At 32.5% G+C, this 70,819-nt stretch overlaps 7 protein-coding genes across 10 annotated transcripts; 5 read left to right on the forward strand and 2 right to left on the reverse strand.

The window, feature by feature from the left end:
- Positions 1-4,041: 4,041 nt before the first annotated feature.
- On the forward strand, positions 4,042-8,329 carry LOC114739352 (probable receptor-like protein kinase At5g18500). The gene is made up of 8 exons (XM_028927408.1): positions 4,042-4,428; positions 5,025-5,668; positions 5,774-5,878; positions 6,193-6,315; positions 6,392-6,562; positions 6,886-7,015; positions 7,104-7,316; positions 7,932-8,329. The coding sequence occupies exons 2-8, from the start codon at positions 5,043-5,045 to the stop codon at positions 8,037-8,039; spliced, it is 1,476 nt and encodes a 491-aa protein (XP_028783241.1). The 5' UTR covers positions 4,042-4,428; positions 5,025-5,042; the 3' UTR covers positions 8,040-8,329.
- A 4,823-nt stretch (positions 8,330-13,152) lies between these two features.
- LOC114739350 (protein HEADING DATE 3A-like) lies at positions 13,153-14,259 on the forward strand. The gene is made up of 4 exons (XM_028927403.1): positions 13,153-13,359; positions 13,505-13,566; positions 13,884-13,924; positions 14,033-14,259. Exons 1-4 carry the CDS (start codon positions 13,159-13,161, stop codon positions 14,257-14,259), a joined length of 531 nt encoding a protein of 176 aa, XP_028783236.1. The 5' UTR covers positions 13,153-13,158.
- A 1,774-nt stretch (positions 14,260-16,033) lies between these two features.
- Positions 16,034-17,294, forward strand: LOC114739349 (protein FLOWERING LOCUS T-like). Its single transcript, XM_028927402.1, has 4 exons — positions 16,034-16,244; positions 16,386-16,447; positions 16,622-16,662; positions 16,853-17,294. The coding sequence occupies exons 1-4, from the start codon at positions 16,044-16,046 to the stop codon at positions 17,080-17,082; spliced, it is 534 nt and encodes a 177-aa protein (XP_028783235.1). The 5' UTR covers positions 16,034-16,043; the 3' UTR covers positions 17,083-17,294.
- Positions 17,295-18,385: 1,091 nt separating this feature from the next.
- LOC114739351 (pto-interacting protein 1-like) lies at positions 18,386-22,319 on the reverse strand. 3 transcript variants are annotated; one of them, XM_028927407.1, is made up of 8 exons: positions 22,146-22,319; positions 20,720-20,805; positions 20,289-20,539; positions 20,070-20,196; positions 19,549-19,822; positions 19,182-19,314; positions 18,994-19,080; positions 18,386-18,804 (listed from the first exon to the last, which is right to left on the reverse strand). In XM_028927407.1, the coding sequence occupies exons 2-8, from the start codon at positions 20,799-20,801 to the stop codon at positions 18,679-18,681; spliced, it is 1,080 nt and encodes a 359-aa protein (XP_028783240.1). In that variant the 5' UTR covers positions 20,802-20,805; positions 22,146-22,319; the 3' UTR covers positions 18,386-18,678. The 3 variants fall into 3 exon arrangements, with proteins under 3 accessions (XP_028783240.1, XP_028783238.1, XP_028783239.1); XM_028927405.1 differs by having other exon boundaries at positions 20,720-20,843; XM_028927406.1 differs by lacking the exon at positions 22,146-22,319 and adding an exon at positions 20,927-21,004 and having other exon boundaries at positions 20,720-20,807.
- A 16,934-nt stretch (positions 22,320-39,253) lies between these two features.
- Positions 39,254-41,026, reverse strand: LOC114739345 (uncharacterized). The gene is made up of 2 exons (XM_028927398.1): positions 40,017-41,026; positions 39,254-39,535 (listed from the first exon to the last, which is right to left on the reverse strand). The coding sequence occupies exons 1-2, from the start codon at positions 41,024-41,026 to the stop codon at positions 39,409-39,411; spliced, it is 1,137 nt and encodes a 378-aa protein (XP_028783231.1). The 3' UTR covers positions 39,254-39,408.
- Positions 41,027-55,195: 14,169 nt separating this feature from the next.
- On the forward strand, positions 55,196-62,633 carry LOC114739346 (squamosa promoter-binding-like protein 12). Of its 2 annotated transcripts, XM_028927399.1 has the most exons (11): positions 55,196-55,696; positions 55,790-56,392; positions 56,920-57,101; positions 58,182-58,834; positions 59,209-59,283; positions 59,372-59,479; positions 59,571-59,688; positions 59,830-59,971; positions 60,302-60,452; positions 61,000-61,632; positions 61,812-62,633. In XM_028927399.1, the coding sequence occupies exons 2-11, from the start codon at positions 55,809-55,811 to the stop codon at positions 62,265-62,267; spliced, it is 3,102 nt and encodes a 1,033-aa protein (XP_028783232.1). In that variant the 5' UTR covers positions 55,196-55,696; positions 55,790-55,808; the 3' UTR covers positions 62,268-62,633. The 2 variants fall into 2 exon arrangements, with proteins under 2 accessions (XP_028783232.1, XP_028783233.1); XM_028927400.1 differs by lacking the exon at positions 55,196-55,696 and having other exon boundaries at positions 55,737-56,392.
- A 1,224-nt stretch (positions 62,634-63,857) lies between these two features.
- Positions 63,858-66,105, forward strand: LOC114739348 (pentatricopeptide repeat-containing protein At3g06430, chloroplastic-like). Its single transcript, XM_028927401.1, has 2 exons — positions 63,858-64,268; positions 64,723-66,105. Exons 1-2 carry the CDS (start codon positions 63,894-63,896, stop codon positions 65,827-65,829), a joined length of 1,482 nt encoding a protein of 493 aa, XP_028783234.1. The 5' UTR covers positions 63,858-63,893; the 3' UTR covers positions 65,830-66,105.
- The last annotated feature ends 4,714 nt before the right edge of the window (positions 66,106-70,819 follow it).

Here is a 70,819-nt window from a genome sequence, read left to right on the forward strand (position 1 = left end):
ACGAACAAGATTCAAAGGGAAAAAAAACAAAATACATTATAATAATGAGTTTTTTTAAAAAAAAATTTATAATAATGAATTGCCAATGATAATAAGGCCGCGTTGAGGGAGGCCATTATGTGGTCAACGTCTTGATTAACAAATGCACGCTTTCCTTGACAAGCATTAAAAATTATAACACACAAATCATCCCCTGAATTTTTTTTTAAGATGACAAATTTCTTTTATCAAAGCCTAGTTCACTTACAATTCATCTACAGGGATGTTCATACTTCTACTTTTCCTGAGATAAAATGTACTACTTTTTTTTAAAATGTTTTTCATATTCAGAAAGTATTAATATTATGAATTTCAGATACCATCCATCAATTAATTTTTCAATTCGGTACTTTTCCCAAACTTTTTAATATTAAAAAGGAGGATGATGAATAATAAATTTAGGGTGTAGAAAATATAAGAGGTAGAGTAATAAGGGAGGGAACATAAGAACACATGTTGAAATTTTTAAAAAAATAAAAATAAATGAAAAGAACCTTATAACCTTAACAGACAAAGCAATCTCAACAACTGCCAACACCAGATCCATAAGCAACAGCTCCTTCAAACCAAATCAATATGTGTGCCTTCCCCTTTCCCCTTTTTCTATTCTAATCATTGCAACTTTGTCAATCTTTATTAAATTATTTTTTAATATTAATATACTTTCATAAATGTACACGCATTTTTTACCAGGAAAATATGACTTATGGTCCCTAATTTTTCTTTAATTATTTATTCAGGTTCAGACTTTGACTCAAAATAATTTAATTATTGTAATCATTAGTTGTTTCGAGTTAAAATTACAAAAACAGATGAGTTTAATGCATAATTTTTTAATTTATAAAATTAGTGAATTTTTATGTTGTTTTGTTTTATACTTAAAACTAATCACGAGTCCATAATAGTTCACACCGATATAAAATATAAATAAATAAATAAAATATACATTGATGAGCCATCTATTTTAATACTAGTTTGATATAAATACTTAGTTTTTAACAAGGACCAGGAAAGACTGGGGAACACAAGGGTGATGATATGCCACCGGCCGGAAAATGTCAGCCTAAAAAGCTTGTTATTAAAATAAAGGATGTGATTAAACTTCCTGAATTACGCGTTTAATAATTGAAAACATATAATTCCAAGCATATCTATGTTGAATTCGTATGTCATCTAATTAATTAATTAATTGATTAAGTATTTTATTGATTGTGCTTTTTGTCATTACTTAACGTCCTTTTGATTTTATTTTGTTGGGTGATTTAGCGGTTGTTTGCTTCTCTCCCTATTTCCCCCCTTTCAAAACTAAAGATTAATTACATAAATGTATCTCTTTTCTTCTCCTAGAAAAAAAAATGGTTTACCTAAACACTAATCACTATTAATTTTATGCGTAGATACTTATGTCCATTATTAGTCCTCATAGTTTGATTTTGATTCTTACAATTTCAAATAGTTGATCCTGCTTTCTATGATTTCATAATTTTTTTGTTTGAGTTTATGTATTGTTCTTATAAAGTTTTGATTTTTGTTCTTGTACTTAACTTCAGATTAAATTCTTATGAAACTATAATAATTAAAATTAACCATTTGAAACAGTAGGGAGTCGGGGATTAAAACCAAAATTAAATTGAACATCAACAACCCTATTATTTTTTTTTTTTGGGTTGTGCGATGCAAACGTGGACCTAGAGGCAATGCACGTAATCTGATTATACTACTTCTAGTTTTTAATATAAAACTAAGTTGATTAATTTAAAAAAAATTAAAAAATTACTTGATTATAACATATATTATATGATTTTTCTGAAATACTTATGTGTATTATAAAATTATATATTTAGTTATAAGTAAAATAAATTAGTTTAAAAAATCATAAACATAACATTTTAGAATAATTTATTTAATTTTTTTAAATTAGTCAATTAACAAGGAGAAAGAACTTCAATTTTTTCCCCGACTCAGTTGACGACTTAACGTAAAGCTAATTCTCTGTATTTAATAAATTTATGTCCCATCAATAGCTTATGAGTAACACATCCGACTTCCTTCCATATTTTCGTAATTTTTTACGGTTAAAATACGTTACGTGCACTTCCCCCAGATTCAACATGAATCATATTGTCTGTGAATTTTTGAACAATATAATTCCTTTTTTTTTTCATCATATAGTTTCAATTTTCTATAAATATATTATTTTCTCTTGATTGAACGTTCGAGCGTGCATATATTTTAATTTTCCATCCGTCATTCATAAATATAGTTTTCATATTAAAATTCCATCTTATTTTTATTTATACAATTTTGTAACGATTTATTTAGTAGGTTTGGGTGAAAAAATATTACACCAAATCGAGGTCCTATTTTATGAACCCAATCCATCATTTTTTTTTAATAACTCAGAGTATTTTTAAACTATTTTAAGTTTCAGATTAATTTTGTCGAGCCGGAAACATTAAATTCAAAGCCATTCTAGTAAGTATACTTTTTAAGACTCAAATTTTATATTCTCTTTTTTATAAAAATAAGACGATTTATCATCTCAACTAACAATATATTGATATGATCTGTTGCTTCTAAACGGATTAGCCCATCAAAATTAAAAAAAAAAGAATAAACTTGTAATAAAACCACGCAGAAAGACCAGGTCTCATATCACGTGACCTTTTATTTCAAACCCACTGATCACGTGGAAGCCCCTGACTAATTTGCGTATTTTGCTCTAGCCTGCCGTTTTGGCCTCAAGAAACAGCTGTACCGATATGGAATGTTTATCTTCTGAGAAGTTAATTATCTTGACCACCGCATTTGCTACAAGATGTTTGCTTTTAATCGATTTAGAATTTTAATTTCAAGCTCAGAAATACAATCCTGTACCATCATTCCCTTATTACTGCATCTGCATCCATAGGATTTGGTCCATTTTGAACTAGATTTTATGTAAATGTAACATGGATTAAACATAGCCTTCAATTATTATTATTTTTATTATATGATTATCTAATTGGATTATATTTGAGCATTATGGATCTAATCGAAAATATTTTCCCTTCAAATGTTTTTTTTTCCTATTTACATGAACTTGAAAGTTTATATTTAAATTGTCAAAACCCTTTGTACTAAGATATCACTTGTTATTAAAATTATGGGTTCTTACAATTTGATTGAATTTTGATTTTAATTTTCATGGTTTCAAATCATGATTTTCGGTCCTTATAGTTTTATAAAAACTTGTTTGAGTTTAACAGTATATTGAGTATAGAGATTAAAATCAAAACTTATTAAAAACACAAAAACAAAGATCAAAATTCATTAAAATTTTGATTAAGGGTATTAACTTAGGCTAATTCTTTATGAAATTATAGGGATAAAAAATTATAATTTAAAATCATGGTCAACATTAAATTTGGATTAAACTGTACTAACCTTGAAATTATTATCAATATTATCGTCCTCGTCGAAATTAGGAGGCTTTGAACATTTCTCCTCATCTCGAAGCCCCAAACAATAAAAGATGCCTTGCCCACTTGCCATTGACAATGCTATACCTAAGTCATTATTAATGATTACATTAGTAAACTAAACTGTACTATACTGGTTAACCCAACTTAAAATGAACGTGGTTTTCTTTAGTTAATCTCTCAAATTTTTTTCCTCTTACACCGTCATTAACTTTAGCATTTATTCCAGATTTCACACATCACCTGTCTCAGGTAATAATGATTAATGACCACAATTTACTTTTTTCTTAATGAGTAACGTTGATGGTTAACTTGCTTAATTTGTGAAATTCAGATAATCACATCATTAGAGAAAGGCTTTTTTCAAATGTCAAGGGTGACTCAGGCCTCTTCATTATCTGTCACCTCCTGGTTCAGTATGAACAACACGTATAATAAAAACAACAAAATACAGGTAAAGAGCGAGTAGGCGCGGAAACAGAACAACCTTTTTTGGGCTAGATGGGAGAGAGAGAACAAATTTGAAGAAACGGCGCAGGAAAAAAGCTTTCGTTTTTATGCGTCTCTTTTACTGTATGTAATGTGAAGAAGAACCATGTCGCTTCTCGTCACCTACTCTTGATAATTCCATCTCTTCTTCCTCTTAAAAGCCTCACCATTGCTTCTTCGTCTTCCTTGAATTTCATGTGACCCTTGTTTACTTCCCTCCAGCTTCACAACAGGGTCCGTCTCTCCCCATTTCTGATTCAATTCGAGGGCCCATTCGTTGTTTTTGAGAAAACCCAGAAAGTTTTATTGCACTGGAAGGAAGAATATGACAATGGGGTTGAGCCGGGCATGCGCTAATGGCTTCACCTCGCAGAGGACTTTTGGGGCTTAAGAGATCTAGTAACTGCGCTGCTTCAGAAAGTTTGTGAGTGTATTGCAGGTATTGATTTGAAATTTCTTAGTAAAGGTTCTCTTTGTAATGATTGTTTCATTGATCTCGTCACACTCGATGGGAAATCCTAGGGGGATGAAACAAAGTCCAATTGAGCAAACCGATTTTCCTGCACTGTCCCCTCTCCCCCATTTGCAAAGTGAATGAAGTTTCCAGGCTTGCATTCTTGGTTTTCAAATGTTGTCGAGGGCTAGCTTTCTTGCCACTGTGCGCTGTTGGGCATGTGCGATTTCAGTCTTTTAGAATAATTGAAATCAAATTGTTGAAGTTTTTCTTGCGCGGTCTGGTTCATAATTCATATGTGCTGGATTGGTCTGGGATTTGAAAAACATGGTCACGCGTCTATTCTTTTTCACTCTTCTTTGGGGAAAAGTACTTGACGATTTAGCTTCTTTATGAAATTCTGGATTATTTACTCTGTAAGTTTCGTTCAGGAAAAAAAGAAGAAGCTTCAGAGGGTCAGAAATTTGGCACAAGAGTTTCGTACTGAAACCATAGTCTTGTCTTACAAATGCGAAATTTTGCTACTTGATTTGCTGCATGCATTAAAGTGCCTTCTCATATTTTGACATCGACTTCTGCAGACATTTGGCATCAGCAAAATGGCATCTGGTTTGAATTCGGGGTTATCCAAGAAAACTTCTGTTTTTGGTCTACAAGCGTGGGAATTGATGGCAATGGCTGTTGGGTTGTTCATTATAATCATTCTTGTGGTTCTATCAATATGTCTTACAAAGCGAAAGAAATCCAGAAAAATCAACAGCAGCATGCTCCCCTTTAGCCATATGTCATCAGTTTCAGAAGAGATCAAAGAGATTAGAGTTGATCAAGTTTCGGCAAATAATCATCTGCAGGATGGTTCCTTCACGAGTTTGAATGACAGGTTTAGTGACCAGGAGTCTGCAAAGGCTTTAATCCAAGTGAAGAATGGGGATAATCTCAATAATAGTCAGTCAGGCTCATTTAATCATTTAGAGAAAGATGGTGTTGGCTCTCAATCAGGCGACGACAGTGGCTCTAAGACCAATTCTTCATACAGCCCCTTGTCTGGTTTGCCTGAATTCTCTCAACTAGGCTGGGGTCACTGGTTCACATTAAGGGACCTAGAACTCGCAACAAACAGGTTTTCAAGGGACAATGTAATTGGGGAAGGTGGTTATGGAGTTGTTTATCGAGGTCAACTAGTCAACGGGAATCCTGTGGCTGTTAAGAAGATTTTCAATAATGTGTAAGTAGACGGGAGTTTGTTTAGCTTTTGCAGTCTTTTCATTTTAAATTTTGATGTCTGCATACTCAACAAATTTCTCTGACAAGTGTTATGTGAATCTTGCAGAGGACAGGCGGAAAAGGAATTCAGGGTGGAAGTTGAGGCTATTGGTCATGTGCGGCATAAGAACTTGGTCCGACTTCTTGGATACTGCGTTGAAGGCACTCACAGGTAGAGTGTGTATATCTTGAAACCAAGACAGATAGATTACCACTGACGGCATTTTTTTGTATCTGCAATTCTGTATTCTTTATGCGGCTGTTTTGCCTCTGATTTCATCTTCATTTGAGTTCTATTTGATTAACACAATCCTGTAGGCTTATGATAAGATTAATATTTATTAATCCCAATTTGTGTTATTGGAAAATTTGTTACTTGCTTTGGTGATTTTATGTTAAAGTTTCATGTGCTTCCTCTAATCTCTGGTTACCAGTTTGTATTATTTCAGTTCATGATATTCATGATGAATGCCCTATGAATTTCAGGTTGCTGGTTTATGAGTATGTTAACAACGGCAATTTAGAACAATGGCTACATGGAGCAATGCAGAAACAGGGGTATCTTACTTGGGATGCTCGGATGAAAATTCTCCTTGGGACGGCTAAAGGGTTTGTTCATTTGTTCCATATCTGGTTTACTGCATTCCCTGATTAACTGTCTCTGATGTGTAATTATATGTTGCAGGTTGGCTTACTTGCATGAGGCTATTGAACCAAAGGTGGTACATCGTGATATTAAGTCAAGCAATATTTTGGTTGATGATGACTTTAATGCCAAAATATCTGACTTTGGGCTGGCTAAGTTGCTGGGTTCTGGGAAAAGTCATATCACAACTCGAGTAATGGGTACTTTTGGGTAAGCTATTCTCTGTTTAATGCAATTCAATTAGAAGTCTGCTAGTTTAAGACTTCTTGGCATTTTTATTTTGAGCCTGTATTTTCCTTACAATTGTTAAGGGTGGTGCAGTGATGAAAGTCCCATGGTGCAAACTAAAATTTACATAACTAAATTTCTATGTTAACTTTCATCTTTATAGCAATCTCATGCTTATAGTCAAATCTAAATCTAAAATATGTTCATGCCAAATGGAACTACTGAGAATTACATATTTCTTTATGGTTGTCTGTGGCTTGCTAACTGCCTTCTCTTCCTCTCTTGTGTTTGCATTGCATTTTCAGATATGTGGCTCCAGAATATGCTAATTCTGGCTTACTAAATGAGAAGAGTGACGTTTATAGCTTTGGTGTGTTACTCCTTGAAGCCATTACCGGAAGAGATCCTGTGGATTACAGCAGACCAGCAGATGAGGTATGTTATTTGTATTTCTTATGTGCTACTTAGAATGGAATGAATCATATTATTTTGACTGATGAGACTATCCTTAACATTTTTGCAGGTAAATTTGGTTGACTGGCTCAAGATGATGGTAGGGAATAGGCGTTCAGAAGAGGTGGTGGACCCAAAACTTGAGACTCGCCCATCGACAAGTGCCCTTAAACGGGCTCTTTTGACTTCACTGAGGTGTGTTGATCCAGATGCCGGAAAAAGGCCAAAGATGAGTCAAGTTGTCCGCATGCTTGAATCAGAAGAATACCCTATACCTCGAGAGGTTTGACTTCTGATTCTGATCTTTTTTCAAAATCACACGAAGTTTACAGTTTTGTGTGGCAGTTTGTGTTTTTGACTACCATATCTGGTTTATTGCAACAATAACAGAAAAATTTTACTTGTGGCATAACTATAATTGAGGAGAACATGGCTTAGCTCATTTGGCCGAACAGATCTATGTCAGGATTTTGCATTCCCCCTTTTGACTTCCCGGTCTCGTATTTCCATATGAAACGGATTCCTCTCTCTTTCTTTTCTTTGCTTTGTATTATGCTTTAGTAATTATTACTCAAGTACTCAACAGTTTCCATATCTTTTTGTTTCCTTTTTAAAGTAGGGACGTGAATGTTACCTTCTCAAAATCACTTTGTTATTTTTTTTAATCTATTTCCATTTGTGTACAAAACAAGCTTCCAGTCCGACTTCATGCCTCCCAGGTTATATATTTCTGGACTGGCCCTTCACTATTCCAGGCATGCTAATGGTGTCTACCTGATATTCTTGGACTAATCTATTAATACTACCATTTTTTATCGCAATAGAAGAAAGCTACAATGAAACATCCATATTGAGACCGTTTCAAATCAAAGCATGATGAATATCGGTGACATTTCAGGATAGAAGGCGGCGAAAGAGTCAGGCAGGAATCGTGGAGAGTTCTGATACAGAAAAGAGTGACAATCCAGATAACAGGTCAAATGAGAGAAGGAACCAGAGGAAATAGATGATGCAGCATGAGGGAATTGACGATACAAGTGACAGGAAAAATTTTGCTTTCTTCTGAGTTTTCTTTAAAGTTGTTGTGAGTCCTGGAGCAAGGACGGTGGCATGCTTTATATACATATATACATATATATAGATATATAGATAAATATATGGACACCTGTTTGTTGGTACGGCATAGCTTTGGTAGAAGTTAGAATGTTGGCTTGGGCATTGTGTTTGAATATGGCACTCAGCGGCTCCCTTGCACTAGCGGTGTGTACAGTTCATTGCTATATTTTCTTTTCCTTATCTTTCTTCTTTCTTTATAATTAGGCTCATCAATCAATCGCTCTTTTGCAAGTTAACAAGAGAGCTTCTTTAGCAAAAACGAGAACCAACACGAATTGTTTTTTACTTTTGTATAGATGAAGTGAAGCATTCTTTGTTTCTTTTTTGGTATATATTGCACCTGTGTTTAATACGCAGATGCATGTACACATGCTTACCCTTGTTTTGGGGCGGAAATAAAAGTTTTTACATGCACGTATGGCTAAAAGGCCAAGTTTTTTTCTTCCAATTATTTAGTTTATTTTGAAATGTTGATTGCAATTTTTTATTAATAGCGGGTTTGTTTGAATTAATGTTTGTAAAAGTTATTTTTATTCCAAATAACTTTTGCAAACTAAGGGCAAAAATTAATTAGTGTAATATGATTTATATTTGGATGTATTTTTATGAACATATTAGTTTGATAAGAATTTGTTTGGATGATATATTGAGGTCAGTTACAGAAGGTTTAAATTTGAAAAAAACCGTACTGTGAATTTCCTAGTTAAGTTGTCTCATACTATAATTGATAGCTTTTATATTATTGATCAACCTTCACTTCTGTGTCCAGAGGCGAATAGTGATGAAAGGGTTTAGTTTTAATCTTTTGCTTTGCTTTGAGTGATGATATCTAGATTTTCATTAAAAAAAATTTGAAGAAAAAAGCTCAAAGTCAAAATGATCGAAAGCTATTCTAAACAAGTTCAAATTGCCAAATTTTTGAAGTCATGTAATGAAGGTTACTCTATTAAAAATGTATTTGCATATACAAACAAGAGAGAAGGGGGAATTGCAATGAAATCTCAAATACAAAATATAATTACAAAAAATTTAGTAACAACAAAGTAGCCTATAATGACAAGTTTTAAAATAGTAAACAACAATTTCTCATTTGTTATTTAGACTTATTAATAATTATATTTTTTTTCTTATAACTTTATTGTAATTCTCCCTGCAGACAAACTCAAACTTCGGTCATCATGCCTAAATGGAATCCACCCGCCTCCCCTATTCCAGAGGTCTAGCCTCGTGCTTCTTTTTTTTTTTAATAAATAATGTTCCATTGATCAGATTCATGGTGTATTAAAAATCGAAATTATTTCATACAAATGGTGATTGAACAACTGTTTAGACATCTAATTGTTACACTCACTCATGTGCACATATTATTTTTTTGAGATTAAAGACTTGAAGTATTATATTCTAACCATTGAATTGGTAATCTCTCTTCATGATTAGTCAAATGATACAAGATAAAAAATGTATTGTAAATTTTAATTTTTAAAAACTTATTTTTATGACGCGAAATTTTGAATTTATTTTTAATATACCAGCAAATTGAGAAATTCTTAACCCTATATCTATTTACACTGGCTCTTACATTTTTAACTTTGTATATAATAAGAGTATAGCCCATACACCCCCACAAGAGGAGAGTTGAGGGTACTGGTCTTCATATATTTAGAGGGAGATTCCGGTGAGAGGATTGAAAAAAGATGGAATATAATTGGATTCTGCAAGTTATCATCAAAATGATGCTGCCAAACAAATCTCAGATACCCAGTGTAAAGTAAATTCTACCTCCGATCTTTAATATAAGGTTACGTTTGGTAGAAAGCATTGGAAATGAGGGGTTGGGATTGAGATTACAATTAAAAAAATCTATTAAGAGAGTGTTTAGTATAAGAGATTGTTTGATATATGAGATTAGCCAAAGCTATGTATGTGGGATTGGAGAATACCATGGGAGAAGTGGTATTCCCCAATCCCACCTTTATGTGTATACCTAATCCATATAACAAACAATTATTCATATTAAGTACTATTTTAATGATTTTTTTAATTGTAATCCCAATCTCAATCCTTCATTTTCAATGCTTCGTACCAAACGGGACCTAAGAGTTAGTTAAGAGATTAGATTTGGTTTTAAATATAAGAACTCAATTTATTTTGTCTTTCATCTTTTTTCAAATATTCTTATTAATTGTAAGGGGTTTCTATCAAGGGATAATTCCAATCACCCATTGAAGAGGATTAGTTTAGGAAAACTAACACATTTGTGACAAATAATCAACTTAACTAATTTTTTAATATCTCTAAATTAGTTATCTAGTTTTTATATTAAGGATTGAAGATTTTGTGTGTGTGTGTATGCTGGCGTAAATAAACGAAGAATGTAACTGAAATTTAAGACTCTGTGCATGAATTTCTCATGCGTTTTTATCTGATGAGGGGTTCAAATAAAATTGTGGTATGTAATGCAAGATCCTATTCTTTAATTTCTCTCTCTCTCTCTCTCTCTACTTTCTTTCTTTATATATCTCAACGCAACATATGACCAATAACCAACCTCCATCTGAAAACCATGAGATCCATCACTTTGATTCTTAAATTGATAGGGCAAAAAGCAAGAAAACTAATTAAAGGGCCCCCACGTGCTTTTTGCACATTTAGCAGAGCTGGAATCTAGAGTTATTTATTGAGATAAAGGTTTAAAAAGATATTCTCCTGGGTTGGACAACAGATATACTCATCCGATTCTTAACGTAAGATCTATTTAACTAATTTGATTAGATTAAGGAAATTAGGTAAGTTAGTTAATTATAAAAATATGATATATTTTTTTTAAAACACCATAATCATCTTCCTCAATATCCTCTCTCATTCTTCCACTTAATTATGGTTGAGGGAGTATTTAAAGGGATAATTTAAGAAAAATTGATAAATATGAAAAATAAGTCTTATATTTAGGACCAAAATCAACTCAACAATTAGGTCTTATATTAAAGACAAGAGGAGTACAATAATTAAACATATTGTTGCCAAAAGCAAATCATATGTAGAAGATAGAAGAGTTTTCACTATATATATTTGTTTTGATGAAAGATTAAATCCTACATTTTCAAGTCTTATAATAATAACATTCAAAGTATACCTCAAATTAAACTGCACACACACACATCAGCTGTCTCTTCTCGTACGTAGACACAACAACGTAAGAAAACTAGAGGGGGTCGACGGAAGAGAATCTGAATTTGGTCCTTGCGTGCATGAGTTGAGCAATTGTAGCAAGTAGCAAGAGAATTAGAATGTGAGATTCTCGGTCTCTCTTTTTGTTCTTAGAATATCTCAACCCCGCCGGCCTTGAGGATATGAGATGGGGATATTGGTCTTATCCCTTAATAATTGAAAGGCCTCACAAACAGAGAAACTCAACTAATTCGTCCCGTAGTAGCTATAGGAAGCTTCATAGTTTTGAAACTTTAATGATTTGTACGTAAAACATGGGAATTAGATATCATTGCAACTTGTTTTATTTGCCCAAAACGTAACGTAACAATAGAATTAAAATGCTCACGACTGAAGAAATAAATGTGTGCAGTTTCGATCGGAAACGTCTTTGTGTATGTGATGATCTAAACTGGCAGAAAGGACATATAGTGAGATTCTCTCTGCTTTTCTTAAATATGCCAACTAACATCTTTCTGTGCCACCACTTAAAGATGAGGTTCTATCAGTAAGAGAACACCACGTTTTGATTCCTAAATTGAAAGGAATTGAAGGCCAGGGTCCCCATGCCCGTGGAGTTTCATATTTCATGTTCTAATAATATACACACTCCTCAGATCAAAGTGATTTGAAAATCATCAAAACATGTTTAATAATATGCCTTTACTTTATTTCAATAAAGTTATACTAAAAGGTGTAAACATATACAGATAGCGTACGTGGCTATATCCTCTACCGAAGTTTTTTCTTCAAGTTGTATGGCTGCTGCTTTCATCCATTTGTTTGTTTCATATATTATCAAGAAAACTAACCTTTGCTGCTGCGAATTGATGTTACTAGGAGGAAAACTATTCTTTTTCCCCGGGGGGGGGGGATGTTTGAGTCAGTTTTTTCTCTTGCCCAATTGAGAAGCAGGTAGATAGTCTAAGATTATAAATGAGATCAACCTTGTTACTTTTTACTTAATAACGGAGAAGCTTTCGTACCATTGGAGTATAAAGTTACCGACAAATGTTTAAATTAGTTGAATTTCATGACTCATGAAGATTAAACTACTGATTTGTGACAATGCACTCGCTAGAGTAATAACTGGATTGTGAAAATGAGTTCACCTTTCAAGTTACCAAGGATCGCTAGCTATAGCATATGCATAGTGCCGAAACAGAAAGGGGCCAAGATTCCACTGTCGCTATAGCAACGTCTGTGTAATTCATCCCTTTAACGAAACAGGCAACGCGCACAGACGAATAAACTAATGAATTAGACAGAAAAGGACACTGGCAAAACCACAACACACACAAAAACAAGGGTGGAGATGACATTAACTCCTATCTTGTAAGCATATTCTAATTATCTGAAAAAAGGTTGTTTTGTTAAAAGGTTATTCTGTGCCAACGTGTGTTTGCATATAAAGTTTTAAACACTACCCTGTGCCTATCGTTTCCTCTGTGGATACACTTCGCCCCCAGGGTCTTAATTAATTGCCAAATCAAATGTTTGTGCGGTAATATATAGAAGTCCAATAAGGGTTCAAATAGAATATATAATCTTAGATGTACATATACATATGTATAATCATCCTTACTGCTATAGGGCTTCCAGAAGAAAATGACGTTCATTTTCTGATGTCGTACAAGGAAGAAGATGTCAACGTCGTCCAAAGAATCTTAGGAAGTTTAAGAGATTAGGAACGTAAAAAGTGAACTCAGTGAAACAAATATAAATAGGCAAGGCCCTGTGCACTGGATCTGCATACCCATCCATAACTCAAACTCGTCGACCAGTGAATTATTATCACCATCATGCCTAGGGAAACAGATCCTCTTGTCGTTGGACGTGTCGTTGGAGATGTTTTGGACCCTTTTACGAGGTCAGTGCCCATGACAGTCATTTACGGTAATAACAGAGAGGTCATTAACGGCTGCGAACTCAGACCCTCCCACGTGGTTAACCCACCAAGGGTTGAAGTTGGCGAGGGTGACCTCAGGACCTTTTACACTCTGGTACGTACACTATACAACAAGCTTTTCAATTTCTCATACACATACAGTTCAGTAGTACCTAACCTCTCTTTAATCCTCGCGTTTTAATCATAAAAAGGTAATAATACCTAACTTCATTTTTAACTTTGTGTGTGTGTGCATGCAGATTATGGTGGACCCTGATGCTCCTAGCCCAAGTGACCCAAGTTTGAGAGAGTACTTGCACTGGTGATCCTCCCCCCTTCTTTCTTTTCTTCATTCTATGTCAACTTGATACATATAGAATATCTTACCTTTCTCCCTTCATATCTCTGTTCTTTTAGTTCAAGTTTTATGCGATTTACAGGTCGCGCTGTTTGAATTACCCAGTTTATTACACTTCGCGCTGTTTGAATTATATTACAAGTTAACCGTGCATGCCATGAAGCTTTGATATGCAAATTTTAACCAAACATGAGAGGTCATTTTCAATTTGTTAATCTTGATATGAACTTTACCGTTTAACAACTGTGTATAAAGAACTCAACTTTTTTCCATGTGGACAGGTTAGTAACTGATATTCCAGCGTCCTTGGGACCAAGCTACGGTAACTATATATAATTTTTTTAGCTTTCCTTTTCTTGTCTACCGTAAAACTCGCTTTTGATGATGATATATACATATGTAAATATATTTTTATGTATATATACACTAGGGCATGAGGTCGTGAGCTACGAGAATCCAAGGCCATCGATGGGGATTCATCGTTATGTCTTGGTGTTATTTCGTCAATCAGTGGGACGACAAATCATAGATGCTCCTGGATGGCGTCCAAATTTCAGCACTCGTGACTTCGCTGAGCTCTACAACCTTGGACCTCCTGTCGCTGCTCTTTTCTTTAACTGCCAACGTGAACCTGGTTCTGGTGGAAGAAGACGATGAGACACACACACACACACAAACTCTTGTAGTATGGTCTATAGGAATAAAACAAATATCAAGTTTCTGATCTGATCGCAGTTGTGAATCATGCGATCTGCTTTACACACTCACTTCACTGTTATACCTGGAAAATGTAGTGTCTATGTGATCCATGAGACCAATTTTATGTACGAATCTAGACAAGATCATATATATATACATACATCAGATTATATATTACGTACTGGCAGATATTGTTTTACTTGCAAATTATCACTTTGTTTCTTCAAGGTATAGGTCGTCTGTGCCTCACCAAAAAACTAAAGAAACATATGTACGGCAAATTATATGCATACGAGGTAGCCGTCTTAGTACGACCCAACTGAGCAATTGATTCGTCTTTTAATTGCTTTGCGGGTATCCACTATCCACACGTACAGAGCAAAGCCAAAAAGATATTCTATGAATTTTGACAGGGGGTTCAATCGCATCTTGATGCACATGCATGTTGCCTAAAGTAAAAAGGATTCCCATTCATATTTGTTTTCATGAACGAATGCGACATTTTCAGGGCCTATACTTAATACTCTTCCGACCCTTTAACTAATTTGATTAGATTAAAAAAATTAAAAAATTAGTTAACTATAATAAATATGATATTTTTTTTAAAAACATACATTAATTATCTTCTTTATATTTTCTTTTTTTCTCATAGGTTGATGGAGTATCAATATAGGTGATTTTAAAAAAATTGATAAATATAAGAAATAAGTCTTATATTTAAAATTAGAATCAACTCCACAATTAAGTTTTATATTAAGGACCGGAAGAGTATTTTTTTTTTAACTAAAGAAAATATGAGAAAAACCTAAGTTTGGGACTTCTAATGTGTCTTTCTCTAATGCCCTTTGTAATACTCTAAGTTTTCATATGTTTTTTTTTTTTAATCTCTTGTTGTTATCAGATTTGCATAAACCAGCGACACTTTGACGTCTTATAAGTATAAAATGGTTCAATTTTGAAATTTTTTTAATTATTTTTCAAAAAAATAAATCAAAATTGCACAACTTTAGTTTTTTTTTTTTTTTTAATCATGAAAAATTTAACGTCAAAACGTCACTCATTTTACATAGACTCCAATGTTCAAGAGGAAAAAACCATTTTGAAAGATATTAGAGAGAGGCACATAAGAAACCCCAAACTCGAATCAGAACCGTTCTGCTGCGATGCAAGTTGCTTTAATTTCTGTTCTCACTGGTTGTTCATATATTCTCGGGCCTCCCCCCTTTCACTACCAGATCGTATCTCATTCCCCCACAAACAAACAGAGACCCACGATCGAGCTAGGGTCGATCTCTGCAATATTTCTTGATGGATATGCAAAATTTATTAGAAACCAGATACATCCCTAACCTGAAGACACACCTAAACAAGTATAATATTATATGTATAAATAAATTTGCAAATCATGATTAATTAGTATAAATATATGCTAAAACAAGCGTATAAAAACAACAGATTAAAGGAGGGATAGCTAGCATGGTCCTTCTCTGTATCCCTATCACCTTATTCCATGATCTGATAAAAAAGCTGACCATGGCCACTAGTGAAAATCCAAGTTGATCGTCCCCACGAGCCACCAAAAAAGAAAAAAAAAAAGAACTGACACAAAAAAGTCGAACGATGCTTTGGACGACACACTACTACTACGGAAGAAATCAAATAATGAACCTATATATATATAAATGGCAGCCAGGGTTGGCCAAGTATCTGCCTATATACAAGAGAAGTCTTCCGTGGAGGTGATGATGACATCAACGGATCCTCTTGTAGTTGGAGGCGTAGTTGGAGATGTTTTGGATCCTTTTACGAGGTCAATCTCAATGAGGGTCACTTACAGTAATCACAGAGAAGTCTTCAATGGTCTTGAACTCAAACCCTCCCATGTTTCTAGCATTCCAAGGGTTGATGTTGGCGGCGATGACCTCAGGACCTTCTTCACTCTGGTGTGTGCGCGCGCTCTCATCTCTATCTCTATATACTTCTAGCTTTAATTTCCGTTCTCTTTAAACTTTATTTTGTCACTTGGAAAAGATATACATGTGTGTGTGTGTGTGTGTGTAGTGACTTGCTTTATATGCATGCAGATTATGGTGGACCCTGATGCACCGAGCCCAAGCGAACCAAATATGAGAGAGTACTTGCATTGGTGAGTTTTCCCTCTATTAGTTTGTGAACTTGATCAAGTAATATATAGACAGAAGCTTAGATATCCCTGGCTTATATATGATTTGTTCGATAGATCCTGGTTTTTACTCTGTGTGTGTGTGTGTGTGTGTAATTGAGTTATAATTTAATGTTGATCTGCTTCATATACGTACAGGTTGGTAACTGATATTCCAGCGACTACAGGACCAAGCTTCGGTATGTATTTATGTTTTGTGTGCGTGTGTGCCTTTTTTTTCTACCTTTGTTCTCTCCTCCTTATTCCTGCAACACACAACATATATGTATATTTATGAATGAAGGTGATATTTGAAGATACATATATATATGTATATATGTATAGTGGCTGAAGGTGATATATTTGAAGATGTATATGTGTTGTATATAGGGCGAGAGATAGTGAGCTATGAGAGTCCAAGGCCAACGATGGGGATTCATCGTTACGTGTTTGTGTTATTTCGTCAATCAAAGGGAAGACAAATGGTCGATGCTACTGAGTGGCCGCGTCAGAATTTCAACACTCGAGATTTCTCTGTGCGCTTCGACCTCGGATCTCCTGTAGCTGCTCTGTTCTTCAACTGCCAACGACAAGCTGGTTGTGGTGGAAGAAGAATATAATGCACACACAGTACACAGTATATAATAAATATACGAATAAATTAAAGATTTGATTTTGATCGAATCTGGAAGGTTATAATTAGACAATTCAGTTCTCCAGGAGACTGTATCTGTGTGATAAAGATAGAAAGTCATTAAGGAAACCGAATAATGTTTGAGCAATATTAATCCTGATGATATGTCATGAGCATATAATATTACCTTTGTGATTGTGTTTTTGTTACTTGAATTAATTATTGTCGCTCGCTTGCGTGTTTGGTCAATTTCAATTTGCTTCTTATCAAGATTCGATGCCAATGAGTGATACTCCTCCTGTCCTTAATATAAGACCAATTTAACTAATTTGATTAGATTAAAAAAGTTAGGTAAGTTAGTTAATTCTAAGAAAAGTGACACATTTTTCCTAAAACACCATAATCATCTTTCTTAATACCCCCTCTCCCTATTCTACTTGATTGTGGTTGAGAAAGTATCCATAGAGATAATTTAGAGAAAATTGATAAATATAATAAATGGGTTTTATATTTAGAACCAAAACTAACTCAAGAATTGGGTTCTATATTAAAGATCGGAAGAGTAACATCTATTGTATAGTACTCTTCCAATCCTAAATATAAGACCTTTATACACATTAGTATAAGGGTCCTATATTTAGGACAGGAGGAGTATGTAATTAATAATATTGTAAATTTAGATTAAGTTACAGAATTAGATGAGTTTCTATTTTTTTTTTAACTGAAAATTCCTTAACTCCGCCTCTTTAAACGGGTGAATATATATCTAAACATAGCTTGAAAGGTGTTTTTCAGAAGAAAGAATAATTGAGGGTATTAGTCGTATTATATCTTTCAAAGATTGTTTCCATTGTATTTACGAGTTTTCTTTTTCTTAATCAGAGTTAGCCATACTTTAGCAGTGTGTTTGTTATTTTAACATAAATAAATATAATGTAGAAAATATTTCAATTTAAATTTATAAAAAAAAACTATAATTTAAGCATAAATTAGACATGCTTCTATAGACAGAGTTTTAAAATAGGTAGCATTGTTTATAACTTGTAAATAATGTTACGTCATAAAGTTTATCACTACTTAGCATCAGAAGCATAACAATATGGAATAGATTCAGAGTTTGAAACTAAAGGTGACTGGTCTTGAAAGACAAGACAAGAATTTCATCAACATAGTTACAGATAATCTGTCAAATTATTTGTTTGTCTTTGTGGAAAATAGTTCACAGTTTTCTGACAAAGAAAGTTTTTTAAAAAAAAAATGGAGAATCTAACAGGAACAAGAGCATAAAGTTTTCCAAAGAACTCAAACGATTACTCTTTTCTCAAGAAACTGAAAGTTAGAACAGATTTTGCCACTTACATTACCATAATCTGTTAATGAAAGTGACAGAACAAGGTCTCAAAATACCTAACAACAAAGTCTCAAAATGTTGCAACTAAGTAATCTCACAGAACAAGCTATTAAATTACACATACAATACAGAAGATACTTGTAGACTATCAGCTTAAGTTACACTTGGACTATTGATGACAGATGTTTTTTTGGGCCAACGTATTAATGGCGGATTCGGGAAACTAGAGATTCAATACTTTTCTCTTGGCTGAACAGGACGAGGATTTGACAGTGGTTGTAAAGCTTTAACAACAATGCCCATGTTTGGCCTTAACCCGGCTTCATATTGCAGACACAATGCAGCAACAGCAGCCATCTATACCCCAAAACAAAAGAGTTAATTATGATGTCATCTAGAATTTACATCACGCAAAAATTATATTGTTGACAGGTTTTAATCAAGAATTGGCTCATTAAAGAAAATCTGGTTCAATGTCAAGGACTTCTTCAACTTAAGCTTTCAAATTGAGATGGCTTTTTATGAAAAGAATTTTGGTCTGATTACCTTGGCAACTGCTTTGGGAGGGTAATCATCCTGTAATCTGGCATCCACACACTGCTTTACCTTATCTTCACTCAGTTTTGGTGTTGCCTAAAGAAATCCAACGAACAAGAATCAGCTTTTGCAAACTTTAAAAGTTGAATTGTCAAAATAAATAACTTGACAGAAATGAAATAAGTAAGAATTAATACCCAAGTCACTAGGCTTTGTTGCCCTCGTGGCAGTGTATGATCAACAGGCTTGCGCCCGGTTAACAGTTCCAACAATATAACTCCAAAACTGTAAACGTCACTCTTTACAGTGACATCTCCCGTCATTGCAAATCTGTAATCGATAAAATCAAACCCTGTAAGTTGTCAAAGCCAATGCTGGAAAATGGAAAGAGATCGCAACCCGTAATTTGAAGTTCACTGCTCAAAACAAATCTCTCCAATTCCAATGAATCAATATCTTGCAACAAGTTTACACTTAAAACCTTGTTTATCATGGAATGCTAGTTATTTAATGTTCTTCTAAGACTATTACTATTATTTACATCCAGGACCACAAATAACATACTCTGGAGCATGATAACCAAAAGTTCCAAGAACACGAGTAGAATGGACACGAGCTACTTCATCAGGGGATTGATTTGACAAATCAAAATCAGCAATCTTTGAAACATCATCATCAAAAAGCAGTATATTGCTAGACTTGATGTGGCGATGGACGATACGAGTTTCTGCTTTTTCATGTAGATATTCTAATCCTTTAGCTACTCCAACAGCAATTTTAACTCTCTGTGCCCAAGATAGAACTGGACCAGGATGTGCGCCCCTATCACCTTTGCGTCCTAGTCAATGATATGTTGCAACAGAGATATTAAATCTGTAATAGTCACTAGAATAGAATACACAAAGTAAAATCTGCACACACATTATGATTTTAAAACCTTCCAGTTTCATTTTCATGGCTAACATTGTTCTCAATGCACAAATTTCAACGCTTGTTATAAAATCTGCAGATATAAACGTTGAAATAGAAAGTACAAATGCATTTGCATGAAGCATAGATTGAGCAGTAATATGGCACATACTAACCATGTAGGATGTCATGAAGTGATCCTTTAGGAGCATACTCATAGGCTAGGGCACGAAAAGAACCCTCAACACAATAACCAACAAGTTCAATAACATTTTCATGCCTTAACCTTGAGACAGTGGAGACCTAAACAAGTGAAGTAACAAATCAAGAGAACCGAATAAAAATTGTGCCACTACAGAGTGTGATGCATTTAACATTATGCATTTGAACCGAACCTGTGCAAGAAACTCTTGCTCTGGTTGCTTACTAGAATCCAACTTTTTTATAGCCACAGCACGGCCATTTCTCAATATGGCATGATATACTTTGCCATACGCACCCTCCCCGATAAAAGATTTCGTGCCAAAATTATCTGTCAAGGACTTTAATTCATCAACTGAAAGGGAAGGGACAGCAATAGGTTGAAAATGTACAGTAGGTGGAGTGGTTCTTGCAACAGCCTCTTTTCCAGTATAGCCAGTTCTCCCTACATCAAACTAGTGTAATTAAAGCCGCAAGAAACAGGAAAAAAAAAAAAAGGAATCAAAATGAAAATAAAAACAGAACTTGGAATTGAGATTTTGAGCACAGGACAGAAAATAATGAGATACATGTAAAATGCGTTACTAAATCTAATAGAAAGAAAAACTTGGTGATGGTGAATTACCTGCAGAATTGTTTTGCATGAAGGTTTTGTTGTCAGCATGTGTATGTACTTCACTGTCTTCGCAGCAGCCAAAGCATCCCATGATCCTCTTTATTGAAGGGGAGAATGTGACTCAGTATCAAAACTTTTAATTATGTCAAGTAGTATCATAAGAATCAGTCACATATTTGTTATCCAAAAAAGAAAAGGAAACAGTCCCATATTTACAGGTCAGAACCCTTGATCTCCTTGAAGCACAAATTTATAAGAGGGAGAGAAATGCTTCTCATTTTGATTGTTATTGCATGCTAAAACGAATGACGAAGGATAAGTAGATAGAAGTGACTGCAAACACTTATAGCATGATGGCTAAAATGGTGGATTTTCTATTCATACACAAGCTGATATCCTTTTGATAGTCTGGTTAAACAAAAGAAGAATCAAGTTCAAAAACTGAAACTTGGTTAGACGAAAGAAGAATCAAGTTCAAAAACTGAAACTATGTCAAACAGTAAGCACATTCGAAAACTAAGATATACTTTTTTCCATATCCTCTGGCCCTTCACTTGTAAATTTTAAAACCTTAACTTGCGATGGGGACTCAGAAAGAAACATAGATCCAACGTTAAGGAAGGAAATTAGGCCCTACGACAACACCATATAACCTTGAGCGTTCAAAAGCCCAAACTAGCGTCAAGGAAAGAGGTAATAGAATTTATTATAGAGATGGGCTAACGAGGCATTTACTTTTTGGGATAAATCGCCAACAGAAAACTCTGCCTATGCGCAAAAGATCAGATTTTTAATTTTTTTTTTAAAGTCTTTCCTTTTCAGGATTTTTAAAACCCCGACATTGCCAAGGTAAACTTGTCTTATTAGAGTTTATGAGTCTAAGATTCTGTCTCTTCACATATGCATGTAATTGTGTAGGAAATGCGTATAATAATGAAAAAAGTTGTCCTAAAATGCGTTCTATTTCCATGACAAGACATAAATTACGCTCAGCCCCATCACAGACTAGCCTATTTTCAAGGAAGAGATATACAATTTTACGTGCATAAAGATTATCTATGATGAATCAAAATTTAAAACAACGGGTACCATTCCCACCAGTCAAAGAACAGTTGCTTCATAACTTCTGGCAAGAAAAAATTGGGGAAAAACAAGAAGAAGAAGATCAATGCAAATGAACTCCAACGGAACAACACACACAACCATGCTCCAGGAATAAGTATTTCGTTAAAATACTAAACAGTACATTTTATCGGGGAATTCAAATTAGAGGCGTTAATCACACAGAAAGCTCAGAATATGCTTATGCGTTACTGAAAAGTTAGAACCCATAAGTGAGTGACGACGCATGAAACGCAGAAAATAGATAAATGAAAAACGGCGGGGGGCCAAATTGATACCAGCAAAATCTGGGTTTCAAGAAGAAAAATGGCACCTTTTAGTACAGAGACTCTGCAATCGAACTGTTTCTCTTGTCGACACACAAGGAGCAAAGAAGGTAGGCGAAATGAAGGGAAAATTGAGAAGTTCGCCGGAAGAAGGAACTCAGAAAGAAAATAAATGCTTTAAATGTGGATGAAGAAGAAGGTGTTCGTTATTTACACCAAAAGTCAATAGTCTTTCGTTTGTTGGTTCCCACTTGTACAAAATGGCGGAAGCCACCGATTAGTTCCTTCTTTTTTTTCCCCACCCTTCCGGTGCCCCGGTGACCCCTTGTTTGGTGCTGTGGGAGTTTCAATTTATTCTTTTTATTTTGTGGGCCTAAGGTTTTTTCGATGAGAATATAAAAACATGCAGGAAAAAAGTAGTGGTTTATTTATTTAAATATTTGTTATGTTTTTTATTATTTTTTTGTTGTGCTCTGGCTTTCCAAAAATAGCTATAGCATTACACTATTAAAATTTTAATTCACTTCCTTTTATTAGAATTTCATCACTGCATTAATAATTTAATATGTTATTCGATCTTTTGCTTTTGTACCTATGCCACATTTGATTTTTTTTTTTGGCCAACAACCCTTATTTGAAATTACTCGAATGTTTTGTTGAAATTGCACAGAGTATTATGATTTATGAACTCACTTTTTTCCACCTTTTCTTATCAAATTGCCATCCTTTTAGGGGGCAACACAAACATCTCATAAACACATAACTAAAAAGATGACGATGAAATGGAATGTTGTTATTTAAAATATATCTGTTGTGATAGAAAAAATGTTACAATCAAACAGAAGATGGGGACTTCAATATAGTTACATTAAGGCCATGTTTGGTAGGAGGGATTGGTTTTGATGGAATGGGAATGGTAATGGGATTGGGAATGGCAATGGTAATGGGATTGGGAATGGGACTTTTATTTTATGTTTGGTAGGAGGTAATGTGTGAAGGAATACATGCATTTATTTTATTTATAATAAGATATACAAATTAAAAGATAATACCCTCGGTATTTTAGAGCTTGGACTCCAACCTTATACACTCCTCTTGTAATAAAAAGAAAACCGCCCGATCATATATATTGTTTTAAAAATAAATACATTAAATTTTTACTCATTTTACAATGAGAATAGATTAAATATTTTAAAAATCAGAAATGGCTTTCTATCGTATCTCAACAAATTTATATACAAAAAAAAAAGTAATAAAAAAAATAATACTTCCTTAAAATTTATCCTGATGAATTATTAATAATTCCTTAAAATTATAAAATTTTTATTAGAAAAAGTTATCACTAGGTCTTTAAAATTATAATTTTGTTAAAATTTAGTAATGCGCTTTGAAATTAATAATATGTAAGATAAAAAAAAAAAAGAAGAAACAAATGACAGTTCTTACTGTAATTTCTGTAATATAAGTTCAAGTAAGATAATCCACATCTTACTTTAAATAGTTATTAAAATATTCCTATCTAAAACAAAATATTTTAAGTCTGTAACAAAATATTCCTGTCTGAAAGAAAATATTTCAAGCCTGTAACAAAATATACATTTTGTCTTAACATTATTGTAATATGGGTATTTTTGTCTTTTATACATTTTAGTCCTAGGATTCAAACGCATTACCGGGGGAAGGTGGGATTGTATAATCCCACTAATGTGGCATTGCTCAATCCTGATAATCTTTAATCCCTCCTACCAAACATGACAAAATCACCCAATCCGTCCTCCAATCCCATTCCCTCCCCCTCAATCCCTCCTACCAAACGTGGCCTAAGTCTCTATCCTTTTGGGGGAGGGGGGGGGAGGGAATCCGTATACTTAGCTTAACTAGTGAAAAAGATTATACTAACTTTCTGGAGTTTTAAGCTTAAAAATATAGTTACATTAAACATTGGATAATAAAATTTATCATTTTCATCCCACCAAATTCGATCCGAATATTGTCTAAATCTCGATAAATCTTTTACTTGAAGATGGGTCTAAATTACGGGGCGTAAAAACATGAAAGGGTATCCTGTGCTTTTATTTTAAAAAAAATAAATTGTAATGAAATAAATATGTTAAATACTACCTCCGATCCTTAATATAAGACTCTGTTTGACTTTTATTTTGGTCCTAAATATAAGACCCTAATCTGTTTTGTCTTTCATATTTATACATTTTTTTTCCAAGGTAACCCTTCTAATAATGATAATTCTAGTCAATACACTTGATTAGCAAGGATATTTTAGAAAAGACAACACCTATTTAGAACAAATAACTAACTCAACTTACTTTTTTAATCTCTTCAAATTAATTAACTGGCTCTTATAATTAGAACCGGAGGTAGTGCTGCATATCCAAATCTAAGTCATTACATATATGAGTACCCAGGGTCAAATAATTTAAAGTTAAAAAAAATTAAGCGCACCCACGTGGTTGAATTGGAGATGGCTGGATTTTCTTTTTCCTGCCCCTAAAGGTGGCTGAATTGAAGACTTTCCTTTTTTTCCCCTTTTGTGTCGAAGAAATAATGGAATACTTTCTTTTTATTTTTTGTTAGTTCAAAGTCCACGAAAAATTGTCGCATTTTTACAACTTGGTCAAAGTAATAATTTTTTATTGTCAAGATATTTTCAGATTCCTTTCCGTTGGTCAAAGCAAAGTCAACAGTCAAACATATCTCGTATGAGGCCGACCATTACCAGATTGGGCCCAATTTTATTTGGATTGTTAATTTCTTAAGACTTTTGAATAACAAATTTTAAGTATTTTTTAATAATACATTTTGCAAATTGCAATAAGAGGTTTATCAGTAATTTTTTCTAATAACATTAAGTATCCCATGTATTCACAAATTTTAAATTGTATTAGCATTTCTTAACAGCATGATTCTGATCGGAAGGGCAAGTAAGAACTCACTTGGAAGAGTCAAGGGTGGGCTTCAAATCAAATGCAGTACATTAAGAAAGAGTACGTGGTTGAATCTGGCACACGTTGCGGGTGAGCATAATCGAGAGCTACTTTCGTGCCAACGAGGTTAAGTCTAGTAAAATAGGCTATTTTCCTGTAACGTGGTTAACTAAGGTTTAAATTCTTATTAAGAGATGTATCCACATTTAATGTCAAACAGTATTTCAAATAGGAAAATTTAAGTGTTTTTAACCAAAAAGAGAGAGAGAGAGAGAGCCATTCGCGTTTCTTGGACAATTCGTTCCAGATTTATGAGATGGTCATCAAACTATTATTTTTTGTAGAAGCTTCAGAAGGGAAGATAAAAAATTTCACATTGTTCTTAGAAAGTTTGTGAATCATGGTGAATTGCGGTGAGAGGGGAGGGAACCTTGTCAGTGGTAGAATTAAGTTAGATTGGTCTTCGTATCCCAATCATTGGGTAGCTTTTATTAGTCCCTCTTATTGTTGGTTGTATCAGTTGTTCCATATTGAAAGTGTATTATTAATATTGCTCCTTAGGTTAGCTGACCCTGTTCAGGTTTGGTAGAAGTTATTTCCCAACAAGTGTATATGTAACACCTCACATAATTATATCCACATACGAGATAAAATGTATTTAAAAGTCTATACATATTTTTAGTGTTCAAAACAGATCAATTTCAAAGTATTTTTCAGACATAACAAAATAAACCATCAAAGTCTTATAATCATGGCAATTAAAAATATAACATAGCAAGTGCTTGAGGAGTACAGAAGCCTTCATGGCTTACTCCATCGGTGCCTTTCCTTGATTTCTACTAGATCCTTCACTTGAAAATATTAATATAAGGGATGAGATCAAACGTCTTAGTAACTACTGAAATTCTAACCTATACAAGCAAACCATATATGATAAACAAAAATCCGTCTATATGTGTACATATATTTGTATATGAAATTCACAAATTTTATACATTCAACTCAATTTCATTTTTGATTCAACAATATACCAATATTATTTTTTCAATATATCCAGAAATAATACAATATACAACCTCCCTTATATCATCGTCCACCCTTATACCACTGACTGGAACCATAAGCTAACACATAGTCTAATAGGAACTAATCTATTTGACTGAATTATTCCAAGCTCACCAGTACTAAAGATATATCTAGCCAAAGATATAGAGCTCAAGCTCGGACTATGACTCTCCTCTTTTGCAAATAAAATAAGGAGGTGTCACATGTCTCATAACTCCAATGAATTCCCAACCAAAGGAAAACATGGAAGAAAGGGCCCTGACAAGTGCCATCAACTGTGCACCAAGTGATGGCATACCACATGGTAATTTATATCCATGCAAATCTCCTTCTCTCCTTAGCCCAATAATGCATGTGTCATGTCTAAATAATATTACATCAGCAATTCGTCCTTAAATATATTATTAAAGTAAGATAGCAATAAAATTTATGTATCAATAACTCAATATATTTAAATATTTATTATAATTAATAGCAATAAATCTTAACAAAATAAAACATTTATTTGAAAAGTCATAATACATACATATATTTCAATATGGTATAATAAATTAGTAAATTCACAATATAATCATACACAATTCACATGTACATGAAAGAATTTTTAGAATTACCTGATACTCTTTAGCTTACAAATATTCATACAAAGATTACTCCAAAATTCTCAAGAGTATGCAAAATAGCACATAAGTATTTATTAATATAACAAAACTATTCTAAAATTCTAAGGCTACCCTATAAGCTAAAATTACAAAAATATATTAACTCTCCCAGATCTAGCTATTTATTAAATATTATTTTGAAAATATAATTTACATATAAGACTATTTAAATTTAATATCTTAAATAAATAAATATATTTATTTCCTAAAATATAAAAATTTTATATTAAAATTGTCAATTTACAATTTTTCAAGCTTTCAAAAATATATCTTTAACCTATTTAACATTCAAACGGATTAAAATCTCAATAATACATTAAATAACTCAAATACATTATTTAACTTAAATTTAATTAGTAAAAACATACTATATGTCTTTGAATAACAAATTTTTTAACTAAAATTTTAATTTAAAATTCTCAAAATAATCATTAAATAAATATAAATCAGTTAAAATTGTTTAATAATGTATCTTTAAATTGCTACGGTCATATATTATGAAAACTCTATATTTACTCCATACCCAAACTAAACATTATAATGAAACCAATAATATAAAGCTCCAAATATATAGAAAATATTTATAAAAAAATTTGATAAAAAGAAGTATATTTGTGTACTAAAATAATTCCCAAATCTTTTCCTAACCTTTAGACAGCACGTACTTTCACTCTCTCTTAATTTTCCTCTCTGACTCTCACTCTCTCTTTTCCTCTTTGCCTTTCGCTTTCTCTCGCTCCTGCTCTCTCTTGCTCTGGCTTGAAAAAGTAACTAAGGTGAGGATATTTAATACCCCTACATTTAATTCCTTCCACCTCCTTCCTAATTTTTCCACTTCCATCCTTTCCTTCCTCCCTTTTCCTTCTTTATTTAATACTACTCCCAATTTTTCCACCTTCATTTACTACTCTTCCCTAGCATTCTTCCTTCATCTGTTCTTCTTTTTTTTTTTTCTTGTTCTTCTCTTCATTTAATAATTTTCCCTTTTTTCAAATTTATTACACCACCCCCCCACTTTTCACCGTCGGTGAAAAAAGGTGGGGTGGTGTTTTTTTTATATAATAATAAAATATTATTTTATTTAATTTTTTAATTATTTTTTGAATTAAATTTTTTTTAAATAGTATGTTACAGGATACAAAACACTTGAAAACTAAACTAGAAGACACAATCTGTATTGAAGTCTAGTAACATAGTTACAGATAATTTGTAAAATTATTTGTTTGTTTTTGTGAAAAATAGTGAACTATCTTATTTTCCTGAGGAAGAAAGTAAATATATTTTGAAGACCGAATCTAAACTAGGAAGGTGCATGTCTCTTGAGAAAGTTTTCCAAAAAAACTCAAACGATTACCCTTTTACTAGACATATAATAATTTTGTTCTCTACAAACTGAAAGTCAAAACAAAATTTGAAACATAAGTTTGGTGCTTTCTATGCTTTAAGAATAATGTAGTCCGTTATAAATTTTTTATTTCATATTAACTAATATTGATAAGTAATCAAGCATGCTTTAACAGAATTATATTGATTCTAATAAAAAAAAGAACATTCTTTCACACATATGCAACAACAAAAAAGTGAAACATTTGACTTTATGCAACAACAAAAAAAAACTTCGAGTGTATAGCATTTTTGAGTTATAACTTCCAAAATAAATTTGTATCTTAACCTTTTTATTAATGTTTCTTCAATTTTTAGTTAGACAAGAAAAGATCGATTTTAAGCATTAGCACCAAGAGGTGCAGTCAAAAAAAATTAAATAAAGAGGAAATATCAATTTTTAAGAAATTTGCAGGCTTAAATTTAATTATGATTATTTTATTTGGATTTAATTAAGATTTTTCGTTATTTTTTTATATATAACATATCAATACATAAATAACAAAAAATTCCCATTGTTGATTGAAATTTCAAATCGTGCTGAACAAATATATTTTAGAACAAAAATATCTCATTTATATTTTTAGTTTTTTTAACTTATAGTATTTTTAATCTCTTTAAATTGTGAAATTATTTTTTTTCGATAAATATGTTTTATTTTATAATGACGTATTATAAAGGACACATATAGTAAAAAACTTTTATTTAAATTTTTTAGCTTATTAAGTTGGCCGATCAGATTCTTTAAAACGATACATATCATAATAAAAGTTTGTTAGTTTATAAATTTTTATTTTAAAACGTATTTGAAAAACTTTAAAAATAATTCAAAAAACCTAAAGCATCACTGACCCCTGGCAGCCTCCTCCTCTAGTGTTTTTAGGAGAAAGCTTGAGCTCTCACCTAGGCTCAAACTTGACTCTCTATTTTACTAATTGTCTTCTCATTCCTCTCTTTAGTTTTCAATCTCTCCTCTCTCAATCAGTCAATTCCATGTCTCTACTCTCTCCTTCTAAGTCATTTAAGTTTTTTGCAGTTTTTCTTTTTAGTTTCCGATGGAATGACTAGAAATTATTTTTTATCTAACATTTCATTTTCACTATATTAACATAGCAATATTTTTCTTGCAGCATACGTTTTCAAGTATCCAAAAACTGTTTGTCCTAGTTTGTACATGGTTCTTGTCTATAATTTATATGCTTAGGTTGTGTTCGGTACTAGTTACTGTGAAAATGTGAAATTAAAGCAAAACCCCATATAAGAAGAATGATGATTAATGAAAGTGAAAAGGACTAAGAACCTATCAAAAGAAAGTTTTTCAATTTTTTCTAACCAAATCCATAACCATATAGCCATCCATACAGAGTTTTCTATTTATTAGTATATATTTTTTATTTAAATTAAATGATATTGCTTTATTTTTTTGTAGATTTTATGGCTTGACATTGCTTTTTTTTAATAGATTTTATGGCTGATATAATCTCCAGCCAAAATGATGTAAAAAAAACAAAAAATAATATAAAATGCTTGATATTACTGTTTTTTTTAATGGATTTTATCTTATTTTTATATGCTTAAATACATATGGTATCAGAGTCTGGTAACGATCCAAAAACTTACACACATGGTATCAGAGTCTACTAATGATTCAAGAACCTGTACACATGATATCAGAGCCTGATAATGATTATAATCACTCCCAATTTATAAATTTTAAAAATAATGATTCTAATGCTAATAATTATTTTGAAAGACATCTACTTATTTTCAAGGTTTAATTATATTTCTTTCTCACGGTACAGATACCATCAAGTATAGACATGCGACATTTAAGTTTTATGAAAAACTTAGTAAAAAGAAAGTTATCAAAATATACTCTAAAAAATTGCTATAGCCTATTTGAAACGAAGTGATATGTACTACGAGAAAAAAAATCTAAAAATAAAACTTCAAATACTAATAATTGTTTTAGTTGACATTTTTTATTTCTTATGTATTAGTTATGTCTTTTTCATGGTATAACGACTTTGAATGATGGACAAGATGCTCTCACATACTGTGAAAAATTTGATAATAAGTCAATAACGGCAATGATACACAACTTACTAGCTAAAACCTATCTTCAATAATATGACTTTGAAAGTATGCATACATATAGTTTTTTTTAGCTTATTCACATCATAAAATTGTTGAGTTCAATGTTTTATTTTTAATAAAAAATAGGGAAAATTGCAAAAAAAGACCTTGGAATTGCAAAAACGCAGATAGGGACCCTTGACAACTTCACTTTGGGTTTTGACAACTTCAGGGCATATTATTCTTGTCAAAACCCAAAGTGAAGTTGTCAAGGGTCCCTATCTGCGTTTTTACAATTCGAAGGTCTTTTTTTGCAATTTCCCCTAAAAAATACTTGGTATTGATGTTTTTAAATTTAAGTATACTTTTATTCAAGAGGAAATATGAAATTTGTCTAATATTGTATAAAGATTATAATTATAAATTTCTAAATCTTAATCTGGTGACATTCAAGTAGACTTTTTTAGTCATAGATGTTAAATTTATTGTACTTTTTTAAACCTTAAATTCTATTTTTAAGAGTCTATTATTTTTCTTAATGTTCTATCATATTTTTGTTTCTCTGTATTTTAGAAAAAATAATCAAATTTAGATATCGGATACCTACAAAGAGTTTGCAACCCCAAATCTGTGAAGACTACATAATGTAGATAGTATCTACACACGGTGAACTGAAAAACCAACAAACTCGATGTACTGTTTTAAAAATGTTGAACATTGATGTTGCATCATATCAAAAATACATATCTGGCATATTTGGTGAAACAACAGTTAAAGTACTTGGCATAGATGGACACTCAGTTATCCTCGAAGAGATAGAAAAAGATCTTATGAGTTGATACTCAGACATGTATGACAAATATCAATAAGAAACATTGAAAGGGTGGCGAAACCAACTTGAATTAAATTTGAAAAAGTGCTCAAGTGAGTATAGTGATTTGTAAATAATAAGCCATTTATTTATTTTTATTCATTCATTTTTTTGGTAAAAAAATTATAAAGACACTGTTCAAATGGTTTCTCAATCATTACCACGGCAATTAGGTAAGAGGTATCCCTATCTTCAATGGTGAAGAGAAGCTATATAATATGAAATGTGTTAGTATATAATATTTAATACCTTAATTTTTTTAATTTCAGTTGTTTATATATTTCTTTTTAAATTAATGTTTTTTGTTTCTTTTTGAAAAGAAAATAAAGGGTTGTTAATGACATAGAGGACCTGTGTCAGATGATTCAATTAGTTCTAAGCAAAGCAAACATTACAACATTTAATGACTTGGTTATTGATTGAGGCGTGTCAATTAGCAAACAAAGTAATTGTTTGGCAGAAATAAAACCTTTTTTTGTCCTATTTGAAGAAATATTATAACAAGTAAGAATCATTCTTTTATTTGAGATGTATTTTTCTCTTGTTGTTATGTTTTTAATATTTTTTTCCATTCAAATGACCATTTTTTATTTTAATTTTTTTCTTGTAGAGGGTGATCTCATTTTTACACTCCATTCTTTTGGTTGCATGAAGAGCGAACTTATTTCTTAGAAGGCGTCTATGATGCATTTTGGGTGGCAATTGACCTTGGAAATGATTTTCAGAACATGATAATTAAACAGCTGCATTTGTGCTTTTCACAGTAGTCATGAATAGAATTCATTCCATCTGATGAACCTTTAAGAGGAAAATACAATTACACCATAGTAGAGGATAGTGTTCGATTTTTTACTAAGTTAAAAACATAATAAATAAAATTAATATGTTGATAGATTTTGTTTTGTTTTTTGTTTAATCTTAGCAATAAAATTTGATGTAATGAAAATGTTATATTTGAAATCTCTTTTGATCTTAATATTTTTAAATTTAAGTATATTTTTATTCAAAAGGAAATATGAAATTTGTCTAATATTGTATAAAAATTCTAATTGTAAATTTTTAAATCTTAATATGGTGACATTCAAATAGACTTCTTTAGTCCTAAATGTTAAATTTATTATAATTTTTTAAACTTTGAATTCTATCTTTAATGATCTGTTTTTTTTAAGTTCTAACATATTTTTGTTTTTCTGTATTTTAAAAAAAAAATAGCCAAATTTAGGTATTAAACATTTACAAAGAGTTTGCAATCTCAAATCTGTGAAGGCTACATAATGTAGATAGTATCTACACACGATTAACGGAAAAACCAATAGATTTGATGCACTGTGTTAGAAATGTCAAACACTAATAATACAGATCTAACATCTTTGATAATGATCTAAGGACCTATACACATAGTATCATAATCTAGTAACTATCTAAGAAACTATACATATGGTATCAGAGCCTAGTAACAATCTAAGAACCTATACACATGGTATAAGAGCCCGGTAACTGATTTATAATTGCTCACAATCTATAAATTTTGAATGTAACGATTTTAAATTTGAGATATGAAATAAATTTGAGTTTTTGTGTTTGATTTTTTACTAAATTAAAATTATAATAAATAAAATTAATATGTTAGTCAATTTTTTTGTTTTTTTTTTTCTAATTTTAGCAATGAAATTTGATGTAATGAAAATGTTATATTGAAAGTCTCTTTTGACCTTAATATTTTTAAATTTAAGTCTACTTTTATTCAATAGGGAATATGAAATTTGTCTAATATTGTATAAATATTTTAATTGTAAATTTCTATATATTAATTTGATAACATCCAAGTAGACTTCTTTAGCCATAGATGTTAAATTTATTATAAAATTTTAAATCTTGAATTCTATCTTTAAGAGTCTGTTGATTTCTTTTAAATGTTCTAACATATTTTTATTTTTTTATATTTTAGAAAAAATAACCAAATTTAGGTATTAGACATCTTCAAATAGTTTACAATCTCAAAACTGTCAAGACTATATAACGTAGATAGTATCTACATTAGGAATGTCGAACACTGATATTGCATCATATCGAAAATACATATTTGACATCTTTAGTAATATTCTAAGGACCTATACACATAGTGTCATAATCTAGTAACTATCTAAGAATTTATACACATGGTATCAGAACCTAATAATGATCCAAGAACCTGTACACATGGTATAAGAACCTAGTAATGAATTTATAATCACTCCTAATCTATAATCTTTGAATGTAATTATTTTAAATTTGAGGTATGAAGTAAATTTAAACTTTATTGTTTGATTTTTTTTTCTAAATTAAAAACATAATAAATAAAATTAATATGTTGGTGGATTTTTTTGTTTCTTTCTTTTTAATTTTGGCAATGAAATTTGATGTAATGAAAATGTTATATTTGAAGTTTTCTTTGACCTTATTATTTTTAAATTTAACTCTACTTTTATTCAAGAGGGAATATAAAATTTATCTAGTAATATATAAAGATTCTAATTGTAAATTCCTAAATATTAATTTAGTAACATTCAAGTAGACTTTCTATCATATAATTTTTTAAACCTTGAATTCATTATTTAAGAGTTTGTTGTTCTATCATATTTTTGTTTCTCTATATTTTAGAAAAAATAGTCAAATTTAAGTATCAGATATCTACAAAAAATTTGCAACATCAAATCTGTGAAGACTACATAATGTAGACAGTATCTACACACGATAAACTGAAAAACCAACAGACTCGATGCACTGTGTTAGAAATATCAAACACCGATATTGCATCATATCAAAAATACATATGTAGCATCTTTGGTGAAATAGTAGTTAAAGTACTTGGCACAAATGAACACTCAGTCATCCTCAATGAAATAGAAAAAGATCTTATGGGTTGGTACTCAGACATGTATGACGAACATCAAGGAGAAATATTGAAAGGGTAGCGGAACCAACTTGAATTAAATTTGAAAAAAGTATTCAGGTGAGTATAGTGATTTATAAATAATGAGCCATTTATTATTTATTTTTTTATTCATTCATTTTTTTGGTAGAGAAATTATAAAAACTATATTCAAATGGTTTCACAATCATTACCACGGCAATTTGGTAAGAGATATGGCTATTTTCAATGATAAAGAAAAGCTATACAACATGAAATGTGTTAGTATGTAATATTTAATACCTTAATTTTTTTTAATTTTAGTTGTTTATATATTTCTTTTTTAAGTTAATGTTTTTTGTTTCTTTTCGAAAAGAAAATAAAGGGTATGTTAATGACATAGAGGACCTGTGTCAGATGATTCAATTAGTCCTAAGCAGAGCAAACATTACAACATTTAATGACTTGGTTAATGATTGAGGCGTGTCGATTAGCAAACAGAGTAATTGTTTGGCAGAAATGAAACCTTATTTTATAACAAGTAATATTTGAAGAAATATTATAACAAGTAAGAATCCTTCTTTTATTTGAGATGTATTTTTCTCTTATTGTTATGTTTTTAATATTTTTTTCCATTCAAATGACTATTTTTTATTTTAATTTTTTTGCTTGTAGAGGATGGTCTCATTTTTAAACTCCATTCTTTAGTCACATGAAGAGCGAACTTATTTCTTGAAAGGTGTCTATGATGCATTTTGGGTGGCAACTAACCCTATAAATGATCTTTAGAACATGATGATTAAACAGCTGTATTTGTATTTTTCACAGTAGTCATGGATGAAACTCATTCAACCTAATGGACCTTTAAGAAGAGGATACAATTACACCATAGTAGAGGGTGGTGGTCAGTAACTATCTAAGAATCTGTACACATGGTATCAGAGCCTAGTAACGATCCAAGAACCTGTACACATGATATCAAGATACTAGTGATGACCGTGTAAGTAATCCATTATTCAATTTGATTTTGGCGTCACTCAGAATCCATTACAATGAATATCGAGATGCTAGTGAGGATCGTGAAAGTAATCCATTATTTGTGTGGCAAAGATCTACTTCTCCTTTTATTGTTTATGTACAAGTGAAATGGTGATGAGGCTAGCTCCATGTTATTAAGCCTAATGCGAACCAATACATAATTATTAGGTAATTTTTATATTTTTATCCCATTTAATTATTTAATTAAGTTGTTTATATTTATTGATTTATAGTCCTCTTTTAATTATATTGTAAGAATATGCACAAGACTATAGGAAAATATGATGATGAGGCTCTAAAATGATTTGAAAATATGAAGAGTAATGCTTAAAAAAATAATCTAAGTGACCTAGTCGGTAAAGTCGATTCATTCACAAAACAATACAAAAAGTGTAATAAAAATAAAAAGAAGATATTTTTTTTGTCTTTAGTATTCAATGTGATATAGTAAAATATTAAATATAACAAACTTATTTTGCACGTAGCAAACTCGGAGAAATGGATATTGAGGAGAATGAAGAGAAAATAGAAAATATTGTTAAAAAAAGTGAGAATGAGGAAGCTGAAAAACTAAAATTAAGTGACAAAAGTGATTATGAATTACATTAGTTTTAAATTTAAGTGACTCTTTAATGAAAAGTCATATTTTTAAAAATTTACTTTACAGTAAGTAAACTTCTAGAAATAAATAATAATAAGAAGAGAAAGAAAAAAAAAGTCTCTTGCAATCGCCAAAAAGAGTGAGAATGAGAAAATTAAAAAAAAATCGAAAAGCTAAACATAAACGGTACAGATGATTATGCATTACAATTGATTTTAAATTTAAGTGATTTCTCCATAAAAATATATATCTTAATAACTGTTACTAAAATTTAAATGATTATGCATTATAATTACAACTATTTCTTGAGGTAGTCATCTTTTAAAATAGCATCCACACGCTGTTTTATCTCATCTCTATTAAATTTTGATGTTGCCTAAAAAATTACAATGAACAAGAATCAGTTTTTGTAAACTTGAAAAGTTGAATGATCAAAATAAATAACTTGACGAAAATGAGATAAAGAAGAATTAACACCCATATATATATTTTCATATTTACATCAATTAAATATTGTATGTCCATATGTGATAATATCTTTTTGGCGTGCTCAAATATACATGGTATCAGAGCTTGGTTATGATCTAGATATATGTGGACTATTAGTCCATCACGCTTCTACTACACAAGAAAGAACTTTAAAAACTGCATTAGCAAGTTGGACATGATGAATATCTATAATCCAATTTGAAGAGGAGTGTTATTATAATTTTTTAATTATTTGTCAATATTTATATTTATTATATTCTTATTTTTTAGGAATAAAATCATAGGATTAAATAATTATTGATTCTTCCTGATTTTTATTCTATGATCTGATCATAATTGATACTTCACCCTTTGTATACATCTCTCATATTCATGTCAATGAAAATAATCTCTTTAGCATATTCAAATACACATGGTATTAAAGTTTGGTAACGATCCAAGAACTTATACATATGGCATCAGAACCTGGTAATGATTCGGGGACCTATACACACGGTATCAGAACCTAGTAACTATCCAGAGACCTATACACATGGTATCATGACCTATAATTATTTTTTCAGCATGCTTAAATGCGCACAAAATGAAGTAGAAAAAACAAAAAAAATAATAAAAAATGTTATATCCTTAATTTAACAAGCTTATAATCATTCCAAATCTAGAAAATTTGAACATAATAATTTTAATACTAATAATTATTTTAAGAGGTAAGTTCAAATACTGCATAAATTATAGTGGTTAAGAACAAGTAGAGAAGTTTTTCAATGTGTATTCAATTTGATTTTGGTGTCACTACAGAACCCATTTATTTGAATATCGAGATGAGATGAAAGTCGTGTAAGTCATTTATTATTTGTGCGACAAAGATCTACTTCTTTGACTAAATTTCTTATAGAACATGAAAGTGCGAAAGTATTATTGAACTGAAAAATACATGAGATGCGAATGAGAAATTTGGTCAAAGAAGTAGAACTTTGTCATACAAATAATGAATTACTTACAGGACTTTTATTCTCATCTTGATGTTCATTGAAATGGGTTCTATAATAATGCCAAAATCGAATTGACTACGCGTTGAGAAACTTCTCTTGTTCCTGACCACCATAATCCATGCAATATTTGAACTCACTTTTATAGGATCTTTAACGTGAAATGAACTCTATTCATGACATGACAAAAGCAACATTCTTGATATCTAGGTAAATTAATATCAATTTACAGGACCCCATGCTACCCAAAGTGCATCATGAATGTTTTTCTTCATTATTGAAAACAGCTATATCTCTTACCAAATTGTAGGGGCAATGATCAAGAAATAATTTCAAAGATTTCATAATTACTCTGAAAAAGAAATAAGTAAAAAATATAAAAATATAAACGAGAGATCAATAATAAATGACTCGTCATTTACAGATCAGTATTAATTGAAGCAATTTTTTCAAATTTAATTCGATGTGATTTCACTAACTTTTTATTGTTGAATCACAAATTAAATAATATTTTTTTAAATCATTATTTTGTATTTTGTGTTACGGTTGAGAAGGCACCAAAGTATTCATTTCATTAATATTGTCTATTTTCATAACACTTTATATAGCTAATAGCGTTTTGTTAAAATGCTAAAATTGTAATATTTTTTTCACCCTTTGAGAGCATATGCATTCAAATGTGTCTATAGAGGTTTTTTATTATGATTAAGTTTATTCTCAGATTGAAAATATCAAGCATTGTTTTATGCCAGAGTGGTTTTATGTGCAAGTGAAATGGTAATACTACTAAGCTTAACTATGGGTATTTGGCTTCTTTTATAATGTAACCTTAAACCTAGTATTTGGTCTAAGCATTGATAGAATTAGAACTTTTCTTTATGTAAGAAAATTGGCATCTGCAAGCTACGTGAATTAAATAAATGTTGTACAACTTCAAGTTAAATAATGAAATATTAGTTTGTATCTCTCAAAATTCATTATTAAATAATGAAATAACACCAATTCAAATTTAAATATAAGTCTAACTTAATTAAAAAAAAACATAATAATAGGAAGATCTTGCTAATATAGATATGCTGTTTTATTAAAAATTAAAAATAAGTAAATAAAAAATGATCCTTAAAAAATATAATGATAAAGGAATTATAAATAAATTCTAATTAAAGTAATGGATATTCAAAATATCCTTATTTAAATAATTATGATAAAATAATCCTAAATATTTAAATAAAATTCTAATTAATTTATATTTTATATACCATCATAAACTTAAAAGGTACAAGTCAAGCGTAAAAGAAACAGATGTTAGGGAGAAGGAGAAGAACGAACAAGCTTGCCGCAATTGTTAAAAAAAATGATAATGAGAAAATTCAGGAACTCAACTTAAAAGATTGGTTTTAAATTTAAGTGATTTTTTTATTAAGAAATCATTTTAAAAGTACTTAGACTTTTCATCAATTTTTAATTTAATACTTACGTATTTTGTCTCTAAATTAAATGTTTAATTTTGCTTCATTAATGTTGTTAATCTACGCACAAAGACTACCAATACTAATAGAGCAAAGTTATTTAATCAAGAGAAATAAAACACATAACTATTAAATTAAAAATGGAAACAAAGTATAGGCACCTTCACTATAATTTTTCTTTCAATAAAAAACATTTTGAAATATATCTCATGGGTAGTACTATACTGCATATGTCTTTAAGGGAAGTCAATCATGGGTATCATTATACTGCATATCTCTAATGTCTTTAAGCGAAGTCAATCTGCTGTGAATATTTTGTTTGACTTAAAAATTGAACTTGTACTGTTGTAACTCGAAACGTGAGCTTGAGGCATTTCGGAAAAAAACTGTTTCTGTTGTGTATGTCTTTTTATTTTGATATTGTTGAGTTTTTGGTTCAATTTTATGCGTAAAATTTCTACAAGATCTAGAAATTGGGCTTTACTTTTCTGACCCAACACGGTATGCCCAGAACTTACCGAGCCGACCAGCAATAACTAAGCTCAGCGATCTATGACCCATTAGAAGATTGTGAGGCCTCTTATTGAAATGTTTCACCGTGTCAAAAGGCATTACCGCTGTGTCCCTCACGCTTATGCTTCCAATATTTTTCTTAAAATTTCAGGCTTCTGATGATTCTTTCAGTGCCATCCTACTATTCTCCAATGAGGATCAAATCTGGCATGGAAAAAAGTCAAACAAATAAATTTCTGTTGGAATTGAAATGGGAAGGCCCGGCGGAACTTTGTTCAACGATATTTTAAGGCTGGATATCTTAAATTTGCTCTCTCTTGGATCATTGATTGATACTTGCTCCAAGAAGCTTCTGGTTTAGCTCCTCCAAGTCAAACTGCTTTCCTGTAGGCTTCTCACCACCAGCCACATCAACTCTACTATTGTTCGCCACATCTGCATGTGGATTACTGTAAACATGAACAAAATCAGTCGATATATTGGACATGGAAAGGGAGATAGGTGCTGATGTGGAAGAAACCAATAACATCATGCCATCTCAACAGTGACCACCATTTATAACATTGGCACAAGTTTCAGTGGCCATTTCTGATTATTCACCAAAATGAGACATTGAATTACAATCTTATCCTCCAGATACAAAACCCAGCAGATGGAAAATAGCAATTTACTACTAGTCTACTAACAAATGCAAGTAATGCCCAATCCCAAATATACAAATCTCTCTAGTTACGCGTGGCAAAATGAAACTACATAGTACAAAATCAAAGTATAAGCTTTTATCTTTGAAGGGGAAAAAAATCATCAAATGCGAAACTCCAAAAGAACTAAATCCATACAAAAGGCAGAATCCAAACATGAAGTAAAAGCTAATTGGGTGAACTTCAAAAATCAAATGGAAGGGATGGAAGGCAGCTAGGCAAAACTTACACCGGCAGAACATTGAGTACTCTGAAGCCAGCAACAGGAAAGCGCTGCTTCTCCTCGAGAAAAACAGTGGGATTAGGTAAATCATAAGAAACTGAGAATCTACTGTAATAAATGCAAGTTTCATTGTCATTGTCAATGTCACCGTCACCATCACCCGGCCTATGCCATAAGAGGCAGAACCTATTCTTAGAAAGAACAAGGAGTTGCACAGGATCATTGCGACCAAACCAAAAGGATTTGGGAAGGTCAACCACATGAAGTTCCTTCTTGTTGCGAATATCATAAGAAATCAATCGCATGTCACGAGCATGATAAATGTAAATAATCTCATCATCCACAGCAATGGGGCAATGCGTCAATAATTCTGGGTCATAAGGGAAATCCTCCTGATACACAGTCCAAGCGCTATTCTTGCAATCTAGTTGATAGAAAGCGCCTTCCCGCATCATATAGCCAACAAGTGTGCCCGGGGATAAACAAGCAGAAAAACACGGGGCAGCCCTAAAATTACTAGGTTGGGGAATTTCTCTGACTTCTTTGGTGTCAACATTAAAAGCATAATAACAAGGATCACCGGGATGACGATGGTGAGGAGCAGGAAAAACATACAACCACTGATCGTCGACAACAGCAGACAGACCTATATATCCTGCGAATGGTAAAGTAAAGCAAGTCCTCCAACCATCTTTTGGATTGCGGGTGTCTAGGCAACGGATCTCCGCGGAACCCCTATAGTCGCATTCCCAATGGCCCATCCTACACGAGACGCAGGCCCCACCGATCACATAAATGCGGGAACCAATGACTTCGCAGACGGTATCCACAAGAGCAAGATTTGGGTGGTTCATTTGACCTGAATCTTCAGAAAGTAGCGACATTGCAACACCATCACCACCATCGCTTCTTTGTTTGATCACGTACCAATCGTTTGTTGCATCGTCGCACCCTGGGACCAAACCTTCTTCAGATTCTCCAAATCTCGCAACGTGAACATAAATCAGCTTCTCCATCCCTTCCACCGCTCTTCGTCGCTGATGATGATACGGCTATGGTTTCCGGCTATAGAGCAGAGGAGGGCTACCAACTTTATTTAGCATAAACAAAATGACTACATAGAAAAGTTAACTAGTCACACTGGTCAATTTGAGGGAAGCCCGGATGAACCAAAGGAGGTTCTCAAGGTACAGATCACGTAAGACATGGCCCTACTATTACGAGATTTTATTATTTAATTATGATATTTATTTGCAAAATTTTCAGAAAGATATCTTTAAAATTTTAAAATCTCAAATCAGAAATGATTATAAAAATATGTTGTCATTTACTTTTTTTAATATTATTTATTATTATTAAGGCATAGTAAACGAGATTGATTTAAAATTTAAAAATAGTTTTTTGGATTCTCCCAGAAAGTTTTTCGTTGATCTCCCTTGCTAATTTATTCCCAATATATAAAAAAGATTTAGTATGTATAATGTAATATGATGGAGAGGAGATTTCGTTTTGTGAGGCTGGGACAGTTAGGAAGTTTAGATACGATCTGCACATGATGCCTAAATTAAATTTCATTCCTTCATGCTGGCCAAAAAAAAACAAAACAATTCCCTGATCTTTTTCCTATTTTTATGATTGTGTGTATCTCTCAAAATTCATAATTCATTACTCTCTCCATTCCTTATTATAAGAGATAAATAACTAAATTACATTGATAAAAAAACAGTTAAAATAAGTTGAGGACAATTAATATGTAAAAAGTATAATGTTTTTTCCAACAATGCCCCCATTAATAAGGAGAGAGAGTATGAGAGAACAATTAAATTATTAAAAGAAAGAGAAGTGGGAGGAAGAGAGAGTATGAGTTGGAGACAAAATAAATAGGGGTAAAATAGAAAATCAATACAAAAAAATAGAGACAACTTTTAAGTGTTTCTTATATATAGGAACATGCCATAAGCATCAAATGTCTCTTATAATAAGGAACAGAGGGAGTATTAAATAATGAAATAACACCAATTCAAATTTAAATATAAATCTAACTTAATTAAAAAAAAGATAATAAGGGGAAGATCTAGCTAATATAGATATGAGATATCCTGTTTCATTAGAAATAAAAAATTACCCTAAAAAAGATAATGATTTAGCAAATATAAATAAATTATTTTTAATGTAATGGATATTTGAAATATCCTTATTTAAATAATTATGATAAAATAATCCTAAATATCTAAATAAGATTCTAATTAATCTATGCTTCATATTCCATCATAAACTGAAGAGATGCACGTCAAGCATAACTTATCGGAGATAAACTTAAAAGAAATAGATATCCCGGAGAAGGGGGAAAAAAACGAAAAAACTCAGCCCTCTAAAAAAAATGACAATGTTTTGCCAAAAAAAAATGACAGTGAAAAAGTTGAAGACCTAAAGTTTTAAAATTAAGTGATTTTTTCTTAAAGAAAAAATTATTTTGAAGGTACCTATACTTTTTATCAATTTTTAATTTGATATTTATGTTTTTTTTTCTGAATTAAGTATTTCATTTTGTTCTATTAATATTGTTAATCCATGCATAAAGACTGTCAATACTAATAAAACAAAATTACAGCCCCTAATATTGCTAAAAGGGTAAGATTAAGTGATTTAATTAAGAGAAACAAAACACATAAGTACCAAATTAAAAATAAAAAAAAAAGAGTATAGGTACCACTTATATTATTGTTCTTTTAATAAAAAACATTTTGAAAAATATCTCATGGGTATCATTATACTGCATGTCTTTAGGTGAAGTCAATCTGATGTGAATATTTTGTTGGACTTAAAAATTGAACTTGTACTCTTGTAACTTGAAACGTGAGCTCAAGGTATTTCGGAAAAAATTGTTCTGTTCCCTGTGTGCTGTTATTTTGATATTGTGGAGTTTTCGGTTCAATTTTATAAGTAAAATTTCAGGAATTGGGCTTACTTTTCTGACCCAACACGGTATGCCCAGGACTTACTGAACCAGCCAGCAATGATTTCTCAGATAAAAAAAAAAAAAAAAAGAAGCCAGCAATGATTTCCACCAACCCTGGTCAGCCTTTTTTTTTTTTTTTGGGGCAACACATACCTGGTCGGGGCTCTTTAGTCTTAAACCGTGTTTGAATATCTCTAAGGACCTGTTTGCTACCATGATTAAAATTTTTCGTAAATCAACACAAAATTTTTTTATATATTTATCTCGTATTCTATAAATTATGATTAAAAAATTATTTATAAGTTATTATAAACGAGTCTCAAAAATGCTTCCTAACAACGGATGTATCTCAGCCGCGTGGTGTAGGATTCAGAGTCAACCCGGCCCGGGAGGATTCCTCAAGTCCCAGGTCATGGTGTCACATTACCAGATTGGGCCCAATTTTATTCTGACTCTGAATTTCTCAAGACCTGTAACTAGGTTGGGGGTTCTCCACATCCCCATAAAGCACCTCTTGGATACTCTATTGTGTTATGTTTTTAAGATTTGCCAACAAAATAAGTGCAAGTGGTAACCAAAATAATAATAATAATAATAATAAGTGCAAGTGTGTGTAAACGAATAGTTGAAGTAGGACTTGATAATTATACATTTTTTATTATTTAATTATGATATATGAATTTAATTGATCTGGACCACAAATAAGTTTTCTGCTTATTTTGCTTGCTGATTTATTCTCAATATATCAAAAAGGATTTAGTGTATAACATGATGGAGAGTAGATTTCGTTCTGCGTTGTTGGAAGTTGGAACGGTTAGAAAGTTTAGATACGACCTGCACCTGATTCCTTAATTTAATTTAATTCCGTTTTTTTAATTAAATCTAATTTAAATAAGATAAAGAAACCTTTAAATTAAATTTAAAAATATTTGTCCACTTGGAACGAATTCACTCATTTTCAATAATTAAAATCTAAAATGGGTAGTTCTAATAAAATGATTGGTCGGTGTTTGATTATCAAGGAATTCAGTAATAATATATATTTTTAATCATTATTAGGTCATTGGGGACTCTATCTTTTCTCTTTCTTCTTCTTCTTTTTTTTAATTTGTTTTGTCCGAAAGATCCAAAATTTCATTGGTTGCATGTTTCCATTGCCCAAGCTCGTGACGTGGAATCTGATGATTAAATGGAATTAGATGCACGATTCATTGAACCAGTTTACTTGCAATATTCAAGTCAATATTCAATCCTAGCCTGGTGTGCGTTTTACGGGTTAAAAAAACATTTCTTTATTTTTGTCACCGTGAGAAAGGAAAATAGAATAAAATATTCTGCTGGCCCTCTTTATAAAGTAGAAATATAAGTTTTTTTTTTTGCTTATATTTATAAGTCCCCTAATTTTTTTTATATAAATGTATATCTTTATTGTAAGTCACTTGTAACTCCTTCTAATGCATTAAATTGATTACAAAAATTTATTTTATCCCTGTTAAAAAGTTTTCCTCTCTTGGTTTACATATCCTTTTCACATCTAATTTTTCTTTTCGTTCTCTCTTGACAGCAAGAATTAAATAAGAGTAAAATTAAAAAAACTGATCACTTATATATAGGACAACAATCTCTTCTATAATGACTTATAATAAGAATCACAGTGACGTAATTTTACCTTGTTTTCTTTATTACTAGGTAGATTTTATATTCATAGGTCGGGTTAGAAAGTTATTCAATGTTGGTACAAAGTTAAAACATATTAAAAGCTATTTATAAAGAAAATCAAAGCATGTGCTAGAGTACTCTTGTAAGTTTTCTAAAATCTCGTGGTCAAAAGAAGCTTTCTAAAATCACATTAGTTTAATAAGCATTTGCAGAAGTGGGAAGGAAAGGAGGAGGAGGTTGCTGCACTTCAATGTGAAAAACGGAAGTAAGTGTTAGATCCGATCAATGTCATTTTTGAATCTCAACATCACAGACGTCGGCAAGCTAGGGGGTTCTGCAACTTTCTTTCCTTCTTGTCCTTCCTCCAACCCCTTCTTCTTTTTATTTAATATTATTAAAAAAAATCCAGTTGAAGCTTAGGTGGAAGCAATTTTAAGGACGGTTTGCCGCGTAGGACTGAGTCATAGATGATAAGAATAATAATGTAAAAAAACAAAAAATGAGGAATTGAGTTATAAGCGAGTCAAAAGTTCAGGGGCCAAGTCATAGTGGAGAGACTGAGTTATAGGTAAGTTAAAAATTAAATGATTAAAAAATTAATTTTTTTATTTTTAAAAAGAGTTAATGCAGTTTAAAGTTTCTAGCGATCTATATAAAATCTGTTAAAAATACCTTATAAATAGAACCAGATTCATATAACAAACTTTGAAGAAATCAAGGGCTGGAAATTTATTAGGTGTGCCTTTTTTTTCCTAGTCCCTCGATCATAACCTATCTTTAATTTCACGCTCTTATCACCTGAGTATTGTATCTGATAAGATCTTGATTTTACTAAACTCCTACCTTAATTGTGAACATGATTATAAGTTTGGAGTGTTTTAATTTAATTTCAAGGATGCGGATTTTCATCATATTATGTGACCAAATACACACATACACGTACGTATTTTCCCAAGTTTTGAATGCATGTTTTCTTCCCGATTATCTAAAAACGCACACCTTGGATTTATTGGGAAGCCAAATGTATGTGAGAAGTTTTAATTTATATGAAGGAAATTATGTTCAATATGCGTACAAGTAGTGGGAAGGGTCCCTAAACTTATAATAATGTTAATTAAATAGTACTCTTCTTGTCCTAAGTATAAGACTCATCTTGTAGTGTAAAATTACACTACCAGATGAGTTTCATTTTATAATATAAAATTACACTACAAAATAGATCTTATATTTAAATTCGTAGTATTTATTTTGAATTAATAGATGAGATTTGTTTGTGTTGGTGGGGAGGGGGAGTATGTACGATAGTGGGGGGAACAGAACCATAGAGTTAGCAATATGAACATGCATGGAAAAGATAAAGCCCGTACGTACTATTACTGTTGCCCATTGTAAATGAAACCTACTGATTATATGTGTGTGCGCGCGCGCGCGCGCTCTTGTACTGTTGTTTCGTGATTCTTGATCAGTCCTTTCACATCCCTTTCTTTATGTTTAGCCAGTATTTGTTGTAGACCTGAACGGAGTGTTAAGGGTTATTTTTAATTCTGAAATTAGGGGTATATAATTTTTTTTTTTTGAAAGTGGTGATTTTATGGTGTTAGGATGTTTGCATTTATTTTTTAAAAATGATTCTGTGTATGAAATAAATATAAAAAAGAAGTTTTATCGCGATTTATATAAAATATTTTTTTAATTGGAAAGCAAAAATAATACTACCTTCAGTTTTTAATATAAGACCCTGCTTGATTTTTATTTTGATCCTAAATATAAGACCCCAATCAACTCTATCTCTCATATTTATATATTTTTTTCAAAGTAGTTCTTGTAACAATGATAGTTCTAGTTAATACATTTGATTAGTAAGATATTTTAAAAAAGACAACACCTATTTAGGACAAATAACTAACTCAACTTACTTTCTTAATATTTTAAATTAGTCAACTGACTCTTATAATTAGGACCGAGGTAGTACAATGAAAGGGTACCAACAATATTACATCCACCAAAAAAGCTGAGTCATTTACAGCATGATAAATTAATATTTGAATTTTTATTAGAAAAAAACTCATATTTAGTAGCTCATAGTGTTTTGAATAAGATAATAAGAAAATAATAAAAGGGTGAGAGAGAGAGGCATGAGCTGGCCAACGTGGGTAGCCTGTGTTTGCATGCATGGGACCAGTACGTTCCACCATCCCCACCACATACGCCATTTATTTTTCAGTGCGTACTATGACCTCTTCCTTCAACATTAATCAAACAATTTCTATTTTAAAAAATAAATATTTAATGCAGTGACATGCCTTTGGGGACACGTTGAAATTGTCCTCACTCCCTCTCCTGCCTCGCGTTTTAGGGCAAGGCCACAAAGCCCCACCCCACTAGCATCCTATACTAACTAACACCTTGTTTGGATCTCTCAACAAAACCTTTCTTTCTTCTTTTTCTTCGCTGAAGCCCAAAAGCTCTCCAATAGAATGGTAAGTATTGTTATCAAGCTTGTGAGTTGGCTCTTGACATTTAATGTTTTTATGTTTTTATTTTATAAAATCGTGTTGACTTACCGTCAAATTTGTGTTATTTGAATTTAAAACATATTTAAATAAAATTTTTATATTTTAATTATTTAATTATATAATTTTAATATACATTTACTAATAAAGGTAAATTTTTACAAGTTTACTATCTAAGTTTATACTACCCCGGTCTTTAATATAAGATCTTGTTTGACTTTTATTTTAATCATAAATATAAGACCCTAATCCACTTTATCTCTCATATTTATGCATTTTTTCCTAAGATAGTCCTTCAAATAATAGTAGTTCTAGCTAATACACTTGCTTAGCAAGGATATTTTAGGAAAGATATCTATTTATTACAAATAACTAATTTAACTTCTTTTATTACTTTATTCAAATTAATCAACTAGCTCTTATATTTAATATCGGAGGTAGTATTTTATTAAGAGTTTGTTTAAATTTGTGAGTTTGACAACATTAATGGTAAGTACATTGCTTTCTATTTAAATATAAGAGTTAGTTAACTAATTTGAGTAAATTAAAAAAATTAATTGAGTTAGTTATTTGTAATAAATAGGTGTTATCTTTTTTAAAATATCTTTGCTAATCAAGTGTATTAGTTAGAACTATCATTATTATAAGAACTACGTTAAAAATAAATAAATAAATACAAGAGACAAAATATATTAGGATCTTATATTTAGAATCAAATAAAAATTAAATGAATTTTTATATTAAAGACTAGAGATAGTATATATTTAATAAGAGAAGTGTATAAGAATGATTTGTAAATATAGGGCAAAAAAACTTTAATAAAGACAAAACTACAACATTTTATCAATTAATATACTTGTAACATGCAACATGTGAGAATATCTTACAAGTAATTTATATTCTTCCAGTCCTAAATATAGTATAAAATAGGTCTTATATTTATGACCGGAATGAGTATTAAGTATTGGGGTGATATGTCAAGCATCATTTTCCTAACACAACTATTTTTTCTTACGCTCAACTGACTTCAGGCTCCCTGACCAAACAAGCTAGATTCTTCTTCTTCTCGTTTGTTTGAGATGAAAAAGAAACTGCAGCATATGTAAAGCCGTGTAGGAGAAAGGATTAATTAAGTATATATGACTTATAATGAGATTCCTCCGAAATGTACAATAATACCCTTCTCCCAGCCATTTTGGCCACTCACTCTACTAGAAAAAAAAATATTTTAGAGAAGCAACTCGTTAATTAGTAACTTTAAACCTTAAACTCTAAAACGTTTTGACAAAAAATTTGATATAAGTATTGTGGATGTTTTAAACAGGACTCCCCCCCCCCCAGCAAATAGGATTCTTATTTGATTTTAATTTATGCGCACGTACGCGGTACAATTATCATTTGGTTTGAGAATCGAAAATTGTGTATCCTAAAAAAATCTCAGTAGTGATGAGTAGGAAAGTTAAGTAAAGATACGGTGGATTTCCCACTCAGGCACTGTGGACCACCCAGGCCTGTGGCGGGTGGAAACTGCAAATTCCATAGATCTCAAGGGTATTATGCAACTAATATTATTTTAACACATTTAATGACTCATAGTAATGATGGTTTGTAGGACGAGAAGGAGGAGCAAGGTGATTTTATTTTTACTTTTTCATTAATAAGTATTTTTTTAGTCTTATTTATAAGGTACTTCTAGCATATTTTATATAAATTAAAAAAATTTAAACTTAATTAACTCTCATTTAAAATTTAATAACTTTATAACTTTATCCCTATTTAATATATATTATATCTCATGTAAACAAAATCAACACAATAATAAACGAGAGGTAAAATTGTACATCTCTATAAAAAATTTATCTCTATGTCCTATAAATAAAACAAAAAAATATATTCTCTCTTTACTTTATAAATACGACAGAGGAGTACATAGCGATGCTCCCATACTTGAGATTTGAGAAATGTATAGGTTGTTATAAAAAAAACCAAAAAAGATTCGAGAAATGTATAGTTTGTTATGAATAGTGTGTTTTTGTTGCAGGCAAAAAAAAAAAAAGAATAGTGCTTATGTTTTCGTTAGAATTTTTCTATTAAATAAATTAATGTATATCTCACAGGTTGTTACGCTTTTTTAATTAATTAATAAATGTTTCAAGGCATGAAAATGGAGTGAAATTGCGAATCATGTGCTTTTGCCTGTAGTAGCAATATTGAATTATTGATTCATGATTTATAAATATAAATATCTTAATTTAAGTATCACAGTACATATCTTGATTAATATTTCGAATCTTAAGGCTAAATTTACCTAAACATCTACTATTTTAAATTTTAAATTTAATTGAAAAAGAAGAAGGTGATAAGTAGCTTTCAAAGTGATTTAATTAGCTGTTTGGACCGTGACACCCACACTGTTACTCTCTAATTTATTGCTCCCTTTATGAATTGAGCCCTACCACCTCCTTTAATTTACTCCTCTCCAATTTTTTTGCTCTATTTATGTTTTGCTGTTGAATATAATTTCTTTAATTAAAAAAAACATTTGTGTAACAACATATTTCTATTATTTAAATTATACTCCCTCTAGACTCCAATTCATAATATAAATCACTTCTAGAAAAATGATTTGATTTAAAAAATAAGTTATTTAGAAAATACTAATTAATATCTATTTATCCATTTTATCTCTATAATTAATATTTAAATTAACTTCTGATATTTTTCTTTCTATTCACAGACTCATCAAATATGAATAAAGCGGGAAAAACTTTCAAATTTGAGATAAATTTAATAAATTAACAACTAGTTTTTGGTTCTGATTTTTTTTTTGTGAAACGGTTCTGATAATTTAATTAAAATAATTTATATTATGAATTGGGAGGAGTATGACGCTTTATATCATATTATGCGTTTATCCATACATTGATGTTAATTTGAGTGGCTACCAACGGAGTTAGGTCTAGCACAGGGGTTAGTCTCTCACAACGTGATGAACTAAGGTTCGAATCCCCACTGGAAGAGGTGTCCACATTTAGTGCCCGATAGTGCCTCGAATAGGATTGCCTCTAATAAGAATATGCTTATGCTTAGGCAAAAAAAATTTTTTTTTGAGTGGCGAGCTCTAGTATATGAGTAGCACATTTTAGATGGTTTTTATTGATATGAAAAATAAATAACAAATTATGTTTAATTCCGTTTATGGAACTGATTTTAAGCAGTAAAGGGTATTAAAAAACGCCAAATCCATGACATTATTTTGTTGAATTTAACATGAAGAGGCAAATACGACCAGAATAATTAATCAATATATATAGGTTGTTTGTTTAGACTTGTTTAATTAACATTTTGTTTAACACCTTAATCTTGCCCGGATATATTGATAATTACCTAACAACTAAGATGCATTAACATTTGATGATATTATTAATTAATTAGTATTATTGTACTATTATTCCACTTTCTTTGCAACACTCCTTGGTCTGCAATTCCTAATGCGTGGTTAGGCATGATTTATATTTTAATATATTTCTCTTGTCTTTGCCCTTTAGTAATTATCATTACTTTAATGATAATACAATAATATAAGAACAGCCATGAACCAGAACTATCATGATTACTACCTGTAGATTACTGATAATATGCATTTCTTTCAAGGCAAAATGTTGCTGTTAATAATCGGCACAAGTTATACATGAACAACAGCGCGATATTATTATTTTTTAATCAGATCCAATATTAATCTTGTTATAATATGAGGTGTTAAATATACTAAAAATAATAATATTAGGACATTAGATACATTATAGATGAGATCAAAATATGCACACAATTGACAAAAAAGGTTAAGGAAATGGATAATATTTTACCTTACCTTTCTTTTAAACGGAAAAAAAAAAAAACTTTCTTTCAATTTACAACAATGTCTTTTCCATATTAAAGGGGTGTTTGAATATGATAAAAAATATCACAAATCGAGATAAATTCATTTACATATTTATTTTGTATACCGTAAAATTACTTTTTAAATTATGATTTGATTTTTATCCAAACACCCACTAATACAATTGAAGATGGGGAGAGTGGCGCCAGAAATAGACCTAAACAACATGGGTATTGAAGCACTTTCATTTCAGAGAGAAATAAAAGGAGTAAGGTATATTTAGAACAATTTACAAGTAATTTTTTAATTATAATGTATAAAATATAAAATAAATATGTGAAAAGAATTTTATATCAACTTATATAAAACGTGTTTATAAATAGTTACAAACATAATTATAACCAAGGTGTAAGAAGGACGGCTAGTCATCAATACCTAAATTGTTCAAAATTACTACCAGTATACTTGTTCACAATTTAATGTTTCCCTGTCCAACAAGTCTTCACTGTTTACGGATGATTTTATAACGTGTTCCGATAATCATACGCGCCGAATAAGCTAATTGGGAGTTGGGATAATTCAATTTAGTGTAGCTGAAAATTCAAGCACACAGTCATTAACAGTAGATACCTTCCTTCGCGAATCAGGACGACACAATGATGATCGTTATCACAAGCTAGTTATTAGCTTTTTGTCAAAATCAAAGACTAATTTCGCCCCCTCATCTTTGTACGAATCATAATGTTATCACCACGATACAACAAACGAAAAACGTGTTCACATTTTGTCTGAGAAATACGCAAAGCAATCGAAAAGGGAAGGGGGGGAAAGGTGTGAGAAAAATATATATATATTTAATGATTAAGGTTTATTGCACAGAGATAAAAATATTGCAACGGAAAAAGTATGAGGAATATATATATAATTAATATGGGAGTTATTAGGATTATAATAGACCTAAAGCTAAAATTTTAAAATTAGACCTTAAATTTTTTTATAAAAACAATAATTAGACCACGAATTAGTATATATTATCTCGGAGGAAAAGGAATTAAATTATACTCTATCCGATCATCAATATAAGATCTATTTTGTAGGATTGAAAGAGTAATAATATAACTCTGTTTTAACTTTTAAGAATGAAAAAACCTTAAAAAAATCTCTTGAATTTCAAAATCTCAAATTTAACACTTTAATCTTATTTTGATGGTGTCTACGGAGTTTGATATTATTTTTTTAGTTACATTCAGCATGCCAATCTTTAAGAAGCTGAATGCACTAAAAATAGATTGTGGTGCCCAACACCGTAAAACAAAGATAATGTACCATACAAAAGATCTGGGTGCCGAATTCACATTTGCTCAAAAATATTTTGGTTTCTATTATGTATTTTTTTGGCCAAAGTTTCTATTATGTATTAATAATAAACAAAATCAAGACCAACAAGAGTTGATCTAATTGGTAAAGGGTCGGTTCATAACCCATAAAGTTGTAAGTTTGAATCTCGCTGCTGATACGAAGACCTTGTTGGTGAGCAATCTACAAGTACCTCTATAAGTGCTCTCTGAACCTAGAGGTATGCTTTGATCCTGAAAAGTTTTTGGAACCCAATTCACCAAGAAAAAAACAAAATCAGGAATGACGAACTTTTTTATGTCCCGTGAACAAAATCAGGACCCAACTACCCTTTCTTTTTTTCTTTTTTCTTTTTCCGGTTAATTCCGAGTGAAATGAGGTGCGAGTCATCGGCACGAGACAATTCAGCGTGTCCACATGGGTCCATCATCCATGGATCGTTTTGGGCGGAATTTGATTTTAATGTCCTAAAAGGTCCTGCCGGGGAAAATATGTTTTTTTTCTCGGCCAAACCAGGGAAAATATGTTTGTTGAAATAGAATTAATTGAAGCTTTTGATTTGTTACAAAGAGAGTTTATAACAAAACTCTAGTTTCTGTTTAATATAAAATAATTATTTTTAAGAAATTAAAGTAGAGTAATTCAATTCAAATTAACCGTGTTAGGCATTTTCGATAATTTTTCTATCAAGCAATTATATGGACTATGCTTACTTGAAAATATTTATATATATATATATATATATATGAACGAATCGTAAATTCATAACAAAACTTCATTATATTTTATTGGAAATATTTAAAAATTATTAACACTATACAATAATATTTTCATGTGATATAAAAGTTAAAATATAAAACAAAGCAAATAATCAATACAAATACTGACCATTACTATATTACATGAAATTTACTTCATTCAGTCATGATTTGGGGCGAACTAGCTGGGTCCAATAAAATGACAAATATGTAGACCCCCCCCCCCCAAAAAAAAGAGCCCCTCCTTTGCTTATTGCTATTATCATTATTCTTTTCATGGGATTTGATATATTTGTAATTCTAATAGGACATTTCATTGTATATATTAATTTTTGTTAGCGCTGGTAATATAGGCTGGTGGTGTAGATACAGGCCAACTGTACCGGTGCAAGCTGAAGTTGCTCACACCTTGGCAAGCAGGCAAAATGCCAGCTTGCTGACCTGCCAAAATATTTTTTTTACAAAAAATTATTATTTGTATAAATTGAGCTTAGTTTGAAATGTTGAAATTGAATTTGGAGTTTTGAACTTGAGAAGCTGCTTATAATAAAATAATGTGAGGATTGATTTATAATTTGACAAGATATTTTAGAAAAACCGACGCATATTTTTTTTAAATAATTAATTTGACTATTTTTTGCATCCAAATTAAGTAGATCTTTATGTGTGTACTATATATGCAATTACTTGAATGAGGCGATGTCGGTATGGAATTTGAGGGTCAAAATTCTCTAACTATGTTCTATAATACATTAGGAATTGTATGAAAATAAAAATTAAAAAAAAATAAAAGAAAAGCGGGCTAGCCCGAGACGGATCGGCTCAAAGCAGTACAGATTAGAGAAGTCCGTACTTGGCGGGTTGGCTGGCTAGGCTTGCATATTACCGGCTCTAATTTTAGTGAGGAAAAAATTTAAAAATTACATAATTTTAACTAAATTTGAGAATGCCATCTACCATACCTTAAAAAACAATGAAATGGAACCCCGAAAGGTTAGGTCAGTTGGCTGGGACTGTCCTAACTTAACCACGGGTCTCGAGTTCTAGCCGTGGGAACGCAGCACCCTGAGGGGCCAGAGGGCGCCGACCGAAAGGTTCCTTGCAAGCCTTCGATCCGGATTAGTCTGGGACCGCTGTCACGGCTGAAAGATGCCTATTGCCCTGGGATACTAGATGGATAAATCCAAAAAAAAAAAAACAATGAAATGGTTTACTTCACTCTATAGCTAAAACCAGAGAAAGCACCACATCAAAAAAATAAAACAAGTGAAAACATCTACCTGACAAAAAGAGATTATGGCTAAGCGTCAATCAATTTTATTCGTAATAATAAAATTGATAACAAAGGTCGCTTAGATTAATAAAAACTTGATTCATAATTCTCGTAAATTTTGCTGCTGATATAACTATCCAATCAATAAAATTAACTTCATACTTTAAAAAAATTGTTATGAAATTTTTCATTACAAAATTTACAGCGTAAAAATATTTAAAATTTAAAATTGTACAATAATTATCAGCGGCGTGTAACTCGTTTTCATTTTATTTTACATTAAGTTATATACAATTGAAAAAGAATTTTACAGTCTAAAAATGAAATGCATCCATTTCAATTCATGAATTTTAAGGAATGATAAATTTTGAGTTGACCAAAAAAAAAAAAGAATAATACATTTTGTGATAAATTTTAAATTATATTAGTATTTCTTAACAGCGTGGTCCTGCCCTGAAGGGCAGGTAAGAACTTCACTTGGAATAGTCAAGGATGGACTTCAAATCAAATACAGTATATTAAGAAAGAGTACTTAATTGAGTCTGACACGTCTTGGGCGAGCTTAATCAAGAGCCATTATTTACTTTTACATTCGCGTTTTCCAACTCTTTCTTCCATCTTCATCAGCATTCAGAATTTGACGATTCGACACTTTCTGGTTTTATTTATCTTTTACAGCGAGAGGGAGAGAGAGAAGGAGGGGCGAGAGAGAGTCGTGGGTGGTGGGTTGTGGGGTATAGATTCCTTGGTACCATGGCGTCACAAGAAAATTAAAGACACTTGTGTACTATCTTGGCACAGAAACCGCATTTTCATCACCCTTCTTCCTAACCTTTTCCTAATTTCCCTCTTTCCTTCTCTGTTTCGCGCATGCTTTTTGAGGCCGGCCCTCTCTTTATTTCATCTCACCACATCTCCTCCGCCTTCTTCCTCTTCCAGCTTTCACTATTCTCCCGCTATTTGCTAATTCTCTTCCTAATCTTTTCAAATCTCTCTTTGGACTCTATATCAGTCCTTTGTACTAAGACTTTTGGCACTGAGCTGGGAATCATGTGAAATGCTTATGCAAGTTGGGGGTTTGCAATTCTGGGCTGGGTGTCTATGATATCGTGACAATCGTTTGGTAGATTTGCCGGTTTTGATTAAGCAGCCCTTGTTTGGATTTATGCTCTTGCTTCTGTGCTGTTTGGGTGTGTTTGACCCGGCGAATTGATGGATGAACTAGCTGTGGCAGCTTTCTTTTTCTCGGATAATGCTTTGTAGGTGTTTGATGTCTGTATCTTAGCAGGTGTGTTGAAGTTCTTGCCTGTTTATTTCGGTTTTCTTTTGCTGGGTATTTTATTCGGGCGGATTTGTAATCTGGGTGTTGTAATTTTGATAGGTTTTTAAGGGTTTAATTCATGGAGGCTAAATTTCGGGGGAAGAATCAGTATGTCTATGGACCTGTGGTGCCGGAAATGAAAGCGGTTGGAAATAGGAGTTTGGAGTGGAATTTGGAAGACTGGAAATGGGACGGAGATCTTTTCACTGCTAGTCCGCTAAATCCAGTTCCTTCTGATTGTAGAAATAGGCAATCTTTCCCAGTTGATCCTGAAATCCCTGCGAAAGCTAATCCTTCTAACATTTTATCTTCTAATTGGGATGATGCCAACCCAGAGAAAGGAAAGAGAGAATTGGAAAAAAGGAGGAGAGACGTTATGTCTGAAGATGATGAGATGAATGATGAAGCTGGCTGTCTAAATTTAAACCTTGGGGCTCAAATTTACCCCATCATGGAAGGGGATGAAAAAAGTGGAAAGAAGACAAAGATAGTTGGGAGTGGGACTACTTCAAACCGAGCGGTTTGTCAGGTGGAAGATTGTAGAGCCGATCTTAGTAATGCGAAAGATTACCACCGTCGGCATAAGGTCTGTGATATGCATTCCAAGGCCAGCAAAGCACTGGTAGGAAATGTTATGCAGCGTTTCTGTCAACAGTGTAGCAGGTCAGTTTGGTTACAAAGTCACTGTTTCTTGTGCAACTCCTTTCAGATTTATAATATGGTCATCGAGCTGTTACTTTTGTGGAAGGTTTAGTAGGGAAGATGAAAAATTTCACATTGTTGTCCGTAAGGGTTTTTCCAGTGCTCTCCTCCCCCTTTTATTGTTCTTCTCTCGTTTTCTTTTATTCAAGCATAGATAACTTAAAAAGGGGAAAATCTAGATATTTAAGGTTATATACGTATTGTATTTATTTCCATTCAAATCAAAATTAGCGGGTTTTAAATTAAGAAATTAGTTAAGAATGTTGACACCAAGAGTTAGCTACTGGGTAACTAACGAGTATAAAAATCCACTTGTTTTAACTTGATTGGAAAAAACTACATCAAGCATTTAGGTTTAAGTACCTAGGTTTTTCCTAACTTAAAATATCATCAGATAGATCTCCGTTTAAAGAGCTTTTACTTTGGCATTCCAATTAGATGTGGTTTTCTTTAAAAACCAACAAAAAAAATAAATAAATTTGTGGCAGGTTTCATGTTCTTCAAGAGTTTGATGAGGGGAAAAGAAGTTGTCGGAGGCGTTTGGCAGGCCACAATAGGAGGAGGAGAAAGACACATCCTGATGCTGTCGTTAATGGAGGCTCCCTGAATGATGAAAGGGGCAGCAGCTATTTGTTAACAAGTCTTCTTCGTATACTGTCCAATATGCACTGTGAGTATTTGTGTAATTGAGAATCTATCTGCTTGGCACCGGCATTCTTCATATTTGTCTAACTGGCTGCCCAAGTAAGAAACTGAAATAATGCTTTTTCTTGTGTGCTATTCTTGGAAAGTTTGTTAATCATGGTGAATTGTGGTCAGAAGGGAGGAAATCTTGTTAGTAGTAGAGTTAAGTTACATTGGTTTTCCTGTTTCAGTCATTGGATGGCTTGTATCAGTCCCTCCTATTGTTGGTTGTATCGGTTATTCTATACTGAAAGTGTATTATTAATATTACTTCTTAGGTTGGCTGAACCTGTTGATTTTTATCTAACCTCAGGCATGTAGAAGTTATTACTAGCAACTGTGTATGAAACACCTGAAAACTGAACTAAAAGACATAATCTGTGTTGAGTTCTTCGGGATGTTTGGTGTGCATTTACGTCAATTATAGGCAAATTAGGACCGAATCACATTATTAGGTTTACACTAACAGGTATAGAAATGTGCTTTCCCTTGTTACCGTACTGATAAATATAATCAAGATACTCATCAGGGGAGTGAGTGATGTCTTGGAATTATAGTTGTGGCTTGATTACGTGCTATTGCTTACTGAGTGTTGTTGTAGTTTGGGTCATTCCTATGGAGAAGATGTCAAAGGCTTAGTTCATGTAACTGGGAGTGGGATTGTTTAACTTAAACTGTTTAACTGGGCTAGTTGGAGGCATTACTATAGAACTCCAGGCTCCAAAACAACGGGGCTATGGCCCCTTGGGGGTTGGTCACCTAATTTCTGGAATCCAATGAGGAGCCATGTTGAAATTGACGTGTTTAATTTTATTTTGTGATGTTTCCATATGCCTTCCTTTTAACTTTTGGGCATATTTTATCACATTACTAGAGGAAGCTTGAATGCTTAGCCAGGTAGTCAATGTTTGTTTTGCTGATGCATTCCTTAAGAGTTTAACTGTATTTCGAGCGTATACTTAAATGTTTCTGCTGTTTGGACTTTTTCTGTCTTTCCATACCATATGGGGTGTCATCATTGGCATATGAATTTAATTCCGAAGATTTTGTCTTCTATAAATTGCAGCAAATGGCTCAGATGCTACTAGGGACCAAGATATTCTCTCTCATCTGCTAAGGAATCTGGCAAGTCTGGCTGGTACAATCAATGGAAGGAACATAAGCTCCTTATTGGAGGGATCCCAAGGTTTGGTGAATGCTGGAACATCTGGAACTTCCGAAAAAGTGCCTAATCTAAATTCAAATGGCTCTGAACCCATCAGATCTCCTGGTTCTTCCATCAAGACAGATAATGGTCTCAGCAGTCGTGACCCTCCAAAGCCTATGGGACAGTCTGAGACAGTGCCTGCATATGATATGGCGCAAAAATGCTTACCTTCAGGTGATGTTGGGGTTGGAAGTTTAAAATCTCCTTCAGGATCACAGCCTTCAAATACGCTTCTGTCAAGGGATAACCCTCCACTCCAATCAGTTGCAGCAGAAACTACAATTAGAAGAAACGGTTTAAATCACATTGACCTCAATAATGCATATGATGACGTGCAAGATGAAGCCGAGAACCTTAGGAAGTCTCATCCACCGGGGCCTTCGGGTATTGGGTCTTTTGATCATCCTTCCTGGTTACAACTTGACACTCAAAAGTCAAGTCCACCACAGACAAGCAGAAACTCGGATTCAACCTCCTCTCAGTCACCTTCTAGTTCTAGTGGAGAAGCTCAGGTACATTTTGGAAGTATTTTAAGTTCTTTTCTTGATATGCTTCTATCATGTATTGAAGAAGTAGGGTTTTGCAAATGCTTATTCCAAATCACTGTTTAAATATCTTATCTTGATTGGTGTTTGGCAAAAACATTTGACTGTGCCTTTATTCTTACTGTCTTCTTGCCCCTTTGGAGTTCTGCTTTGGGGCTTTTTTTCCATCAAGCTCACCGATTTTAGGTTTATTATGTCAGTTTCATTTACCTTTCCATCGGTAATTGTTTATTTTGGCATGAGTTGGGTTCTTGTTAATATGTTGATCTTATAGGCCTTCATTATGTTTATTGGCGTAGATATTTTGTTTTAGTAAATAGTGATTTGTTTATTGTTTTCAGACTCGCACGGATCGAATTGTTTTCAAACTCTTTGGGAAGGATCCAAATGATTTTCCTCTTGTTCTTCGATCACAGGTACTTTCTGTACTCTGAAATTTCTTTGAATAATTATGGCATTGTTTCTTTCTGCAACATTTGATTTGTGGTTTGTTTTGAGCACCAGATTCTCAGCTGGTTATCCCACAGTCCCACAGAGATCGAGAGCTATATTAGGCCAGGCTGTATCATATTAACAGTTTATCTCTGTCTAGAAAAATCTGCATGGGAGGAGGTATGGTTTTGTATGATGTCATGGACGTCCAATTCTACTGACATCATTGGAAACATTATTTAAATCTGCTCAATGCTATATGGCAATGCAGCTCTGCTGTAATTTAGGACTCAACTTGAAAAAGCTTCTTGCTGCATCAAATGATTCTTTCTGGACGACAGGGTGGGTGTATACAAGAGTGCAGCATTCTGTAGCTTTTCTGTATAATGGTCTGTTCTCTCTCTCTCTCTCTGTGCGTGTGCGTGTGCGTGCGTGTGTTGTCTTTTTAGTACAAAATACGAGCAGCAGCAAAAACTTCTATTATTTTCCTTTGTTAACTAGAATTATTATTTCTTTTATCTCTCCTGCAGGCCAGGTTGTCTTAGACGTTCCCTTGAGCCTTAGAAGCCCACAACACTGTAGGATTTCATGTGTTAAGCCACTTGCTGTTTCTTCAATGGCAAGCACTCAATTTCTTGTCAAAGGTGTCAACCTTTTCCATTCTAGCACAAGGTAAATCTCTGCTTCGTCCTCTACATTACCCGAGTTATCTCTTTTGCTCCTGCCCATAAACTTGACCGGATGGCTGATTGAAAGATAAGCTACGTTAATTTACATAATATTATATAAAATATTTATCTGGATGCCTAAATAGGTTTGAAAGTGACGAAAATGAAACATTACCTTAATTTCTTGGAAATAATATTGGTTTGCAAGTTGATTATGTACTTTTTTTTTTTTTCCTGTTTCTATAATTCAGTAAGTGGGGAAGTTCTGGATATTGTTTCAGGTGTCAAAACAAATGAGATTGGTTTAGAATTAATCCGTTCATGTTGTTTTCAGGTTACTCTGTGCACTTGAAGGAAAGTATCTGGCACAGTATAGTTGTTGTGACTTGATTGATGGTGTTGATCCAGCTATTGAACATGATGAGCATCAGTGCCTTAGGTTCGCTTGCACTATACCGAGTGTTACTGGGAGGGGATTTATTGAGGTAGCATCTTGCTCCTAACCAACACCCCCCCCCCCAAAAAAAAAAAAAAAACCGCGCCTTCTAATACATGTTTGCGTTTGCTGTGAAAGTGCTGTTTCTGCAGAAACCACGTTTTCATGATTTTCAATGCAGAAGTGAACATGCTGTTCTGTTTCTGCGGAAACCACATTTCTATGGTTTTCAATGCAGAAGTAAACATGCTGTTAAGTTAAACTGGATATGCTAAAAGATGCATAGATTAGCAAGATAATCAAAATGCATGTCTATATATGTGATTGTGACTCACTAAAGGCAATCTGTCCCTATAAAGCCTAGATCACCGAATATGGTTCCCCAGATCAAAATGCATGTCTGTATATGTGATTGTGACTCACTAAAGGCAATCTATCCCTAGAAAGCCTAGATCACCGAATATGGTTCCCCTGAGTACGACAATATGCAAGTGGAACATTAAAATGACACAAAAAGTATTGGCAAATAATTTCTTTCCATTTGCTAACTTGTGAAGGATGACTTTCATCCTCTAATTTGGCTATGTTGATCTTAGGTGGAAGATTTTGGTCTTAGCAGCTGTTCCTTTCCTTTTATTGTTGCGGAGCCAGAAATTTGTGCAGAGATCTGTAATCTGGAGAGTGTGATTGAGGCTGCTGAGATCTGTAGAGATGTACGGATGAGAAGCAAACAAATGGAAGAAAAGACTCGAGCCTTGGATTTCGTACAAGAAATGGGTTGGCTCCTTCATAGAAGTCGCATGAAAGCTAGGTTGGGTCCCATGGCACCTGTCCAGGATCTGTTTCATTTCAATCGGTTCAAGTGGCTTGTTGACTTCTGCATGGACCATGATTGGTGTGCTGTGATGAAAAAGCTTCTGGACATTGTGTTTGAGGGTACTATTGATGCAGGAGAGCATGCCTCTGTCGAGCTTGCATTGTTAGACCTGGGTCTTCTACATAGAGCTGTGAAGAGAAATTGCAAGCCTATGGTGGAACTACTGCTGAAATTCGCACCAGTCAAATCTTCAGATGGTGAAAGTAAGGACAAAGAAGTTGCCAAGTACACTGACAGATTCTTATTTAAACCTGATAGTGTTGGCCCTGCTGGTTTGACTCCGCTTCATGTTGCGGCAAGCATGCATTGCTCAGAAAATGTGTTGGATGCTTTAACTGATGACCCTGGAATGGTATGTTCTTTCCTCAGTATGCTTACATTTTCTCGGTTTTCATTATAGAGAGGCTGACATGGAACAGACTGCAATTACATTTCCTATCCAAAGAAAATTATGTTGAGAGGTTTAGGATGTCAGTACTTGTTTTTTTTTAACCTTAGGTAGCAAGATTCACTGGTTATGGCATTGGTCAGGTGGGAATCAAGGCTTGGAAAAGTGCCCGGGACAACACAGGTTTGACCCCAGAGGAGTACGCATCCATGAGGGGCTACCACTCCTACATTCAACTTGTCCAGACAAAAGCAAGCAAGAGAAGTGATGAAACTCATCATTATGTGCTTGACATCCCACCTTCCCTTGTAGATAGTAACACAAAGAAGAAGCAAAGGTCATCATCGAAAGTTTCAAGCTTGCAAACCGAGAAGATTAAAATGGCAGCAGCAACGATTGCACATCAGTGCGGACTGTGTCAGCACAAGCTGGCTCGTCACAGCACGAGGACAGCACTGGTTTATAGGCCAGCAATGCTATCTATGGTGGCCATTGCGGCTGTATGTGTCTGTGTGGCTTTGCTCTTCAAAAGCTCACCCCAAGTTTCTTATGTCTTCCAGCCCTTCAGATGGGAATCATTAGAGTATGGCTCAATTTAGTGTTTTTGCATATCAGGTGTTCTTTTGCAGCAAGCCTGCAATTTGTTTCTTTCATCCCTCATCTTCCTCCCCCCCCCCCCAATCTTCTAACTTTTTGAAATGTGGGAGTCACAGTTATTGGTATATATAATATATATACATCAATGGCAGTTTTAGCTGTCATGAAAATATTTAGATGAGGGTGACTTCTTCAGCAATTTATGTTTATAATTGAGTAACTCATGCTACGGTATAAGGAATGTATGTAGTGATAGGATTGAGCTTGTAGAAATGTAGGAGAATGCCTTGTATTAGTCGAATAATATGAAAAGGGGTTTTCTGATGTGGGCTGGTAATATTAGTTATTAATGAGCTCGATTCCTTTAATTTTTTTTTCCTTTAACAATTGTAGCAAGTTTTTATTGATTTTGAATATGATATGCTTTATCTGACTCCTAAATGTTGTTATATAATGGTGTGGCGTTGAAAAACGAAGAACTAGTGCATTGAGTTGGCAAGGCTAATGTTGAGAAGCAAGATGGTACGCAACAAATATTATATTTTCAATAATATTTAGTATTCTAAACTAATTTTTTACGTAATTTTATTTTGAAAGTAGTTTTCTCACTAGTATTTTAACTTTAGAACAATCAGTGTTAATTAAAAAAAATACGAAATGTTGAATGTTGATTTTTTTTTAACACGTATTGTGGATATATAATGAATTTCACATGATTATTCACCATTACCAAATCGCGATAATAGTACGCTGAGGCTTAACAAAAAACCAGTACTCAAGGTCAAGACCACAAAAAAAAAAACCTAAAATGTCGTATGCAAAACATGATAAATCATTGTACTTCTCCTGTCATAAATATAATACCCTTATAATAAGGATATTATATTTAGGATCAGAGGAGTATAATAATATCATGGTATCATTTTTTCAACCATATGACTTATGAATAATCAAAAACTAAGTCATGTAAGAAAAATATCTAATACTAACCTTAGTCTTTAAGATAAGAGTTAGATAAGTTATTTAGAGAGATTGAAAAAATTAGTTAAATTAATTATTTGTAACAAATACTATCTCCGGTCCTAATTATAAGAGCTAGTTGACTAATTTGAGGAGATTAAAAAAAAGTTAGATTAGTTATTTGTAATAAATAGGTATTATCTTTTCTAAAACATCCTTGCTAATCAAGTGTATTGGCTGGAACTACTATTGTTAGAAGGATTATCATAGAAAAATATATAAATGTGAGAGACAAAGTGGATTAGGCTCTTATATTTACTTATTTAGGATTAAAATAAAAGGCAAACAAGATCTTATATAAAGAACCAGAGATAGTATGTGTTAACTTTCTTAAATTATCTTTATTTAATCATGTATATTGGAACTTCAATTAGGTGGACATACTTTACATTAATAAGAGTTTTTTAAAACAATAAATTATAAATTTGAAAAAAAACACACGCGCAGGCGCATAGCATCAACGCCGTGTTCTGAATATACATGATAGTGATAATTGAGAAAGACAAGGTGAGAAGAGTAATTTGAGAGCTAGGATTTTGGGCAGAAGAAGGGTAAGGCCAGCTCTGGGCTGAGGAGCGAGGACGCAGCACTGAGCTTCATGCTTTCCCATGGCTTCAATTTCTCTCTCCTTCTCTTCTTCCCTCCTTCCCTCCCCAATTTCTAAGGACAAATGCAAGATCCACCATATCCCTAATCCTGTAACCCACAACCCACCCCTTCGGATTATCCGCTGCGCCACTGCGTCTCCATCGTCGAAAACTTCTTCTTCTTCCTCCTCTTCGGTCGCTAAAAAGAGGCACTGGAAAGTAGGTGAATTTCCGGGTGTTTCCGAAACAACTTTACCTGGCAGTGAGAGGAGGACTCCAATTAAGAATGTGAAGAAGAAGCTGGACCGAAAGGTCAAGGCTAAGGCGTGGGTCAACACCGTCACTGAATGCTTGGCTGATAGAATTGATAAAAAACAGTGGCTTCAAGCTCTTGAGGTAACTCGGTGTCTCTTTCTTGAATTTGCTTCACAAATTAAGCATCTCTCTCTTAATATCTTGTTTACAACTCAAATGTGTAATGTTGTGCACAAGTTTTGATATTTTTTATATGCCAATAATCGTTGTTGACGTGGATATGTATATAAAGCAGTCGACACTCAACAATGACTCGCTCTGCGGTTAGTGTGACACAAAATTAAATATACATGGTTTAAGTGTGGTTTAAAGTGTTGCATTGCGAATGATAAAGGTAGTGACTAGTGAGCGCGATAAGGTTTCAATTTCATCTATCAATGCTTTAGAGTTTATATCAAATTGAGGTTTCTAGACTTTATTCATTTAGACTAATCTCGTGGCTGGTTTTTCCAATTGAAATTATTGTGAATTAGTAATAGCTGAGATGACAATTTTCTATATGGCAACATATGGGTTAAATAATCTAAATGTGCAGGTATTCGAGATGCTCAGAGAGCAACCCTTTTACCAACCAAAAGAAGGGACTTACATGAAACTCATTGTATTGCTTGGACGATGTGGCCAACCTCAACGTGCACATCAGCTTTTCAACACTATGGTTGAAGAAGGTTGTCAGCCTACTTCTGAACTTTACACGGCTTTGCTCGCAGCATACTGTCGCAACAATCTTATTGATGAAGCATTTTTAACTCTTAATGAGATGAAGAAGCTCCCTCTTTGCCAGCCTGATGTTTTCACTTACAGTACTTTAATTAAAGCTTGCGTGGATGTTTTGAAATTTGATTTGGTTGAGTCGCTGTATGAAGAGATGGCGGAAAGGTCTATCACCCCAAACACTGTCACTCAAAACATTGTCTTAAGTGGATATGGCAAGGCAGGGAAGTATGATCAGATGGAGAAAGTGCTGTCAAATATGCTGGATAGTACAACGTGCAAGCCTGATGTGTGGACAATGAACACAATCATCAGTATCTTTGGTAACAAGGGCCAGATTGATATGATGGAGAGATGGTATGAAAAGTTTCGAAATTTCGGGATAGAACCAGAAACACGCACTTTTAACATTTTGATTGGTGCTTATGGAAAGAAAAGAATGTATGATAAAATGTCCTCTGTGATGGAGTATATGCGCAAGCTTCAATTTCCCTGGACAACTTCAACTTATAACAATGTGATCGAGGCATTCGCAGCCGTCGGGGATGCTAAACACATGGAATATACATTTGATCAGATGCGTGCTGAGGGTATGAAAGCTGATACCAAGACTTTCTGCTGCCTTATCGATGGTTATGCCAATGCAGGTCTCTTCCATAAAGTAATTAGCAGTGTTAACTTGGCTAAGAGGTTTGAGATACCTGAGAATGTCTCATTTTACAATGCCATCATCTCTGCATGTGCAAAGGCAGAGGATTTGATCGAGATGGAGAGAGTTTTCAACCGTATGAAGGATAACCAGTGCCAACCAGATGACACTACATACTCTATCATGATTGAGGCCTACAGCAAAGAAGGTATGCGTGACAAAATTTACTATTTAGAGCAGGAAAAGCAAATGAACACTGAGGATATAAACAGTGGGTAAGCTAGTGAATGAAATTCATTTTGTTCCTACTTAGAATTCAGAGTGCACTACATCCATACTTGTAAATGTCCTTCAATTTTTTCCTTTTTTTTTTTTTATGGGGAGCAGCTCTAGTCTTTTTTCTTCCCTTTTGACGTTGAATGAGTTATCAGTTGAGTAATGAAGCTCCATTTTCTGGATGAATTATCAGAAGTCCTGCTTGACTTTGCTTTTCAAGTGTAGTTTTACTTTGGCATCCGTTGTACTTGGCAGATGATGGAATTTGGGTTGTTCTTTTACAGTAAGTTCCTCAACTAAATATGCTAGTTATTTCTAAAGAACTATATAACTAATTTGAGAATATTAAGAAAATGAGTTAAGTTGGTTAATTGTGATCTATGTATGCTGAATTTTCTCAACCATCTTCTTTAATCATATGCATTTGAATTATGTATTAGTGGAACTCCTTACAATCAATAAGGATATTTAAAAAATATATATTATAAATTTAAAAGACAAAATAAATTATATCTAAGATCAAATTCAACTCTTAACTAGCTTTTATATGAAGAACATGAGATAGTATTAACTTTTGTTTTAAGATGATTCATGGGCTGAATTGTACAACTAATTCTGCCTTTGACTGGGAAATCAGTGGCCATGTCTTGTGGTGCGGCGTTAATGAAAATTTCATGGCATACAAGGAAATTTTTTATGAGATAAAAAGATATCAAAGTCGTGCATGAAGATTCTGAGCAACACACTGCTTGAAGGAGCAATCTGCATTATGCAATATGTAAAATTAAAAATGCGTGAGCAAATGGAAAGGCAATGAGAAAGACGGCTACAAGACGTTGATCGAAATAACCTGTCAATGATCAGATGAAATGTTGAAATTCCTTTTGAAAATGAAAGAATGAATGGGCCTGCGGATTTGTTTCGAAAGGAATCATTTGACAACAAATAGAATCCCCGAAGCTTTGTTCACCAAAGCTGGTTCTTGACCACGGTAGAGAAAGTTAAAGCATTCCTTTCCCCATGGATGCCGTTTGTCTGTAGGATTTCCCTTGAGAGGGACAACATATTTTATGCAATTTGCTAACATCAAAGCATTATCTTTTACTTATTTCTTTGTTTTTACGCATTTTGCCACCATGCAAGCCAGATTTGGTAGATCTTGATAGTATTTTTACGATCACGAGGTTTGATGAACATGGTGGTGGGAGATTCCTTTTGCTCCTTGTGCGGTGGACAATACCATGAAGGTATTGAGACTTGGTAATTACTGTGTTCAAGAAACTTGCCAAAGGCATGTGTTATGTTTCCCCCATTGAGTCCTTTTGTCGAGTGAACCCCAACAGGAGATTTGTTAAAAGCACAATATTCATTCATTTTCATGTGTTCATTTTTTCTTTTTGTCTTTTTTTGAGACGATACGGGTATCCTCCTATTAGAGACAATCATGTTCTAGATGTTAGATGTTAAATATGGACACTTCTCTTAACGAAAATTTAAATTTTAATTCGCTATATTTTGATATGTTAGCTCATCTTACTAAACCCAATTGTTGTTGGTCATATATTCATTATTAAAATCTCCCAGAAAAATGTAATAAATGATTCTTCATTTTAAATTGCAGGCCGATCCTCCCAATTGGCCTACTTCAGGTATGGGCTACGACCCAATACACACTTGGGAGAACGGCATTTTAAATTCTTCAGTTTTTTTTCCCCATGTTTTCCTCCCAGTTTGATGCTTAACAGCTAATGATAATTTTGAGATTAATGAACTAAATTCCCTTACTTCTATTGAGTGTAATTTTGAGATTCACAGAAAAAAATAACTAATCTTAGCCGACTTTATTAATTTACATAAAATTATTAATAGGTGCTAGTAAAAGAAGAAGTACTCTCCGGTCCTTAATATAAGACCCATTTAACTAATTTGATTAGATTAAGAAAGTTAGGTAAGTTAGTTAATTATAAAATTGTGACATGTTTTCCTAAAATACCATAATCATTTTTCTTAATACCCCTCTCTATCTTCTACTTGATTATGGTTGATGGAGTATCCATAGGGGTAATTTAGAGAAAATTGGTAAATATGAGAAATGGGTCTTATTTTAGGACCAAAACCAACTCAACAATTGTGTTCTATATTAAGGACCGGAGGAGTATATAATATATCTAGATATTTTAGTATAAAGCATACACATATATCGATTTAATTATAATCAATTTAACATTCAATGAAAATGAAAAAGAATCATGTTTTTGTTTTGATTCAAGGTCGCTGGCCGGCTCAGTCGAATTGTTTGGGTCAAAGAAGTTATGGTTTGGATGATTAATTAATTAATTAATTATATTAGATCAAATACTATAATGATGCCAACATATTAGGGGGAAAATAGGAAATATCAACGGTTATGAAGTGATAGTTGATGGTAGCGGTCCAGTCGTGCAGATTAGGGACTCCCAGATACGTACAAGTGGCACAAAAATTATGGGCATCTGAGAAAAATCGTCGAGTCCAAAGAAAAGGCGAGAAAATTTTCATACTTTTCTGAACAAAACAAATATCAATTATGCTCTTTTTGCTTATTGCTTCTTGTAAATCCGAACGTAAGGTTTCAGTAGCTCCACCTGTTTGGATACTGAGAAAAGCAATACATCAACTTTCCTGACTCATGCATGGGCCAATATCAATTTATATTCTAAAAGATATTAGTGTCCTTATAGGAGAGTGACATAAAAAGCCAATTTTTTTTTTTTAAAGTTACAATATTCTTGAAGAGACTAATATAGCATAATGTGCAAGTATTTGAATGGGATCTTTTTTTTTTTGTGTGTGTGTGAACATATAATATTTTAAATTATTTTGAACTTGAAACTAATTCTTATTAGGTAAGAAGCATTGAAGGTCTTTTTAATAGTGTTTTTGGGATTCAAATCCGTAAAAGTATGTCGAGTATTTTGATCTTATTTCTCAAATTTGCTTAATACACTAATCTTTAATATAATGCATCGACATCTTGATCTTATTTTCTTGTTGTATATGTTATTTTTCTAGTTAGATTTAGTATCATAATCTTTAAAGTGTTGAACGCACTAAAAATAAGATAAAGTGTTAAGTGTACGGAAAAAAAGATAAGATGAAGAAGCGGCTTGCGTTTGAATGGGATATAAATAAGGCGTTAAGCCTTTTTTTTTTGTGGGTAAACTAGAAGGCTAGAGCCTGTAAAGCTAGTACACCCTAAGCACTCAATATCAAACAAGGTCCTCAGATGACGAGTACAAGAAGCAAAAAGAGAGGATAGATAAACCTCCTTTGGCCAACGCATATGCAAGCTGATTTTTAAGCTTTCTATTTTGATTGAGAAGCAAAATGTGAGTTTGCGAGAAAGAACCCGACCAGCATCAGCAGGCCATGCTTGGCAACATTGTAAGACTGATCTGACTTTAGCTCTCACGAGTCGTGACTCTGTATTTCCTAGTTGTAGCTGAAAACGCCCCCAAGAATCATAATTTGTAGGGAGGCAAAGTTTTATGGCTTGATATAAGTAGCTTGTTAATCATAATTTACAAAATATGATATAAATATATAAAAAGAATTTTATCTTGACTTAAATTAAACGTGTCTGTAAGTGCGTATAATTGCCATCCAGACGAGCGTGATAGTTAGACTGGACCCAAGTAGAGGACAAAGGGTCTGCTTTATTTTTGTAATGGAGACGGTACATGCACTAATGTTTTCTCCCGTCCCCCTTTTTGGGCAAATGAAGACAAAGGAGGAAAATAGATGGATCATTAGGCCCAGGATCAGAGAGCGAGGGGCTGCCACGCGGATGATAATCCCAACTTTAACTGTCCATAACTGCCCATCGATGCATCCACTATGAAGTTTACTTTTAAAAAAACATAAAAATCTCTAGAGTGGTGGCAACAACCTTAAAAAGTGGATTTTTTTTTTGTTGCCATCCTAATTATTAACTTGCTTTGATTAAGCGTTTTGAAAATTATAATTAAACTTTAAGAACCTTACTATGAAGTTTACTTTTAAAACAACATAAAAATCTCTAAAGTGGTGGCAACAACCTTAAAAAGTGGATGATGACATGCTCGCTCCGATACTTGGTATAGGATTTAGTTGACTAATTAAAGAGATTAAGGAAATTAAATAAATGACTTTAAAGTATTATATTTATCATTTCTTAAAATTAATTTGTTCAATTTATAAACAAATTTATAATCTAATAATACACATAAGTATTTAGGAAAGATCATCTAATATATATTATAATTAAATAATTTTTTTAACTTTCTTAATTTTTTAAATTAGTGAATCAGATCTATATTAAGAATCAGATGTAGAATTCTTTTTTTTTTTTCCCCGACTGACTCCTTATTTGGATCAACAAAAGGAAGGGATTTCAGCGACGTCTTGTTTGGTTGGAGGGAATTTTAATGATTATGAATTATGGTAGATGCTAGGGAAGGAAAACCCTAAGGGTGTGTTTGGTATGAGGGATTTAGGAGGGAGGGGAGGAGGGAAGGGATTTGGGAGGGAGGGGAGGGATGGAGGGATTGAATCATTTCCCCTTGTTTGGCAACACACAAATTTTAGGAAGGGGAGGGAAAATTTTTTAAAATTTCCCTCCCCTCCTCAACTCCCCTCCAAAATTGAGAGGATTTGGAGGGAAAGGGCAATATTTTGTCATATTATGACCATTATGCCATATTTTGTCATGTTGTAACTATTATGTCTATATTTTGTCATGTTATGACCATTATGCCCACGCCTTAAATAAAATAAGAGCAAAATTGTTCATATTAAAATATTTTTCCCTCCCCTCCCCTCTTTTTTTATAAATCCAAACAAGATAATATTAAAATCCTTCCACTCCCCTTCCCTTCATTAAAATCCTTCCCCTCCCTTCCCTCATTGAGCCAAACATACCTTTAAGTGATTATTTGTATTTCCTAGCACCTTCATGTGTTTTTCATTTTTCATA

Source organism: Neltuma alba, unplaced genomic scaffold, assembly GCF_004799145.2.
Source record: "Neltuma alba isolate B1F8T4 unplaced genomic scaffold, ASM479914v2 tig00013902_pilon, whole genome shotgun sequence".
Taxonomy (NCBI): Eukaryota; Viridiplantae; Streptophyta; class Magnoliopsida; order Fabales; family Fabaceae; genus Neltuma; species Neltuma alba.

Excerpts from the sequence above, each read along its gene's own strand:
- LOC114739352 (XM_028927408.1), top strand. The coding sequence starts at position 5,043 with ATGGCATCTGGTTTGAATTCGGGGTTATCCAAGAAAACTTCTGTTTTT. Across the intron at positions 5,669-5,773 it reads AAGAAGATTTTCAATAATGT|AGGACAGGCGGAAAAGGAAT; the intron begins GTAAGTAGACGG and ends TGAATCTTGCAG. Across the intron at positions 6,316-6,391 it reads CTCCTTGGGACGGCTAAAGG|GTTGGCTTACTTGCATGAGG; the intron begins GTTTGTTCATTT and ends TATATGTTGCAG.
- LOC114739350 (XM_028927403.1), top strand. The coding sequence starts at position 13,159 with ATGCCTAGGGAAACAGATCCTCTTGTCGTTGGACGTGTCGTTGGAGAT. Across the intron at positions 13,360-13,504 it reads TCAGGACCTTTTACACTCTG|ATTATGGTGGACCCTGATGC; the intron begins GTACGTACACTA and ends GTGTGCATGCAG. Across the intron at positions 13,567-13,883 it reads TTGAGAGAGTACTTGCACTG|GTTAGTAACTGATATTCCAG; the intron begins GTGATCCTCCCC and ends CCATGTGGACAG.
- LOC114739349 (XM_028927402.1), top strand. The coding sequence starts at position 16,044 with ATGATGACATCAACGGATCCTCTTGTAGTTGGAGGCGTAGTTGGAGAT. Across the intron at positions 16,245-16,385 it reads TCAGGACCTTCTTCACTCTG|ATTATGGTGGACCCTGATGC; the intron begins GTGTGTGCGCGC and ends ATATGCATGCAG. Across the intron at positions 16,448-16,621 it reads ATGAGAGAGTACTTGCATTG|GTTGGTAACTGATATTCCAG; the intron begins GTGAGTTTTCCC and ends ATATACGTACAG.
- LOC114739351 (XM_028927407.1), bottom strand. The coding sequence starts at position 20,801 with ATGGGATGCTTTGGCTGCTGCGAAGACAGTGAAGTACATACACATGCT. Across the intron at positions 20,540-20,719 it reads CATGCAAAACAATTCTGCAG|GGAGAACTGGCTATACTGGA; the intron begins GTAATTCACCAT and ends AGTTTGATGTAG. Across the intron at positions 18,805-18,993 it reads CTCCCAAAGCAGTTGCCAAG|ATGGCTGCTGTTGCTGCATT; the intron begins GTAATCAGACCA and ends TTTGGGGTATAG.
- LOC114739345 (XM_028927398.1), bottom strand. The coding sequence starts at position 41,026 with ATGGAGAAGCTGATTTATGTTCACGTTGCGAGATTTGGAGAATCTGAA. Across the intron at positions 39,536-40,016 it reads GTACTCAATGTTCTGCCGGT|TAATCCACATGCAGATGTGG; the intron begins GTAAGTTTTGCC and ends TCATGTTTACAG.
- LOC114739346 (XM_028927399.1), top strand. The coding sequence starts at position 55,809 with ATGGAGGCTAAATTTCGGGGGAAGAATCAGTATGTCTATGGACCTGTG. Across the intron at positions 59,689-59,829 it reads TGTAGCTTTTCTGTATAATG|GCCAGGTTGTCTTAGACGTT; the intron begins GTCTGTTCTCTC and ends TCTCTCCTGCAG. Across the intron at positions 59,972-60,301 it reads CTTTTCCATTCTAGCACAAG|GTTACTCTGTGCACTTGAAG; the intron begins GTAAATCTCTGC and ends TGTTGTTTTCAG.
- LOC114739348 (XM_028927401.1), top strand. The coding sequence starts at position 63,894 with ATGGCTTCAATTTCTCTCTCCTTCTCTTCTTCCCTCCTTCCCTCCCCA. Across the intron at positions 64,269-64,722 it reads AGTGGCTTCAAGCTCTTGAG|GTATTCGAGATGCTCAGAGA; the intron begins GTAACTCGGTGT and ends CTAAATGTGCAG.